This window comes from Jatropha curcas, chromosome 11 (genome assembly GCF_041381405.1).
Source record: "Jatropha curcas cultivar XTBG-Jc1 chromosome 11, XTBG_Jcur_1.0, whole genome shotgun sequence".
NCBI lineage: Eukaryota > Viridiplantae > Streptophyta > Magnoliopsida > Malpighiales > Euphorbiaceae > Jatropha > Jatropha curcas.
Genome location: NC_143161.1, coordinates 18,601,781 through 18,673,869, shown reverse-complemented (window position 1 = coordinate 18,673,869; position 72,089 = coordinate 18,601,781). Strand labels below are relative to the sequence as shown.

At 40.1% G+C, this 72,089-nt stretch overlaps 1 non-coding gene and 1 pseudogene across 1 annotated transcript; both read right to left on the bottom strand.

The window, feature by feature from the left end:
* Window positions 1-25,009: 25,009 nt before the first annotated feature.
* On the bottom strand, window positions 25,010-52,689 carry LOC149492676 (uncharacterized; annotated as a pseudogene).
* Window positions 52,690-55,057: 2,368 nt separating this feature from the next.
* On the bottom strand, window positions 55,058-55,164 carry LOC149492675 (small nucleolar RNA R71). Its single transcript, XR_016319042.1, has one exon. It is a non-coding gene; the product is annotated as a small nucleolar RNA R71 (small nucleolar RNA).
* Between the last annotated feature and the right edge of the window lie 16,925 nt (window positions 55,165-72,089).

The window sequence follows — 72,089 nt, the reverse complement described above, 5'->3', positions numbered from 1 at the left end:
GGCGGTTTGATTCAATTTTTGGTTCAAAACGCTTCTGGTTTATTGTGAAACCTTATCTTTTGTCCTCATATCATCATCGGGCCAGGTGGGGGCATAAAATTACGCGTCAACACCCTTTAAGCCGATTCTAAGAATGGCAAAACCATACCATCCTAATCGATGGTAGAACTTCGTGCGCCTTGATCCTCATACAAATGAGGTACGAAGGCATACCTATGGATTTTAGCCTAGGTAGCAAGCCCCCGACCAAACTAACTGGTCGGGATTTAGGAAAATGTGTCAAATGACCTAGAATCCTCGACAAACGAGGCTAGAGTCGGGCTCCCCTCCGAATTACATACTTTTTAATTATTTATGCTTTTAATGCTTTGTCTATAATTGCCACACATTATAAGTATGCTCATGCATTGATAAACTTGCATTCATGCAAAACATTGATTTTGATTTCTTAATTATGACCTAAACCATTGATTCATTTGTAAGAAGTCGAAAACCTAGTCCTTAAACCCAATGAATTGAGCTAGTGCATTTTATCTAAAAAGGCAAACTGAAAATGGAGTCCATCACGGGGTTTTTTCCTTAATCTGTTCCCCAAAAACAAAAACAAACTAAGGCAACGACTCTAACACAACACACACTTATTATAACGCTCTAAAGAGCCAACCCGACATCACATAAGTGCTAAACAAGCCGTGACTAATCAAACAAACTAAGGAATTATAAGGAGTTCTTCCCAGCTTTCGTGAGAAATCGACCAAAGGCCCGTCTGGATTGACTCCATCTTTCAGATCTTTCTCATGCCACTTGGAAGGGGGCTCACAGTTGGCGACTCTGTTAGGGACTTAAACATTTTTCAAACTAAAAAAGTATAGTAAGAGGACTATCAAGTAGGCTTCGAATCTCTGGTTTGGATATAAATTAAGAAATCACATTTGCATACATTCAGATGCATCATTTGGAATCCTTTCCCATCATTAGAATTAAGCAAACTGAGTTGCTATTTTCACTTAGGGGAATCTTCCTTAGAGCTGCCCCGAGTTGAGAAAGCTACTCACCTGATCATGTGCACCTCCGTTCCTTACGGTAGGATTACACTACAAAAAAAAAGCCATTTTGCGACCGACAAATCGGTCGCAAAATGGCGTTTATCGGTCGCAAATTGTCCTTTGCAACCGATCTGCGACCGACATATGTCGGTCGCAAAAGACCGACATATATCATACCAACATTCTCCAAAAGCAAAATGGCCACTACTAGGCCTCCAACCAAACCAAACGCATCATTCATTAAAAAAAAAAAATTTAAGAATAATAACAACAATAATAATAAAAAAAAGCATTATTTCATAATTATAAAAAAAGAGTAATTTCAATTACATGTATCATAACATAATTATTATTAAAAAAAAATTCAAACTATCATGTTTATGTCTTATTTGAAAATTAAAATTACATATTTTTTTAATATTATCATTTTTTTATTTATTACTATGTAGTTATAATATTTAGTTATCATATATATATATATATATATATATATATATATATATATATATATATATATATGATAAAATCAAATTATTATATTATAATTATCAAATTTAGGGCTATAAATAATCTGCATCGCTAATAAACTGAGTTTATTTATAATCATCGAGTTGAATTCGAGCTGAACTAATTTAATTATTTTTAAATAAATCCAATTGAATCAAACTTGAATTTAAAAATATCTTTATCTAGCCAAACTTAACTTCACTAAAATTGGATTCATTTGTAACTCTAAATTCAAGAAAAACTCAACCTATTCAAGAAAAGTTATATCCGAACCATCAGACTCTCCTCTTACATTACACCCAAGAAAAACCATAACCAAGATGCAAATATATTGTGAATAATTTTGTCCAAAGTAATTTTTGTGTTTGAGAAGTGTCTAAATATGAACTTGTTTGTTATTGAATTGATGATCATTTACAGGTTTCAGCAGCCAAGGTGTTGCAGGAGACATGCAACTACATCAGAAACTTGCACAGAGAAGTCGATGATCTAAGTGAGAGGCTATCTGAGTTATTGGCAACTATTGACACTGCTCAAGCTGCCATAATTAGGAATTTACGAATGCAATAATAGAGCTTAATGATTAATTATTTAATAATTGCTAGTTAATTTTCAGTACTTATGTAATAGAATTTATCTTTCTTAATTAATTTCTTTCTATTTCTCTACCTTAATCAATTTCTAGGTTTTTATCATCATTAGCAGTACTGTACTTATGATGATGGTCATGAACATGTAGTAGTGCTTTTTCTTCATGATTAGGAAAATCCCTTTTTTTTTGTGCAAGCTTTGTCAGGCTAAGGAATATATAATAAAAGGGTTCCATTTTTGCTGACATATGAACTTGCCAATTTCTAACTTATGGATTGGATCTACTACAATTAGGATTGAAAGGATGGGAGGGAGGGATTTTATATATACACACAAACACACTCTTTTGAGATGTTATTTTATGTAAGACCAACATGATTTAAAAGAAAAAAAAAATGTTGATTGTGATTTAATCATTTCTGATTCCATCCCTTCTCACTATATCTAATTTAGGGCAAATACTGAAGTACAGGACCCAATTAAATTGATTTTTAAAATTTTTTTTTTTTTGAGAAATAAGCATAATTGGACAGTTAAAAACTGCATAATCTTATTATTTAAAGAATGTTCAATTATCGGATTACATGCAAATAAATAGTTGCATATGTAGGGTTAAGCTCGAGAATTAGCTTTTTTTTTTTTCTTTTTATAAGTTAATTAAAGAAAAAGGATGGAACATTAAAATGAAACAGTATAGTAACAGAAATGACCTGAGAGAGTGAGGAACAATTAACTAGAGAAGAACTGAAACAAACCCAACTCCTAATCCTAAAAATTAAGCAGCTGTAAAGGGTCATATGGTGCAGAAGATGAGATAATTCTATGTGTTTGAAGTGAGGCAATTCTATGTTGATTGTAAGATAATTCTATGTGTATGAAGTGAGAAAGCATTTTCTATTGAAGACCAATATAATCTTTTATATTCCAAGCATTTCCATGATAATGTTTATCAATCGAAATCAACAAAACTGTCAACTATGCACATTCATTTTGGTAATTGGATAAATTTTATTGCAATTGGCTTCAAAACATTGACTTATAAGAAAATAAATAGACTGACCCTTTATGTTTTTATTGATACATATATATCCATTGAAGGTAATGATAGAAGGAGCATATTCATGAAAGTTTAACGGAGGATTGTTAATAAGTCTCAGATAATATTCCTACTGCATATGCTTTCTTTTTTTTAACTAATGAAAATGCTTATACATTTATGTTTTGATTTCTTTTTCATTTTTTTGAACTTATGGTACTACATCTATGATAAATTAGTGAAAATATCACATGCAGAAAAAGGTATAACTACATGATTATTGATTTTAAAGGCAAAGCGGTTTCTTATTGTTTTTATTTCTTTCAGGTTCAATAAAAATTGTAGTTCAAATTTTTTGCTCTCATCAACTGAAATGTCGATGTTAGGAAACTTGTTAATATGCAGGGTCAAATGAATCAATTAATTTATAAACCATGCACTGAATTTCCACTTATGATGCTCAACAGACTATTTTCAATGAAATAATAAGATGCAATAAACTAAATGACGTTACAAATATACAAATAATTATGCCCAAATACAAATAAATCGCAAATCAAAAAAAAAAAAAAAAACAAAATTCAAAAAATTTCGAAACACAAATCGCAAAATACCTCAAGAAGACGGGTGGAGTGACCGGAGGGGCTAGAGCGGCGTCACGAGGGGCTGCAGCGGCGTCAGGCGGGCTGCAGCGGCGTCAGGAGGGGCTGGAGCGGCCTGCGAGCAGAAGAGAGGAGAGGAGGAGGAGAAGAAAGAAGAAGATGAAAGAAGAAGGACGGCGTTTAAAGCCCTAAAATTTGCGACCGACAGTCGGTCGCAAATTCCATTAATATCGGTCGCAATTTTTAACCCTGTGACGTCGTTTTACTTCGCAGTCAATTTGCAACCGATTTGCGACTAATACAGTCGGTCGCAATAATTCGGTCTGAAATCTGTCGCACATCGGTCGCAAAATTTATTCCTAATTTTGAACCGCGAAATTTTACGACGGAATAATCCTTAGTCGTAAATCGGTCGCAAAATCGATCGCAAATCCGTCACATAGTAGTCACAAACTGAGAAACTAAATTGCGGGAATTGTTACCGCTAAAATTTGCGACTGTTTGTTCTTGTGTAGCAAATTGGTCGCAAATTTGCGACCGATACTTGTCGGTTGCAAATATCGATCGCAAATTAGCGTTTTTTTTGTAGTGGTAACGGGTTTGGCGTACCAATTGTTCCATTGATACAACATGGTCAAATGACAAGGTATATACCAACTCTAGCGAATGGGACCCTTAAACTAATCCACCAAAAGCATTTAATGACTATAAAATAGATCTCTAAGACTATATGCACCCAAAATCATAAAACAATTTTAGCATGACATCCACACATTTAAGCATTTCATGTCATGGACTAAGAACTAACCTAAGCACCAACCAATGGTCAACCTAAACACCAACCAGTGGTCAACCTAAACACCAACCAATGGTCAACCAATACACTAACCAGTGGTCAACTCAAAGCACCAACCAGTGGTCAAACTAAAACACCAACAAGTGGTCAAACTAAGCACCATCTTAATCTAAAACACCAATCTAGTGCTCAAACCCTAAACCCATCCAATGGTCAATCCAAACACAAATCCCTACCTGAGGAGATATAACCGACTAAAATACCTACTGCCAAAAATCCTCAAAACTGACTTGAGCTACCAAAAAGCCTTAAATCTGATCTAAGCACCTAAATTGGGGGCAAAGCCTCGATCCAAGCCCTAAACCCTGATACGTGCTCCCAAATGCCTAAAAGCCTCAAACCCTAACCTGAGCAGCCTCAACTGAGCACCCTCCAGTTACCAAAAAGCCTCACTTGAGCACCTCAAAATTCCCAAAGCATAAAATCTGACCTAAGCACCTACACTGGGGGGAAAGCCCGATCCAAGCATTAAAACTGACCTGAGCTACCAAAAAGCCTCAAAATTGACCTGAGCTACCAAAAAGCCACAAAAATGACCTAAGCCACCAAAAAGCCTCAAAACTGAGCTAAGCTACCAAAAAGCCTCAAAACTGAGCTGAGCTACCAAAAAGCCTTAAATCCGACCTACGCACTGAAACTGGGGGCAACGCCCTGATCAAAGCCTTAACTACTGGTATGAGCATTGCCTACCACACATCCTAAGTCTCAAACACTAAATTGAGCCAACAAATGCCTAAGAGCTTGAAACCCCGACCTGAGCCACCAAAAAGCCTTAAATCCGACCTAAGTCCCCAAACTGGGTGCAATGCCCCGATCGAAGCCTTAAGTACTGATATGAGCATTTCTCTCTAACTTTCCAAAGCTTCAAAATTGACCTGAGTCCTCCAATAACCTCAAATCTGACCTGAGAACACTTCAAGCCTTGATCCTGAGCATCTCCAGAAATCTCAAATTTGGCTTAAGTACACTTCAAATCTCAAGATTGACTTCAGTCCACCAAGATCCTCAAATTTGAACTGAGCGACACCGAATCACCAAAAGCCTTAACTCAAACCCAAGCACCTTAAATACCAATTCGAATGTCATGGCATGCTTTCAACCTGACCTAAGAAAGCACTGACCTTTCTTTTTGTTTGTTTCTTTTAGAGAACAAAGTATGGCTAATCCCTCTATAAAATTGAGATAGATGATCATTGACATGTTCCAAGAGCAAGAAACCCACTTTTGGAACATGCTCACTGAACAGCGAGATAAACTTCAAGTTGTTATGACAGCTTGGAAAGAAACCATCCTTGAGGAAGTAAGAGCCATGCTAAGTACTAGCCAAATTGGTCCACCGTAAGACCCTCTTCCACCTCCAAACCATAACATGGGGTCCAATGAGAATAACCTCTACCCAATTCCCCCAATCCAAGATAATGGCAACCTGACCGCCAATGACCCAAATTTCGAAGGTACCACCACCTCCGACATTACTACCCCTCTGCCTCTAACCACAAAATAAGGCCCTGAACAATCCTCCCCTTCATTCTTCACAATGTGGAGTCGTATAGCTTCTCGAATGCTAAATCCTAGCCTAAAAGAACCATTACAAGCTCTTCCTTATACCCCTAGCAGAAATTTAGGGTCATGAGAAAACCACTTCGACCCACAGTACCACCATAACATGGAGATGGGTCTTGGTCGGCACAATCTTCAAACCGTGAGATCAAGGCCTACAAAACCCTCCCCCTCATCCCTTGAGAAGAAGAGGGGTGAAGCTCTTCATCCTGCTCTGAGATCAGCTTACCGACATGCTAACTTAGGAGCACCATTATCTGTCTTTTACTAGACAGCTCTCAAGGACAACCTCATCGAGCCTTTTGCATCGAGAGCACCACCCAGAATACTACCGAGGGGATATAATGTCAATGCTTACTGCTCGTTCCATCAAGGGCCAGGGCATCACAATGATACGTGCACAGCCTTGAGAAACAACATACAAGACCTCCTGGAGAGTGGCCAACTCCCTCCCATGCAACCCAAACCAAACACAACATAGATCTTATTCCTCAACCCCAACCCAAGAGACATAAAATGACTTTGATTCTCTGAGAGCTAGTGTAGCCAAGCACTTTTCCTAAACACAAAAGCCTCAAATCTGACCTGAGCACCATAAAAATCGCCTTACCCAAATTGTATGCTTTAATCCTAACCAAAGCAAACTCAAAACCTCTTTTGTCTCCCCTCTTAACCTAGATGGAAATAAATCCTATCAAACCAAGAACCTCTTTAGAACTAGCCCTTAGGAGAGTCCATAGAGCAGACCTCAGTGTCTACCGAGTCTAAGTCAAAGTTGGAGTCACAAACTGAAAGTGAGTCAAAGTCTAGTTCCTTAGAGTCTATATCTTTTCTTTTTCTTTTTATCAGACCATATCGATCTTTTTGTCAAACCTAAAGTTAGATGTCATTCAAGGCTCTTTTATTTATAATGAAAAGTTCCAATTTCCTTGTTACCACTTTCTGTAGCCTTGAGTGAGCTTGTTGCCAAAAAAAAAAAGAGAATAAATGTTGGCACTGAATTTGAATCCATCATACATTTGTACATCATGGTAAACATAGGGTTGACAAAGCTCATTAGACAGTATCCAGACTGCTTCACAATGGGGTAAATTAGGAAATTGCTCCCACCTATGGACAAATCAAGAAGAAAACTCTAAGAATAGAAGTTAGAGAAATCTTTCAGAATTAAGGACAAAGGACTTCCATCAGAATGCCAACCAGGGCAATGCTTCCTCCACGGACTCATGGAATGGAGACAGCCCCTTATGTCGATAAGAGAAAGTTGGTCGCATAAGACAGAATAGGCTCAGAAGTGTCATGACCAATAAAAAAGAAGACTTGAAGCCCTCAATCAGAATCAGGGTTATCAATAAAGAATAACTTGGCACTTCAACAAGAGGGTCCAAAACTGTGAGAAGGGTATCATGTACTTAAGAAGATCAGAATTCTTATACATGGTCCCCGGGGCAAAATCAGGCCAAACCAGGCAACCCTTTCATATCCTGAAGAAGATTCTCTTCGAAGACATTGTCATTCTGTCAGACATTGATGGCAATGAATTTACAAACCCTCACAATTTGGATCAGCCAAAGAGGTACTCCGTGTGAATGTAATCAAACATTAGCACCAGAAATCTTGCCCCTTTATGTCACTATTAAGCTTGACTCTCAGAAATATGTTCACTAAAATACGAGATACGTAGGTAGCCTAGCCTGTGGGTTGTTCATAATAATAATAATAATATATTTTTGCCATTTTCATGAAACATTCCAGATTTTTACTGTGCCAACTAAAAAAAGAAGAAGAAGAAAAAAAGGAAATAATAAAAGTTGAATTGAAAACCTGCAAGGGCAGTTCAGGCAAAAATAAATATAGCTAAGTTGAAAACTTGCAAGGGCAAGTGACATAGGCAAAATTAAAAAAGCTTGCCAAGTCAAGAACCTGAAAGGGCGGCTTAGGCAAAAGTTAGCATAGTCTGCTAAATTGAAAACCCGCAAGGGCATTAGGCAAAAATTAAGGCATAAAGCAACAATCTCATAAAGGCTAAGACGAGTCTCCTTTTCATAATACGTGTCAAAATGATTTCTCTCTTAAATATCTTTAAAGCAGTATGAGTCATGAAAAAGAAAACCATGAAAGCCCTATCATCTAGGCATCTGTTATATATCCCCTATCTTTACCTTGTGTCAGGTGTCCATCCTTATATAGCATAGGCCAGAATATATCTCTGAAGCCCTACAGAGATGCAAGCTGAACCATCCACTTCCAATCAAGACTCAAAAATCAGACATGGGTCAAAAGACAAAAGTCAAAATCTAACTCGATAAATCAAAATGCACTATAGGTCTAGGAAACCTATTTGCATCAGCTTGGATGCATGTATCTAAGAGTCTTTTGAGTCACTTGAGTCCTCAAACACAATAAGGTCGAGAGCTGGCCCTAATGCCGCCCTACTCTAACCTCAATCCCTTGAGTTAGTCTTGCTCTACGGCTTCTCTCATGGTCTCTGTACTCTCAAACCCAGCATTCTCTAAAAAGCATGCAAAATCAAACCTTGCACTAGAACCCAAAAAATAGGCATTCACATGCAAACCCATCCTAAGATTAGACAGATTCAGTTGCACCTATCTTCGACTCCCCGGCCTTCTTGAAAGCACGTTAATCCAACCAGAAACCTAGAGCCAATTCAAAAATGCCTACCTGAAGCAAAACCAGACCTTGCAACCAATAACATGGATCCATATGCAAATCATTCACAGACCAGACAGACTCAGTTATACCCACCTGCAATATCTGACCTTGTCTAAAAAAGCAACCAAACCAAACCAAACCAAACACATAAACTAGTTCAAAATTGTTTACCTGAAGTAAAACAAGACCTTGCACTAAAATGCAAAAGAAAGGCACCCACGTTCAAACCATCTTAGCCATCAGACAGACCTAGTTGTACTCATTCCTAAGATCAAAGAGACTCAATTGTGCTCACATATGTATTCGGCATTATTTGAACCAGAATCAGACATTACATCAAAATCCAGAAGACAAGCACCCATGTTCTTGACAACTCTCTTTATGCCCCCGCCTGATCCGACGAGAATACGAGGATGCGGAATGAAAGGTTAATGCTATCTAGAAGTCTTTTAATCCAAGGATTTAAATTAAACCGATTTTAAGTTTCTGGTTGGGTCAGAGTTGCGTCACGTAGCTAAGCAGGCGCGTGACGGCACTGTCAGCTGCGTCACGCAGCTCTAATTCGGATTTGTATGACATCACAAAAAATGACGACATAATGGTTTTTTATTCTGTCTGAGCGACACGTGGCTGTGGTCCAAACAGGAAGCTACGTCACGCATGAACAGATCCGTCACCTAGCCGTAAGCTGCGTGACGTAGCTACCCTCTGCTGCCCTACATATATAAATTGATCTTTTTCTCTCATTTGAAGGGGCTTTTTGAAAAATTCACTTTCGGCTATATTTTTCTCCAGAGACTCTTCTGAGTTCATTTGAAGAAAAATTGCCATTAGATATCAATTTAGGTAAAAACAAAATCATAAAAAAGAAAAAATCAAGAGAGAAAAGAATAAGTGTTTGAATCCTTGTTGATAAAGTTTTTGGGAGGCCTTAACTATCATTTGTTAAGGCATTTAAGCCACTTACAATCCTCAATCTGAGGATTAGGTAACTCCTTTACCCTTCTTTGTATTTTTATTTACTTTTGTGGTTTAGTAGTTTAAACTTCTTTAAACTGTATTCTGTTCATCTTTGGTCATTTTAGGTTTTCTTAAAGCATATTTAGATAAAAAAAATGATCTAAACAAATCACTTGAAAAATAAGCTTGGGCCAGAGCAGTTGCGTCACGCAACCAACGGATCCGTAACGGATCTGGAAGATGCGTGACGGATCTATTCATATCCAAAATTTTATTTCTATACCTAGTGTTCTATTTTCCAGATTGTGGATTTAAAATAAGTTTCTAATGGATCTGGAGTTTTAGGGACAGTTCCGTCACGGAACTATTAGATCAGTCACGGAACTAGAAGATCCGTGACGCAGCTGTTCTAAGATTCCAGAAATAATTTTTTATTTTTTTTTAAATAATAAATTTTGCACAAAATAAAGTTTAATTTCTCCAATAAATCCGAAGATGTCCAATTATGAAGAGATTGCAATTTAATTAAGTTTAGAGTACTAAAGTGTAATTTTGCGTATTTACTTGTATGAATTTTACAATTTTAGGTTGAATGAAAAATGAAATTAAATTTATGGGTTTGTTAGTAATTTGCATGTTTAGGATTAAATTAAAAAATAAAATGTGATTTAGGTGCTAAATAATAATTATGCATGAGTTTGGTTTTTGGGTTTAATTTTGAATCGGGTAAGATGTATTTTAGATTCGGTTTGTTGCCCGCCTTGAACCATAAGGAAAGAGCGGGTCTTTTATTTATTCGATTTAATCGCTTTGGTTTGAATGATTATAAATGCGATAATTGGATTTGATTGGGGCGATTAAGTAATTTTCCATATAAGAACTCGGTCCGATTCATTTGGGTTGGGTTTAAGTAAATAAATAATTTGGCTTTTCTAACTAAAATAAATTAGAAATCATAAGTTAAAAGAGGCTAGTTTTTCCAGGCTCGGCTTCCAACGGGCCGGCGTACCCAATTCCCTTACCCAGAATCGCATTGGTGCGCCTTACCAGTCTTTTTTTAATAATTTGGCCTTAAACAAAATTGGGTTTAAAATGGAGTCACTTTTTTATAAAATAAAATTGAAAACGGTTGATACGGATCAAGGGAGCAAGATGAAGGATCCCCTAGCTCTACTTAACGGACCAATCATAAGAGCTCGTGCAACCAAGCTACAAGCAGCCTTGAATGCATTTGCTCAAGAACAAATTACATTGGAGTTTCAAGATCATAATTATGCAAGATGTGAGATTGAACTTGAGGAAGCACCAAAGCTTGTTATGGTGCTTGAGGCGTGCAAAGAGGCTGCCTGTTGATGAAGTTTACATGATTCTATACTTAGGCAAATTTAAGAGGATGTTATTTTATTATGAGCTTAAGTATGGGTTATGTAGGGCCTCTGGCCCATTTGTCCTGTTTTGTTTAAATTCTTTTGGTGGACTTAATTAATTAGTGTAAGGCTAGTTGGCTTTATTTTCTAGAGTTGGGCCAGCCCAAGATTAGTTAATGTTTAAAGTCAGACTTTGTTTTAATTAGTTAGCTTGGGCTTGTATTTAATTAAGCCCATTTGGGCCATATTGGGTTTAGGCCTGGACTAGCTTAAGTTAATAGCTAAATTAGGTTTAGCCTAGGTTATATATATTATGTTGTAAGAGCTGCACGGCAGCCAACTTTGAATTTTAATAAAAAAGAAAACGTGTTTTCTTTGTTCTTCAAGAACAGACCGTGTTCTTCATCTTTGCATGAATAGAACCATATTTTCCTTAGTAATTAGGCTTGTGAGTTCTACAAGATTAATTGCGCCAAGAATTTCAGAGTTGTTTTCAAGAGTACTTGAAGGTAAGTTTCTGATTCTTGTTCTAAATTCCTTATTTTTATCTCTTCAAGAGTACTTGGGGGTTAAAGGGATTGACGGGTACTTCCGTGATTGCATGCTTTTCGCTAGGTTTTCCTTGTTAATTTGCAAGAGTACTTGCTAATTAGCTTGGGTCATATTATCTGGTATCAGAGCTCTGGTTCCGTAGGGTTGATGTCTCATGGGGTTCGTCAGAACGCTGACTGAGGCAGTCGGGTCTTATGGGGGTGGGGATGATGCGTCCCACATCGTCCGCGGAGTAAATCCTGGGCTAATATATAAGGCTGGGTTCAGTCCTTCCTCTACGAGCTAGCTTTTGGAATGAAGTTAGGGGTCCAGTCTCTTGCAAGAGTGTCTCTTGTAAGAGTACTTGCAAGAGTCCCTTATCATTTGGTATCAGAGCACTGTGGTTGTGGATTTCAATCTATCCTAGGGTTAGGGACTTAAAAAAAAAACGAAAAGAAAAAGGAATTTTTGTGAGAATTTAGCTGCAAATTCGCATTGAAAAAAAAAATTTGTCATTCGTTTCTTACTTGAGAATTATATGCTAGTCAACTATATGCTTGTCTCAAGCACTTGAGAATTGATTTGTGACAACCCAAAATTGTGCACGGAAGTGAATTGATATTCTAGCATTGCTATAGTTACATTCTGTTCTTCGGAAAATTTTCTTGAATACTAGCTTTGATAATTAGATTAATTAGGTCCATAGTTAATTTTGCTTTGTAGTGAATTAACTTCATTCATCTTGTCCAGAATTGTCTATTTGTTGATTCTTGTATTTTGTTATTTGTTATGTGGAACAATTAGAGCTATAGTAGTTAGGAAATTTCGGATTTCGCACATTCAGGGAGAAGCACGCCCGTGCCATAATTTTAGCACGCCCATGCTCGCCTCTGGAAGTCCAGGCGATTTTGCAGGCTAGGAGAAGCACGCCCGTGCTACTTCCATAATCAGACCGTGCTAGCCTCTGGAAGTCTAGGCACGCCTGTGCCAAACAGAGCACGCCCATGCTCACCTCTGGAAGTCCAAAACTTGCCCGTGCCATTCCAGCACGCCCGTGCTTTGCCTCTTATCATTGCTAAAGTGTTATTTGCTTATTCCTTCACTTTAGTTTATTAACCTCAAGCAATACACCTTCTTGTTCTTGTATTGCAAATTGAAATGTTGTGATTTCTTGATAGAGTTTGTACTTTATTTGGTTATATTCTTTGCTTTCCTAACTTTCTCTTGACTTTTGTAGCAACTTTGGGATTCTGAAGTGCAATTATTCAAGTGGAAAGAGTGGTAAAAGGCTGGCGTGAAACCCACATATTGTGAAAAGCGAAATAAAGAGAGAAACACGAGAGGGAGTGATAAACTAACCATTTCCTTTAGTTTTGTGTTTGCTATTCTATTTCAGGATGTCTGATTCATCTAGAGGTAAGAATGACAGCCCTCTCAAAGTTGAAGATCCAAAACTACAAGCCTTTCTAGATGCCTTCCCTGGAGAGATGGGACGAATCACTAGGCTTATGGAGAGCTTTAATGATAGATTGGAACTTCAAGAACAAAAGACAGAAAGACATGACCCTAATGCCACAAGGAGGGGTGCAACCACTTCCAAAGAGCACTCTAGACAACCTTGGCATGAAGAATATGAAGAATAGGATGATGAATGGCATAGAGAGCCCTTGTGGGCAAGAGGAGGCCGAAACAACAGAGGAAGAGGAAGAGGGATTGGTAGAGGCCGTGTTTGCAGAAATGAAACTTACTTTGGGGAGGATGAAGAAGAGGTTGATACGCCATTAGATGGTAACTTGGGTAACATCAAACTCAAGGTGCCACCTTTCAAAGGCCGAAACAATGCAGACGAATACTTGGAATGGGAGAGGAAGGTTGAGATGATTTTTGAATGTAACAGGTATATTGAGGAGAAAAAGGTAAAGACTGCAGCCTTAGAGTTCCAAGACTATGCTTTGTTTTGGTGGGATCAACTTAATCAGAGTCTAAGAAAAGTGGGAAGACGACCTATCCACAATTGGGTGGATATGAAGGAGGTAATGAGAAAACGTTTTCTTCCTGCTCTTTATTTCAGGGAGTTACATCAGAAGCTTCATAGACTCATCCAAGGAGCCAAATCAGTGGAGGACTACCATAAAGATATGGAGATGTGCATGGCTAGAGCACACATCGAGGAGGAAGAGGAGGTGACTATGGCTAGATTCCTAGGTGGCCTTAATCAGGACATAGCTGATGCACTAGAAATTTACAAGTATGATTCCATGGAGGAGATGCTGAATATGGCTATGAAGTTAGAGAAGCAGAGAAAAGGGAAGAACACCACATCATATAGGGCTGCCAACAACAACAGCAACTCTTGGGGTACAAGATGGCCTAAAGAGAGGAGAAAAAGAGTTTCAAAGCTCTACACAAAAGGGGACAGATTCAGTGCCTAAGGCATTCACGCCTAATGCGCCAACTTAGTTGAAGGGATCAAGTTCCAATACTCCTAGTAGAGACATCAAATGTTTCAAGTGTCTTAGGAAGGGCCATATATCTTCTCAATGCCCTAATAAGAGGGTAATAGTGATTAGAGATGGATACAACTATTCTGAATCTGAGGATGAAGAAAACCCAATGCCACCACTTGAGGACTGCAATGATGATGATGAGGTTGATGAAGAAGTTTTGCAACCCGAGATGGGTCAGTTATTAGTTACCAGGCGAGTTCTCAACAAGCAAGTTCAAGAGGAGAGCTTAGAACAAAGAGAGAATATTTTCCATACTAGATGCTTGGTACTTGACAAGGTATGTCTTTTGATTATTGATAGTGGAAGTTGCTCTAATGTAGCTAGTTTGAGCATGGTGCAGAAATTGGGTTTGACATGTGTACAGCACCCACGGCCATATAAGCTTCAATGGCTAAATAAATGGGTTCTGTGAGAGTAAACAAGCAGGTGACGGTGCCATTCTCCATTGGATGGTACAAGGATGAGGTCACTTGTGATGAAGTACCTATGCTAGCTGGGCATATTCTTCTAGGCCGCCCATGGAAATTCGACAGGCGAGTCCAGAATGATGGGTACACCAACCGGTTCTCCCTTACCTATTTGGGTAAACATGTGGTTCTAGCTCCTTTGACACCACCAGAGGTCTATCTGGACCAAAAGAGGATATTAGAAAGTGAGGGGCAGAATTGTATTCAGGGGGAGGGAGAAAATAAGGATAAAGAAAAAAGGGAAACAGAGGCCAAGAGTGAAAAGAAACAATTGAATGGCCCATTGGTGAGTGAAACAACAAGAGAGTGAAGAAAGAAACAAAACATGTATGTAAGAGAGAGAGAGATCCACAGCAGTGTTAGTGAGGGTAGACCAATCTTAATGATTCGGTTTAAGGAAATTTTGCTTAACTTGACTAACATTGACTTCTTCTTTGCCTCCTAGTTTTGTTTCTTTGTTGCAGGAGTTTTCTGATGTGTTTCCTGATGAAATGCCTAGTGGACTGCCACCCCTAAGAGGCATTGAGCATCAGATTGACTTTGTGCTTGGAGCTACAATTCCTAACAGGCCAGCATATAGAAGCAACCCCATGGAGACTAAGGAGTTGCAGCGCCAAGTTGATGACCTGTTGTCTAAGGGATTTGTGAGGGAAAGTATGAGCCCATGTGCAGTTCCTGTATTACTTGTGCCTAAGAAGGACGGTTCTTAGAGGATGTGTGTGGACTGCCGAGCTGTCAATTAAAATCATAGTTAAGTATCGCCATCCAATTCCTAGGCTAGATGATATGCTAGATGAACTGCATGGTAGTAAGTACTTTTCTAAAATTGACTTAATGAGTGGATATCATCAAATTAGAATGAAGTTAGGTGACGAATGGAAAACTGCCTTTAAGACTAAATATGGTTTATATGAGTGGATGGTTATGCCATTTGGTCTAACAAATGCACCTAGTACTTTCATGAGATTAATGAACCATGTCTTACGTGCTTTTCTAGGCAAATTTGTTGTGGTTTATTTTGATGATATACTGATTTATAGCCAATCTATCGATGAGCATATTGAGCATGTTAGATTAGTATTGATAACTTTGAGAGCTGAAAAGTTATATGCTAAGCTACAGAAATGCACTTTTTGCATAGATAGGCTTGTTTTTCTTGGTTTTGTTGTGAGTACACAGGGGATTGAAGTTGATCAGGAGAAGGTTAAAGCAATTTGGGAATGGCCAATTCCTAAATCTATCTTTGAGGTGAGGAGTTTCCATGGCTTGGCAAGCTTCTACCGGAGGTTTGTGAAGGACTTCTCTACCATAGCAGCCCCACTCACAGAGGTGGTAAAGAAGGAAGTTGGGTTCAAATGGAGGGAAACACAACAAAGGGCATTTGATACTTTAAAATCCATTCTTTTTTCTGCTCCTATTTTAGTTTTACCTGACTTTGATAAAACATTTGAGATTGAGTGTGATGCTTCTGGTGTAGGCATTGGTGCAGTGTTGATGCAGGAGAGAAAGCCTATTCCTTATTTCAGTGAGAAACTCAATGGAGCGCAACTCAACTATTCAACCTATAACAAGGAGCTATATGCCCTAGTGAGAGCATTGGAGGTATGGCAACATTACCTTCTATCCAAAGAATTTGTCATACACACTGACCATGAGTCATTAAAGCACCTCAAGGGACAAGGTAAGTTGAACAAGAGACATGGTAAGTGGGTTGAATTCATTGAACAGTTTCCTTTTGTGATTAAATACAAGTAAGGGAAAGAAAATATTGTGGCTGATGCACTTTCTAGGAGGTATGCTTTAATTACTACTCTTAATGCTAAGTTGTTAGGATTTGAGCATATAAAATCATTGTATGTTGATGATGATGACTTCGGTCTTATTTGGAGTGCATGTGAACATGGGGCCTTTAACAAGTTCTTTAGGCATGAGGGGTTTTTATTTAAGGGAAATAAACTTTGTATACCCAAATGTTCTATGCGTGAATTGCTTGTGTTAGAGTCACATTGTGGGGGACTTATGGGGCATTTTAGGGTTCTTAAGACATATGATATACTTGCTGAACATTTCTTTTGGCCACATATGCGTAGAGATGTAGAGAAACTGTGTGGTGTGTGCATAGCATGTAAGCAAGCTAAGTCTAAATCTATGCCTCATGGCCTTTATATGCCTTTACCTGTACCTACTTTGCCTTGGACTGATGTTTCTATGGATTTTGTGCTTGGATTGCCCAGAACAAAGCGTGGTAGGGATTGTATTTTTGTTGTTGTGGACAGGTTTAGTAAGATGGCACATTTTATTGCATGCCATAAGAGTGATAATGCTGTCCATGTTGCTGAGTTGTTCTTCAGGGAGGTTATGAGATTGTATGGGGTGCCACGCACCATAGTCTCGGATTGTGATACCAAATTCCTTGCTCATTTTTGGCGTGTTTTATGGGGTAAGTTTGGTACGAAGTTACTGTACTCTACTACTTGTCATCCCCATACGGATGGCCAGACTGAGGTAGTCAACAGAACTCTAGGTACTTTGCTTAGAGCGGTGGTTGGTAAGAATCTTAAAACCTGGGAGGATTGTTTGCCTTTCATTGAATTTGCTTATAATAGGTCTATACATTCTTCTAGTGGTTATAGTCCATTTGAGCTAGTGTATGGTTTTAATCCTTTGACTGTACTTGATTTATCTCCTTTGCCTTTGAGTGAAATTGCTAACTTGGATGGTGAAAAGAAGGCTGAATTGGTCAGGGAGATACATGCTAAAGCCAGGGCTCATATAGACATGAAGAACAAAAGCTATGCTGACCGTGCCAACAAGGGAAGGAGGCGTGTGGTCTTTCAACCTGTGAACCCCTCCCCCAAAAATAGGCATATAATGAATATGACTAAGGGCAGAAATGCACGTGAATGTGTGAGTCGCCACCTTGTTTAATTAGTTTAGGGTAAACTAGGAAAAAACCCTAAGTTGACTCCAATTTTAATTAACCTAATTACTAGATTAATTATCCCAATGTTTAAGGCATAGTTTGCGAACCCGAGGTGGATCCCGAGACTATGTCATGCTGATTAACTAACCAATGAATGAATGCTTTGCAAGGTAAATGATGTAATTGGACCAATGAAATGTTTAAGTGATTTCGACTTGCCGCTCGGGGTTAAATCCCAAACGTGCCTACGTACTTCCGTTTGAATGGAAGATCAAAGTCGACGTAGTTCGATAGGCCTTTTTTTAAAGGGCTTTGAATGGGTATGCTTAATGCATGAGTGTGTGTATGCTTCGTGCATTTTGTTTAGGCATTTTGCCAAAGAATTGATTGATTTGATTAGGCGTTTGTTGCCAAAAGTGTTGATTTAAGGCTTTTAGCCGAAAAGATTGATTTAGGCAATTTGTTGCCAAAAGTTGAAGTGATTTAGGCGATTGTCGCCAAAATTGATTATTTGAAAGCTTTTAGCCAAAATGGGTTGATTTAGGCAATTTGTTTGCCAAAAAGTGTTGATTGGGCGATTGTCGCCAAAATTGATTGATTTAAGGCTTTTAGCCAAAAGATTGATTAATTCAAGGCATTTTTGCCAAAGCTTCGATTTAAGCGATTTGTCGCTAAAAATGGCTAATCTTATTTTATAGGCAATTTGTTTGCCAAAAAGTGATCAATTGAATTGCAATATAGGCAATTTATTGCCAAAAAAACGTGGTTAATTAAGGCTATTTTAGCCACAATTATTGATTAATTGGACTTAAGTCAGACTGTTCGAAATAAAGGCGATTATACCGTAGTTATTAATTAACTAGACTTTTTAGCCAGTATGTTCGGATTTAGGCTTTAACACCACGATTATTAATTAACTGGGCATTTAAGCTTGATCATATTTAATTGAGGCAGTTTATTTGCCAAGTTGATGACATGAATGCATTTATGCAGCAGTTTAATTCAGAATTGGAGTAGAAGAGAATATGCACAAAATGCTGAAATTAAGTAGGCAGGGTTTCGTTATTACCTGAGTCAAACGGCAGCCGCTTCTTAGCTTCAGCTTGAAAACTCCGGATTAAGCTCCTCGTTTGGGGAATATTAATTAAAATTAATTTAATTTAAGTGGCCAAATATCACAACAGCAGAGTAATAAAAGCCTACACTAAATGCAGAAAAAGCAGTAAAAAAATCGCAAGGAGCGTAGGGGAGAAGAGAGCGTCCGTCAACACAGACTGAGTAAAAAGGTCGCATCGGGGCTGATTTTATAGAAAAAAACAGGCTGGAGGGCTGGCGCCGGCGGTAGCTACCACCCTCCTCGGCGGTCGTGCCCGCCGCGGACCAAGGTCGCTGCCACCCTATCCTGTCCACTTGCTAGTTTTATGTTTCGACGGCTTTTTTGAGAGTTCCGTACCTCCAAAAAATATTCCGGGACCAGTTCCGTGATCCTCGTAATTTTCCGGACGTTTCAAGTTCCATATTGGTATACTTTCGGTGAACTTTTCGAATGACCTTCGGTCCGGCCGGACTGTTTGCAGTCCGTGAAAATAGGCTTTTTGAGCCTCAAAATTTGAGTATTCACAGTTGCCGTCCACCGGCAACCATAAAAATGATTTATGGGCGTCGGTGGTTGTCTGAAAAACAAATTTTGAAAGCGAAAAATCGGACGCGTCCAGACGACCCGCCTTTTGGCTATTTTCCTTGATTTTTTTCATTTTCTTCGATTTTTTTTGGGCCTTAGGGGCCAAAATGTGACCTTTTTAGGGGCCAAAATGTGAACTTTTGGGCCTTTGTGGCCAAATTGGGCATTTTTGGGCCTTTGGGGCCAAATTGAGAATTTTGGGGCCTTAGGGGCCAAAATGTGAACTTCTGGGCCTTTGTGGCCAAATTGGGCATTTTTGGGCCTTTGGGGCTAAATTGAGAATTTTTGGGCTTTTGTGGCCAAATTGGGGATTTTTGGGCCTTTGGGGCCGAATTGAGAATTTTTGGGCCTTAGGGGCCAAAATGTGAACTTCTGGGCCTTCGTGGCCAAATTGGGCATTTTTGGGCCTTTGGGGCCAAATTGAGAATTTTTGGGCCTTTGCGGCCAAATTGGGTATTTTTGGGCCTTTGGGGCCAAATTGAGAATTTTTGGGCCTTTGTGGCCAAATTGGGGATTTTTGATTTTTGGGCCTTTGGGGCCAAATTGAGAATTTTTGTGCCTTTGCGGCCAAATTGGGTATTTTTGGGCCTTTGGGGCCAAATTGAGAATTTTTGGGCCTTTGTGGCCAAATTGGAGATTTTTGGGCCTTTGGGGCCGAATTGAGAATTTTTGGGCCTTAGGGGCCAAAATGTGAACTTCTGGGCCTTTGTGGCAAAATTGGGCATTTTTGGGCCTTTGGGGCCAAATTGAGAATTTTTGGGTATTTTTGGGCCTTTGGGGCCAAATTGAGAATTTTTGGGCCTTTGTGGCCAAATTGGGGATTTTTGGGCCTTTGGGGCCGAATTGAGAATTTTTGGGCCTTAGGGGCCAAAATGTGAACTTCTGGGCCTTTGGGGCCAAATTGAGAATTTTTGGGCCTTTGTGGCCAAATTGGGAATTTTTGGGCCTTTGGGGCCGAATTGAGAATTTTTGGGCCTTAGGGGCCAAAATGTGAACTTCTGGGCCTTTGTGGCCAAATTGGGCATTTTTGGGCCTTTGGGGCCAAATTGAGAATTTTTGGGCCTTAGGGGCCAAAATGTGAACTTCTGGGCCTTTGTGGCCAAATTGGGCATTTTTGGGGCCCAATTGGAAATTTTTGGGCTTTTGTGGCCAAAATGTGAACTTTTGGGCCTTTGTTGATCAGAGGAGGAGGAGGCCCCGTCGTTGATGCCATGGTTACTAGGCTTTTCTGTTGTTGTCTGTACTTTTCTTTGCTTGTATTTTCTGTATTGTACTTTATTTGTACCTGCATTTGGTTAGTACTAAACAGCTTATATGTATGCATGTTTATTCATTTCAATTAAGAAAGAACAGAATTTCTCCTTTTAATTTTCAATTTTCGACTTTTTCCTTAGATTTTTTTCTCATTTTTTTTTCGATTTTTCTTTCAAAGATGAACCCTTTTTATAACCACAGCATGCACAGCTGGACTAAGAGTCTCTCCAAAGTCGAAAAGATCAACTTAGGGAGGTACGGTCTTTCTCCTATCGTTACCCTTAGGGGAGTGGTAATTGACTGGAATTTTCTACGGGCCTGCATCAGACTTTGGGACCCGGAGGCCCACGTTTTTCGGTTCGAGGCCATGATGGAGGAGATGTGCCCTCTTTTTGAGGAATTCTGCGCTATTATAGGGTGCGATCCCAATGCCCCTTTAGTCAAGCATGAGGTCAAAATTGGGTATGTTCGGTCGTTTGAAAGCCTGTTTCAGTTCAGCCGGCCACAAGCTAGGGCCATGATTGTTGGTGACCAGAAAGCAATTCTGCTGCCCCTGATTGACGAATTTTCAGAGGTTCAATCAGACGACCCAGACCGTATGAGGGCCTTGGTTTTCTGCTTATTAGCTGGTTTCTTGTTCAACAAGGACCCAGGCTTTGGGGATTTGCGACTCTGCCCCATGATTCGACACATGGAGGATATGGGTTGCATCGGCGGCATTGTGCTGGCAGAGACTATCAGGAGCCTTGACAGAGCTGCTTTAGGCTTCGATGACTAGACGGTCTCTCCGACTATTCTCCAGGTATTTCCCCTTTTCCTTTTTCTTATTTTTTCTTCTTTCTTTTAGTTCATTCTTTTGTAATAGAAAGGATCCATTACTCAGGTTTGGTTAAAGGACCACCTCCAAGTGGTTGCTGCTCCTACTTTCTTGCCTTACAACCCCTCTCAGTATCGTATGCGGAGGATCCTGATCACTCATCTGTCTACTAATGCATGTACCTCATGGCTGATTGAGCTAGGTCCAAATGAGGTACTGTGGTACATTTCCTGGTATGACATCACCCGTTTTATCCAGGTTAGCTCTCGCCATACTCGGGTTTACCTTTTAGGCCTTACACATTGTACTTGGTACTGCGCTTCGCGCGTTTTGAGGTAGATAGGGATAGACCAGACTGTCCCAATTGTAGATGGCACTTTAGCTGATTCAGCTATCACTCCGGGTGTTACTCGAGCTGTCCTTAGGGCTTGGGTTAGAGACCATCACATGGTTAGGCCTTTACCTAATCCTGTCGGTGTTGAGACTTCTCCTGAGTATCGGGCCTGGTTCATTGCCGTTGTTTGGCCGGTTGAAAGGTCAAGGAGGAACGCACTGCTGAGTGTACTTGAAGGTTGGGCTCAGGCTGACGCTGATAATGAGATTGAGACTGATGAGGAGATTGTGTTGGCTCCTCGGACAGGCGAGGTTGGAGGGAGTTCAGCGGCTAGGGATGACTCGGAGGATGTTGCCCCACGGAGGCAACGGGACACCTAGACTCTTATAGGCTTTTGGACTTTGTTGTTTTTCCCTTATTTTGACTTTTTTGACTTTTTATTTGGGACTTTGACTTTGGATTTTGGATTTTGTTCTTTGGCTTTGGATGTATGCTTTGTTTTTTTTTGGACTTGCACTTTATTATTTATTTATTTTTCTTGGATTCTTTTGCTTTCTGCTTGACTTCGGACTGTTTGACTTTATTGCTTTAATTGGGAATGTCATTTGACTTCTAAGCTTTCCAAGCATTTTCCAACTTTATTTATTCAAGCTCTAATTTTTGCCTAAACTGCCCTTTCGGGTTTTCAACTTAGCGAGCTACCCATTTTTGCCTAAGTCGCCCTTTTCGGGTTTTCAACTTAGCGGGCCCCGACTTTTGCCTAAGCCGCCCTTTCGGGTTTTCAACTTAGCGGGTTTTTCCCTCTTTTTTTTTCTTTTTTTTTCTTTTCTTTTTCCTTTTTTTTTTTGGCAAAGAAGAATGAATTATGAAATGATTTTCTCATTAATGTTTAGACCGCGCCCAAAGAGGGTTGCCTACATATCTCCGATACATAATTTCTTTTTTCCGAGGAGAATCAGGTCTGAGGTAGCTCTTTTTTACATTATGCACTGCTTATTATACAAAATATATTTTTAATTGATCTAAATTACATGGATTCGTGAATTCCAAACCATCCAAATCAGTCAAAATGACGGCTCCGCCAGACAATATTTTCTTCAACACATAGGGTCCAGCCCAATGAGGACGAAACTTTCCACGTGGGTCTATGATTGGCTGTCTAATTTCCTTCAGGACCAAACAACCTTCTTCCAGTTTTCGGTCTTTGACCTTCTTATTAAAATGCCGTGCCATTCTTCTCTGGTAAACTTGAGTTTGGTGGATCGCTTGCAATCATTTTTCGTCCATACCCAAGAGTTGCAAATGATAATTCTTAGCCCAATCTGCTTCGCTGATTTGGCTTTCCCGGATAATCCTCGCCGACTGAACTTCTAGCTCAATAGGCAACACTGCTTCCATACCATACACTAAGGAATACGGAGTTGCTCCAGTGGGCGTTCTGATTGAAGTCCTATATCCCCATAGGGCATTCGGTAACTATTCATGCCAAGCTTTGTGCTTTTTAACTGTCTTCTGCAAAATGACTTTTATAGCCTTATTTGCAGCCTCTACAGCCCCATTTGTTTGTGGACGATAGGGCGAGGAGTTATGATGTTGGATTCTCTTTTGCTTCAGCAGGTCAGAAAATTCACTTTGAAAGTGGGACCCGTTATCGGTAATGATCTCGAATGGCGTTCCGTACCGACAAAGGATGTTAGTACGAACGAACTGTGCTGCCTTCTTGGCATTCAAGACCGAATAGGAGGCTGCCTCAATCCACTTAGTGAAATAATCAACAGCGACCAGGATAAATTGGTGACCATTGGAAGCCTTTGGGTGGATCTTTCCGATCACATCTATGCCCCAAGTTGCGAAGGGCCAAGGTGAAGCAATGGGATTCAAATTGACCGGAGGCTGTTTTTGCAGCTTAGCAAAAATTTGACACTCATGGCACTTCTGCGCGTGCCTCACGTAGTCTGCATTCATGGTTGACCAGTAATAACCCAGGTTCGCGATTTTTCGAGCCAAGGCTATCCCGTGCATGTGTGGACCAGACTCCCCATTATGTAAGGAATCCATGATGGTTTGAGCTTCTCCCTCATCAACGCACCTTAGGTGCAGGCCATTCCAACTTCTTTTATACAGAACTCCCCCAGTAAGGAAATATCCGGATACTAACTGTCTCAATGTCCGTTGATCATTCTTGGTGGATCCCTCCGGGTAGGCTTCATTCTGAAGATAATTCTGTATATCCCAATACCAGGGCTTGTCATCCACCAAATTCATGATATGTGCTGGCTGTTTCTATAGCCGAACTGTCAGAGGTCGAATGACTTGGTCTCCCCCTACATTAACCATGGAGGCCAACGTAGCCAGAGCATCAGCAAACTGATTTTTGGCTCGCGGCAAGTAGTGGAAGGATAAATCCTCAAATTGCTGAGCCAACTCGTCCAAGCGTTGTAGGTAAGGAACCAAACGCTCTTCCTTAATTTTCCATTTTCTCAAAGCTTGGGAGACTATTAAATTGGAATCCCCGAAAACCTTGAGGACCTTTATTTCCTTTTCCAAGGCTGCTTCTAACCCCTTTATGCAAGCTTCATACTCGGCTTCATTGTTGGTGCAGTCGAAATCTAATTTGACTGCGATTGGGACGTATTCTCCACAAGGAGTTTTGAATACGACTCCAACCCCATTTCCATGGTAGTTTGAAGCTTCATCGAAGTACATTTCCCAGACTTCACTTTCGAAGCTCAACAAGTCTTCATCAGGAAATTCTACCTCCGGCATTTGGTCTTCAACCGGTAATTCTGCTAATTGATCAGCCAAGGCTCTGCCTTTCACTGCCTTCCGTTGTACAAATTTTAAATCATAGGCTGCGAGCACCGACACCCACTTAGCCATCTTACTGTCAAGAACCGGCCTCTCCATAAGGAATTTCAAGGGGTTCGATTCAGAAATAACATATGTGGTGTAGGACGAGAGGTAGTGCTGCAGCTTTGTACAAGCCCAAACTAGAGCCAGACACAACTTCTCTATCTTATTGTATTTTAGCTCGTAGTCTAGCATCCTTTTGCTGAGGTAGTACTGTGAATACCCAAATTTTGAGGCTTAAAGAGCCAGTTTTCCTGGACTGCAAACAGTCCGGCCGGGCCGGAGGCCATTCGGAAAGTTCACCGGAAGTGTATCAATATGGTACTTAAAAAACGTCCGAGACGTCGCGAGGATCGCGGAACTGGTTCCGGAATATTTTTTGGAGGTCTGGAACTCCCGAAAAAGACTCCGGAACGAAAAATTAGCAAACCTGCCGGCCTCGGTGGCTCAGGCCGCCGGCCCCGGCGGCTCAGGTTGCCGAAATCCGGCGACCCAGGCCGCTGGCCTCCGGTGGCCCAGGCCGCCGAGCCCGGCAGCTCTAGCCGCCGACTCCGGCGGCCCAGGCCACTGAGCCCAGCGACCCAAGCCGCCGAAACCAGCGGCCCAGGCCGCCGAACCCAACGGCTCTGGCCGCCGAAGCAGTCCGTTTTTTCCTATAAATAGAGGCCCTGGCACTCATTTCAAGGCACTCAGTCTGTGTTGACGGATGCTCCTTCTCCCCTACGCTCCTTGCGATTCTTTACTGTTTTTCTGCATTTTAGTTTAGCTTTATTGCTTTCTTGCTTTGTTAAGTGGTCACTAAATTCGAATTAATTAATATTTCCTTAACGAGGAGCTTAATCTGGAGTTAAGAAGTGGCCGTCGATTAAATCAGGTACATAAACTAAACTCTGCCTATTTAATTTTAGCACTTCATGCATGCTTCTCTTCTACTCCTAATAATTCTACAACTGCATAAATGCATTCACGTCATTATTAGGCAAATAAACTGCCTAAATTAAATAAATTTAGGCTAAATGCCCGGTTAATCAATAATCGTGGTGTTAAGCTTAAATCCGACAATATTGGCTAAAAAGCCTAGTTAATCAATAACTATGGTGAAATTGCCTTTATTTCGAATAAATTCTGCTTAAGTCCAATTAATCAATAATTGTGACTAAAAGGCCTTAATTCAAACACGTTTTTTTTGGCAATAAAATTGCCTACATTACAAATCAATTAATCACTTTTGGCAAGTAAATTGCCTATAAGTAAGATTAACTACTTTCAGCGACAAATCGCTTAAATCAATTCTTTGGCAAAATGCCTTAAATTAATCAACCTTTTTGGCTAAAAGCCTTCGAATAAATCAATTTTGGCGACAATCGCCTAAATAATCATTTTTTGGCAAACAAATTGCCTGAATCAACCTTTTTGGCTAAAAGTCTTCAAACTAATTAATCTTTTGGCTAAAAGCCTTAAAATCAAGCTTTTTTGGCGACAAACGCCCAATCAATCAATTTTCGGCAACAAATTGCCTAAATCATTCTTTTTGGCTAAAAGCCTTAAATCAACAATTTTGGGCATCAAATGTCTAATCAATTTTCAGGCAAAATGCCTAAACAAAATGCACGAAGCATACACACACTCATGCATAAAGCATCCCCATTCAAAGCCCTTTTAAAAAAAGGCCTATCGAACTACGTTGACTTTGATCTTCCATTCAAACGGAAGTACGTAGGCACGTTTGGGATTTAACCCCGAGCGGCAAGTCGAAATCACTTAAACATTTAATTGGTTCAATTATTTGATTCACCCTGCAAAAGCATTCATTGATAGGTTAGTTCATCAGCATGACATAGTCTCGGGATCCACCTCGGGTTAGTAGACCATGCCTTAAACATTGGGTTAATTAATCTAATAATTAGGTTAATTAAAAATTGGAGTCACTTAGGGTTTTTTCCTAGTTTACCCTAAAATAATTAAACAAGGTGGCGACTCATACATTCACGTGCATTGCTACCCTTAGTCACATGCATTCATATGCTTTGATATTTTGGGGTAGGGGTTCACAGTTTGGCGACTCCGCTGGGGACTACTTATGTAATCTTTTTGCATAAAAGTGGACTACAATTGCTGTGTAAACGAACCAGCCCTTCTTTAGGGTTTTATTTTACTATGCTTTGTTTTGCAGGGTACCCTAACATGAATCGAGTATTCTTTCTTTAAGAATACGAGATTGAGGAAATTTGGACTCAACTTGTACAATTTAATTAAAACATTTTAACTTGTTGATTTATTTGCACGATTGAGAATCCTTTTCTCCATTGCATAAAAAATGAATTTCAAATGAATTTCTTCTCTCTCTGTTCAAACTTCTGAGTCTGGATAGCAAGTAGCGCTGATCGGCAGGTCTCTTTGATTATGTCGACGGACAGCCAAAGCGTCCTCCCTGTTATCGCAAACCATCCCTAATCCTTTTGGGGATGGCCCATGGGCATGCGTACTGTTGGACCCATGCGAAACTCTTTATTTCACATGTGGTTAGGTATATCCATGCTTAAGGTTCAAGGGTCCCTTTATAAGCCTATTCTCTATTTGTGTCATAGCCTATAGAACCTATCCCTTAGGACTGTATGCACCCAATGATGCGAATCATATCATGAACGGATTATGACTTGATGTTGTGCGCATTCATGACATATCATCACATTAAGAGGAACACAAAAGACCCTTTTTCTTAGTCATGCACAGTTGGACAAAGAGTCGATCTACCTCACATCAGTTACCCTGATACACCAACCGTTGTACCTAATCCAACTACCCTTATCCTTTCAGGTACCCCCTGTTCAAGTGCCAGCATCAGTGCCAGCCACGCCCACAGTACTATCACCGACCTCACCAGCTTCACCAGCTTCACCAGCTACACCAGTTTCACCTACAACTCCTACAACCCTACCTACATCAATGGCATCACTCACCGACATCCAAACCCTCATTGAACAACTGGAGGCCAGGATGGAGGCCAGAATGAATGAGGCATTGGCTGCCCAAAGGACTACCCTGATAGCTGAACTGGGTAATGGAAATGGAAATGGGGCTTCCACCGGGGGAAGTGGACCTGCTACCTCCAATCAGGATCCTGCTGCTGAACCAACGAACCCTGCTCTTAACTTGGATAACGTGCCCTCCAAGACCGCTTCTGAGCTGGAAGCTCAGAAAATGAGAGAGAAACTAGAACTCCTAGAAAGATCTATCATTGCTCTCAAGATACACAAGGAGGTGGTGGACATGGACTCCTTGTCCTTGTTCCCCGAAGCCAGACTGCCTACAAAATTCAAAATGCCCAACATGGACAAATTTGATGGAACCACTTGTCCTAAAACTCATTTGAAAATGTATGTGGGTGCCCTTAACCCGTTTGGATTGAGCAGCGAGCTCCTTGCTCAGTTGTTCCAACAATCCCTGACTGGTGCCGCTCTGAGGTGGTTTGTTAGCCTGGACTGGTCTAAGATGAAGACCTGGGAGGACATCTGCAATGCATTTAATTCCCAATATCACTATAATATGGAGGTGGATGTTACTCGAAGGGAACTAGAAACCACCAAGCAAAAGAACAATGAACCCTTTTCGTCGTTCCTTACGAGGTGGAGGGCCAAGGCCGCCCAAATGATTAATTGGCCTTCTGAGCAAGAACAGGTGGACATAATAATAAAAAACCTGCAGCCCGTCTACCAACAACAACTACGAACCCAGTATCTACCAACGTTTCAGTTGCTCATTGCCACTGCTACGAAAGTAGAAGATCTGATCCAAATGGGGCAACTGAAAGAAGACTCAGGAACCTCCAAATAAGAAACCTAGCCAAGCTGGCAAAGTCCACGAAGTGGCAAGCATCACCCCCACCAACCCTTTACGTGTGGGGAATATGAGAAATGGCAATCAGTCCAGAAGAACCTATACTGATCTCGGGATGCCAATCCTTGTGGTATTCTGAGAGGCTGTCCCTTACCAAACCACGGGGTAAATGCTATTGTTGCTGGCCAGGAATTGATTGATCCTTTCGAGCTATTCCTAGAAATGAATAACATCTGTGTCCTGGATCTGAATGACCTAATTGAAGAGGTCGATGCTATAACCAGGAGCGAAAGACAATATGAACCGTTAGTCTTGGACAAAGTCCAAAATAAACCCTACCAGAAGGCAGAGGAGCTAAGGGAAGACCCGGTACTTGCACAGCTAAAAAAGACACAAGCTAAGGTATCAATCCGGGAACTTCTAGCATCATCCTTTCCTCATCGCCAAGCTCTTTGCAAGGCTTTGAGTCAACTGCAAACATCGGTGGAGGTTAGCCCCGAAGTGCTGGTATCTACCCTCACCCAATCATCAAAGATGCAAAGCATCGGGTTTTCTGATGACGACTTACCCAAGGAGGGAGGCAGTCACAATAATGCCCTTTATGTCACTGTCCAGACCAGAGACAAAACTGTGCCCATGGTTCTCATTGATAATGGGTCAGCACTGAACGTCTGCCCGCTAAGGGTAGCCAGCTGTCTAGGGCTAGAAGAAGCAGACTTCACTCCATCAGACCAGATAGTCAAAGCCTACGACAACACTAGGAGAGAAGTATTGGGGGTTGCAACATTAAAATTGGCAATTGGGCCAGCCATAATGGAGGTACCATTCCAGGTAATTGATGTGCCTACTAGCTTCAACCTACTTCTAGGTCGACCCTGGATACATCATGCTAAGGCAGTACCCTCTTCCTTGCACCAAAAGGTCAAGTTTCCTCATGAGGACAAGGTTATCACTATCCAAGGGGATGACTACAGTCAGCTCAAGAAGTCAAAGGGCCAGCCTCTCTTTGAGGTCAACCCTGAAACTGTCAACTTGCCCCTCTCGGGATTTCAATATGACACTGTGCAATTTATAGAAGGAAAGACTGTAAGTTCTCGAATTCTCTTTGATTTCTGGACGGTTCAAATAAACTGCATAGTGCCTTTAATGCTGAAGATGTCCTATCTGCCAGGAATGATTATGGCAAGGTCCGGGAAGACATACCCCGCACTGCAGGCTTGGGAGTGTCCGGTGAATGAAGGGACCTATGGACTGGGTTACGAGCCCACTGATGAAGACCGTGCTGAGAGAACCAGAAGGGGAAGGAAGGAGAGTATACAGATGCGGCCTTACCTTTTGACTTTGAATGGTTACTTCTGCAAACAGGGAGAAACGATTCCTTATTGTGGCTTCCAAGAACCATTTCGCTGCCCGACTGCTAAGAAGATGCTGCCTGGATTAGAGATATTCTCAGATGTCTGGGGCAACAAGCCCGAAACAATAACTGAACTGGAAGTAGAAGACTTCATGCAGCCCAGTCTCTTTGATGAGGTTGCAGTCATTACAGGAAATGATGGGAATCAAGACCTGCTCAACCTGATCAAGCCGAACGAAGGACCTCTCACCAACTGGTACGCCGAGGAGGATCACGCTGCTGATAAACCCCCTCCCGAGTCAAACCTAGTACCAAAGTCAGTAATCGAGTCATGTACTGAGTCTGAGTCTGACCCTGAGTCTGAAACCGAGTCAGAGTCCAGTTCCAGTTCTGAGTCGTCTATGTCGGATTTAGAAAATCCAGATTTCAAATTTGATGTAATTTTTGAAGACGATTCCGTCATAATCAATAAAGGCTTGCATATTCTTGACTACCCCGTATGTCTATCTTTCCAAGCATTTCCAAGCAAAAATAACAAAAAAGAAATAAATGAAATAAAAAATGAAAAGGAAAAAATAATAATTGGCAAAGAAGAAAATGAACATACATACATTGCATCTGACTATGTGAACAGGGAACAGGTCAGTGGATGTTTGAAGAAGTTTGCCGATTGTTTCATGTGGAAGGCAAGTGACATCACGGGAATTGACCCGGCAATAGTGGTGCACAAGATTCCAGTATACCCTGAGGCTAAGCCAGTGAAACAGAAGCTAAGGAGGCTAAAAACAGAATGATCCTTGAAAATCAAGGAGGAAGTAGCTAAGCAATTGGAGAATAAGTTCATAGAACCTGTTGCCTATCCGACGTGGTTAGCAAACATAGTGCCGGTTCCTAAGAAGGATGGAAAAGTTAGAATGTGTGTGGATTACCGGGATTTGAATAAAGCATGTCCGAAGGACGACTTTCCCCTGCCTCATATTAATCTGTTGGTGGACCGAATGGCTGGACACGAGATGGTCTCCTTGACCGATCTTGCTGTCGGATACAATCAAATAATGATGCATTTGCCAGACAAAGAGAAAACGGCATTCATCACGGAGTGGGGAACCTACTGCTATAGGGTCATGCCTTTTGGGCTCAAAAATGCCGGGGCAACTTATCAAAGAATGGCAACGACCATCTTCCATGACATGATTCACAAAGAAGTAGAAGTGTACGTGGACGATATGGTTGTTAAATCAAAAACAACTGAAGAACATACAACAGCACTTGAGAAGTTCTTCCTTAGACTTCGAAAGTACAATTTAAAGCTCAACCGGGCAAAATGTCTATTTAGAGCTACATCCGGAGTATTTCTGGGGCATATGGTCAGTAGGAAGGGCATAGAGATTGACCCTTCAAAAGCCAAAGCCATTCTGGAAATGCCAGCGCCGAGGACGGAAAAAGAAGTTCGGGGTTTCCTGGGAAGGCTACAATACATCAGCTGGTTCATCAACCAATTGGCCGATACTTGTGGTCCGATTTTCAAATTACTCAGGAAAGGAGTAGCCGTCAAATGGAATGAGGATTGTCAGAAAGCTTTCGACCAAGTCAAGCAATATTTGTTATCCCTGCCAGTTTTGCAGCCACCAAGGCTAGGAAAGCCTTTGCTATTGTATCTATCAGTGACAGAAGAAGAGATGGGTGCAATGCTAGCTCAACAAGCAGAAGATACAAGGGTAGAAAATGTCGTGTATTACCTCAGCAAAAGGATGCTGGAATATGAGTTAAAATACAATAAGATAGAGAAGTTGTGCTTGGCTCTAGTCTGGGCCTGTACAAAGCTGCAGCACTACCTCTCGTCTTACACAACATATGTCATTTCTGAATCGAACCCCTTGAAATTCCTTATGGAGAGGCCGGTTCTTGACTGTAAGATGGCTAAGTGGGTGTCAGTGCTTGCAGCCTATGATTTAAAATTTGTACAATGGAAGGCCGTGAAAGGCGGAGCCTTAGCTGATCAATTAGTAGAATTACTGGTCGAAGACCAGATGCCGGAGGTAGAATTTCCTGATGAAGACTTGTTGAGCTTGGAAAGTGAAGTCTGGGAAATGTACTTCGATGGAGCTTCAAACTACCATGGAAATGGGGTCGGAGTTGTATTCAAAACTCCTTGTGGAGAATACATCCCGATAGTAGTCAAATTAGATTTTGACTGCACCAACAACGAAGCCGAGTATGAAGCTTGCATAAAGGGGTTAGAAGCAGCCCTGGAAAAAGAAATAAAGATCCTTAAAGTTTTCGGAGATTCCAATCTAATAGTCTCCCAAGCTTTGAGAAAATGGAAAATTAAGGAAGAGCGTTTGGTTCCTTACCTACAACGCTTGGACGAATTGGCTCAGCAATTTGAGGATTTATCCTTCCACTACTTGCCGCGAGCCAAAAATCAGTTTGTTGACGCTCTGGCTACTTTGGCCTCCATGGTTAATGTAGGGGGAGACCAAGTCATTCAACCTCTGACAGTACGGCTTCAGAAATAGCCAGCACATGTCATGAATCTAGTCGATGACAAGCCTTGGTTTTGGGATATACAGAATTATCTTCAGAATGAAGCCTACCCGGAGGGGTCCAACAAGACTGATCAACGGACATTGAGACAGTTAGCGTCTGGATATTTCCTTACTGGGGGAGTTCTGTATAAAAGAAGTTGGAATGGCCTGCACCTAAGGTGCGTTGATGAGGGAGAAGCTCAAGCCATCATGGATTCCTTACATAATGGGGAGTTCGGTCCACACATGCACGGGATAGCTCTGGCTCGAAAAATTATGAACCTAGGTTATTACTGGTCAACTATGAATGCAGATTGCATGAGGCACGCGCAGAAGTGCCATGAGTGTCAAATTTTTGCTAAGCTGCAAAAACAACCTCCGGTCAATTTGAATCCTATTGCTTCATCGTGGCCTTTCGCAACTTGGGGCATAGACGTGATCGGAAAGATCCACCCGAAAGCCTCCAATGGTCATCAATTCATCTTGGTTGCTATTGATTATTTCACTAAGTGGATTGAGGCAGCCTCCTATTAAGTCTTGAATGCCAAGAAGGCAGCACAGTTCGTTCGTACTAACATCCTTTGTCGGTATGGAACGCCATTCGAGATCATAACTGATAATGGGTCTCATTTTCAGAGTCAATTCTCTGATTTGTTGAAAGAAAAGAAGATTCAGCATCATAAGTCCTCTCCCTATCGTCCACAAACAAATGGGGTTGTAGAGGCTGCAAACAAGGCTATAAAAGTCATTTTGCAGAAGACGGTGAGAAAGCATAAAGCTTGGCATGAACAGTTGCCAAATGCTCTATGGGGATATAGGACTTCAATTAGAACGCCTACTGGGGCAACCCCATATTCCCTAGTGTATGGCATTATGAACCCCTACCCCAAATATCATAGGCATATGAATGCATGTGACTAAGGGTAGAAATGCACGTGAATGTGTGAGTCGCCACCTTGTTTAATTATTTTAGGGTAAACTAAGAAAAAACCCTAAGTGACTCCGATTTTAATTAACCTAGTTACTAGATTAATTATCCCAATGTTTAAGGCATGGTCTTCGAACCCGAGGTGGATCCCGAGACTATGTCATGTTGATGAACTAACCAAAAAATGCATGCTTTGCAGGGTGCATGAATGTAATTGGACCAAAAAGAAGTGTTTTGATGATTTCGACTTGCCGCTCGGGGTTAAATCCCAAACGTGCCTACGTACTTCCGTTTGAATGGAAGATCAAAGTCAACGTAGTTCGATAGGCCTTTTTAAAAGGGCTTTGAATGGGATGCTTAATGCATGAGTGTGTGTATGCTTTGTGCATTTTCGTTTAGGCATTTTGCCAAAGAATTGATTGATTTTTAGGCATGTGCTGCCGAAAATGTGGATTTAAGGCTTTTTAGCCAAAAAGATTTGATTTAGGCAATTGTTGCCAAAAAAAGGTTGATTTTAAGGCTTTTAGCCAAAAAAGAGTGATTTAGGCAATTTTTGCCAAAAGTTGATGTGATTTAGGCGATTGTCGCCAAAATGATTGTTTGAAGGCTTTTAGCCAAAAGATTGATTAATTCTAAGGCATTTTGCCAAAGCTTCTTATTTAAGCGATTTGTCGCTAAAAAGTGGTTAATCTAATTTATAGGCAATTTGTTTGCCAAAAATTGATTGAACCATGGGCAATTTGTTGCCAAAATGTGGTTGATTTAATTGTAGGCAATTTGTTGCCAAAACGTGATTGATTAAGGCTTTTTAGCCACAATTATTGATTAATTGGACTTAAGCCGGACTGGTCGAAATAAAGGCAATTATACCATAGTCATTAATTGACTAGGTACTTTAAGCCAATATTGTCAAATTTAGCATTAATACCACGATTATTAATTAACCGTGTATTTAAGCTTAATCATATTTAATTGAGACAGTTTATTTGCCTAATTGATGACATGAATGTATTTATGCAGTTGTAGAGTTATTAGGAGTAGAAGAGAAGCATGCATGAAGCGCTAAAATTAAATGGCCAGAGTTTAGTTCATGTACCTGATTTAATCGTCGACCGCTTCTTAACTCCAGGTTAAGCTCATCGTTAAGGGAAAATTAATTAATTTGATTTTAATGACCACTTAACAAAGCAAGAAAGCAATTAAAGCTAAAACTAGCAAGCAGAAAAGCAGTAAAGAATTGCAAGGAGCGTAGGGGAGAAGGAGCGTCCGTCAACACAGACTGAGTGAGGAAAACAGAAGGCCCGGGGCTGCTATTTATAGGCAAAATCGGACTGTTTCGGTGGCCGGGCCACCGGGCTCGGTGGCCGGGTTCGGCGGCTGGGCCACCGGGGTTCGGCGGCCTAGCTCGGCGGTCGGGCCGCCGGTGGCTGGGGCTCAGCGGCTGGGTCGCCGGAGCTCGGCGGACGAGTCGCCGAGGCTCGACGGCGGGGCCGCTGGCAGTCGGCGGCCGGAGCCGCCGTGCCTGGTGGTTTTGCTATTTCTCGCTCCGGAGGCTTTTCCGGGAGCTCCGGACCTCCGAAAAAAATTCTGGGACCAGTTCCGCGATCCTCGCGATGTCCCGGACGTTTCTAGTACCATATTGTTATACTTTCGGTGAACTTCCAAAATGGCCTTTGGTCCGATCGGACTGTTTGCAGTTCGGGAAAATTGGCTCTTCGAGCCTCAAAATTTGGGTATTCACAGGCGACTGCAGCCGCCGGAGATAGCGGCTACAGCCGCCTTTAAGGGCGGCCGCCACCGCCGCGACCGGGAAAACTGGCTTTTTGAGCCTCAAAATTTGAGTATTCACAGTTGCCCCCCACTGGCTATCATAAAAATGATTTATGAGAGTCAGTGGCCGTCTGAAGGAGCAAATTTTGAGGATGGGCAAAGGAGGAAACCCCGCCGTTGGTTTTTTTTCTTTGAAATGAAATGATCAAATGCATGGATTTATGTTTGCAACTTAAAGATGTTTTTGCCTTTTTAAGGACTTAAAAAGAAATTTTGCCTCTTGGAGGACTTGAAAAAAAAGAGGTTTTCCCCTTAATGAGGGCTTGAAAAGAGATTTTGCCTCTTAATGAGGGCTTGAAAAGATGTTTTGCCTCTTAATGAGGGCTTGAAAAGAGATTTGTTTTTTTCTTTGAGAACCAAGGGTCCACCTAAAGTCGAAATGATCCAATGGCTTGGTTTTGGATGAAAAATGGTTGGTTATTGGTTAGGGTTTCACCCTAGGTTTTATGTAAAAAAAGTTAACCATTAACCGGGTTCTACCCTGGGTTTGTGTAAAAGAGATTGACGATGGTTGGGTTTCACCCTGGGTTGTGCATGTTGTTTTTTTTTTTTTTTTTTTTTTTTTTTTTTTTTTTTTTTTTTTTTTTTTTTTTTTTTAAACACTTGCCCCTGAATCCGACTTGGAGGATTTTGCCCCCTGCTTGAGAGAGTTGATGCCCTTATTAGCTGACATAGAATTTCTTCTTAATGAAAGACTAAGAATTCCGTGATTACTTCTGTGATGGGAGAATGGTGAAGGTTCTTATCACTTCTTACCCCCAGAATGGTGCTGACCATGGAATACTTCACAACATTGGTGTTGTACTTGTCCAATCGATTGAGGAATCAAAGAGAACAAAGCCACTTATATGACTCGAGGAAACGGACAATGTGGATGACATCGCTTGTCTGAAAGGATCGAGGAAACGATGGTCCGAGTGGAGACGAGGTATTAAAGGATTACCTCTCAATGATTGTGTTTGACATTTTTTAGGGTTGTTTTAGAAACCCCGGGGATTGAATTGACATTTTCCTCTCTCTCTTTTTTTTTGAGGAATGACTCAAAGAATGACGCTTTCAAAACGAACTTTTGAGAATGACTCGATTTTTGTGACTCGTTGTCGAATGACCACTGGTGATGGAGACTTGATTTTAGAGACTTATTGGAGACTCGATTTAGAGACTCAAATTTTTCTTCTAGTGAACTTTGACTCGAAGGAATTCAGTGATTCCTGGAAAAATGATTTATATACTCCTAAGGAGACCTTTGAAAGGGATTTTTTTTTTAAAGGACATACTTTGCTGTTTATCCTACAAAAATGGACTCTCTAAAAGAATTCATGAAAGCACTCGTTTTTTTTTTTTTTTTGCCTTAACTTTTGCCTAGTAGCCGCCCTTTCGGGTTTTCGACTCTAGCAGGCTCTTTGCCCTAACTTTTGCCTAGACCGCCCTTTCGGGTTTTCAGCCTAGCGGGCTCAATTCTTGCCTGAAGCCGCCCTTTCGGGTTTTCAACTCCAGCTTTTTATTTTTCTTTTCTTCTCTTTTTTTATTTTTTTTTAATTTTTTACATTGGCAAAGAGAAAATGCTTTTTCTGATGCAAACTTACGTTTGTGACCGTGCCTTTGCGGCTGCCTACGTATCTCCAAGAACTCTTCGGGGGATGGGGAGAATCAGGACTTTCGTAGTTCCTTCAGGGATGCGAAGTTCGTGCTCGGCTAGTGCGGAATTCATCTCCGTCTTGATGTTAGTGCGGAATTCCTTTCCGTCTTGGTGCGGAATTTATTTTCGACTTGCTGTTGGGGCAAAATTCAATTCTGGCTTAATGCTGATTGTGGAATTCATTTCCGGTTTGATTTCTTCGGGATTCCTTCCCGACTTGATATTAATACAGAATTCATTTCTGACTTAATTTCTTCGTGGGATTTCTTCCCGGCTGGATGTCCTTGCGGGATTCCTTCCCGACTTGGTGTTGATGCAGAATTCATTTTTGACTTGATTTTTTCGCGGGATTCCTTCCCAGCTTGATGTCTTTACGGGATTCATTCCCTACTGGATGTCTTTGTGGGATTCCTTCCCGACTGGATGTCTTTGCGGGATTCCTTCCCGACTGGATGTCTTTGCAGGATTCCTTCCCGACTCGATGTTGATGCAGAATTCATTTCTGACTTGATTTCTTCGCGGGATTCCTTCCCGGCTTAATGTCTTTGCAGGATTCCTTCCTAGCTTGATGTCTTTACGGGATTCATTCCCGACTGGATGTATTTGCGGGATTCCTTCCCTACTTGATGTCTTTACGGGATTCATTCCCTACTGGATATCTTTACGGGATTCCTTCCCGACTTGATGTTGAATCAACTTATTGACTCAAGCTCGTATGATAGTGATGACCCTAGGCGAATCTGACTTTGTTGTTGTAGTGGTTTTACCACTGGTTGATTGAAATATGACTTGTATTCATCACAAAGAGTTTTGAATACCCACATTGTGGTGGTAACTTGAGTGGCTTGAGTGTTGAAGAAGCTTTGATGATTTGAGTTTGTGGCTTGGCCATGTTTGAATTCTTGAGGTTAATTTGATACCTTTTCTTGAACTTTATATTCCTCTGAATTTGAAACTTATTTCCTCAATGGTTCTCCTCTCCATAAGGAATTTTGAGGAGACTCTTCCTTTTCCTTGTTTTGAGAAATGATCCTTGTTTATAAGGACACTTGTACTTGTGCCATGCTTGGCGCTTGATTTTCAAGGTGTTTGTTGTCATCCAATTTGTGGAAATGACTGCTTCTTTTAACTCGCATTTTCAAAATGTGAGCAGCCGCTTGGTCTTTGTCCTTATGGCTGAAATGATTTGTCATCTACCCTTGATGGGCTTGAATTTAACGGAGAGCTTGCAGTTGACCCGTTTTTGACAACTTGATTTCCTGTAGCTTTGTCCTTGATTTCTTTCTTTTATGCAGAAGTTCCTTTTGACCCATTTTTTTTCTCTTGCTTGGTTTGCTTCCTTTTGACTAGGGGTTCCTTTTGTCCCGTTTTTCCTTTTGCATGCTTAGAAGCGGCCTCCCCATAAAGAATTTTGAGGCAACTTGATTCTAAGATAACTTGAGTAGTGTATGGATAGCATTGCGACTTCGTGCAGACCCAACCCAATTCCAAACATAACTTCTTTATTCTGTCGCTTTTAAGCTCAAAATTCAGACACCTCTCTATCAGAGCATCTTCCATTCCTGGGTTTTCGGAGAAACCATTCTGGCCCTAACCCCTTCAATCAGCTTTACCTTGGTATTGTTTGAAGTCTTGCGTACCCTTTGCTGGATCCTTTCCATGATTATCCTTCAAAACTTCCCCTTTGATGGTGCTTCTTAGGATGCCCCCAATTTTGATTGATGCAGAGCAAATGAATGCATTTTTCTTTGCCAATTTTTATTATTTTTTATTGATTTTTTTTTATTATTTTTTTTTCAATTTTTTTTTGTGCTTTCATAGGAAAAGATAGGGAAAGAGTATAAACATGATTGGAACGTAAACTGATCCCTTTTTATTGATAAGACAAAATTTGTGTACAAAGACACTTAGATTTACAAATTTGAATTGAATGGAAATGAAAATGAAAAGAAAAACGAGACCCTAAAAGATAGACTCTAAGTGGACTGTGATGGACTAGGATGGGATTGACTATAGTGACTTTGTTCTTCTCGATGCTTCAATCGATCAGACATGTTGTTGTTGGTTTTGAACAATTCCTTTGTTCTTTTGGAGGCTTGATCTCAACCTTCTCAGGCACAAACTTCATTTATTTCTAAGAAAAGTTCGAAAGGATCGAACGATTCTTGTTCAGCAATTTTTTTTTGCATTAATCCTATGATTAGGCAAGGGATTGGTTGATGTTCAGCTTGCTCTTGGGGATGACGGACCCATTGTCACCCAGATCTTGTAGACGTTTTTTTTTTTCAAAGTCCAGCATGATTCTGCTTCTTGTATAAGTCTTCTTTGAGTTGACCCAATTGGATTAAGTCTTCCACCTTAGTTGCAGTCGCAATGAGCGATTGGAACATAGGCAAGTACTGTGTTTGAAGCTGTGACTGGTAGACAGGCAGTAAATTCTTGATTATCATGTCAACTTGTTCCTATTCAGAGGGTCGGTTGATCATTTGAGCAGCTTTGGCTCTCCACCTCAAAAGGAACGAGGAGAAGGGCTCATTGTTCTTTTGTTTAGTGGTTTCCAGCTCCCTCCGGGTAACATCCACTTCGATATTATAATGGTACTGCGTGTTGAAAGCATTACATATGTCCTCCCAATTCTTCATTTTGGAACGATCCAAGCTTACAAACCATCTTAATGCAGCACCAGTCAGAGATTGCTGAAACAACTGGGCAAGGAGCTCGCTGTTCAGGCCAAACGGGTTGAGGGCACCCACATACATTTTCAGGTGCGTTTTGCGACAAGTGGTTCCGTCAAACTTGTCCATGTTAGGCATCTTGAATTTTGTAGGTAATCTTGCTTCGGGGAACAAGGACAAGGAGTCCATGTTCACCACTTCCTTGCGTGTCTTGAGGGCAGTAATAGACCTTTCCAATAATTCCAGCTTCTCTCTCATTTTCTGAGCTTCCAGCTCAGGAGCAGTTCCAGAGGGCATGTCATCCAGGTTAGGGTTTGAGTATGTCGGTGCAGCACCGGGTCCCTGATTGGAGGCAGCAGGTCCGCTTCCCCCGGCTGAAGCTCCATTTCCATTACCACCACCTAGTTCAGCTATTAGTGCAGTCCTCTGGGCAGCTAATGCCTCATTCATTCTAGCCTCCATTGTAACACCCCTTCCCGGTCCATCAGTAAACCTGAATAAACCGAGTCGAGACGTTACAAACTGGTTGACTGTATGGCCTGACATGCTGAAATCATAATGTATGTTGAATATAATATCATGGTGATGTTGTATACAAAAAAATAATGTAATTTAATTTACAAAACATGATACTAGTTTACAAAATGAAATGGGCCCAACTGAGTGCCCTGTACATGCCATAAAAAGGGTAGACAAAGATACATTTTAAAATGAGTAGCTACCCTGAAGACTGAGTCTTCTACAGATGAACTGCAGCAGTTGTAAGCTGACTCTCTACTGTCCAATCTCAAAACCTGCGAGTTAAACAGGTAACTCGCTGAGCAATAAAGCTCAGTGGATATCTCAACAAATAAAGAAACAATTAAGAACATACATGTATAGAAAGAACCATGTAAACACATATAAGCACACACATCATGATACTTTCATGATACCTTGATTATCTTTTGTACTGTTTATAATACTGTATAATTCATGAAATGCTATGTCAAGATATCTGTATGGCTCCATAAGGTTATAGTGAAACCGAAGTAATAAGAAAAACTGTATGAAACTGGATGAATACTGTATGCTTGGCTGCTATGGCCAATATATAATCATATCCACTCAATGGCCTGTAGCCGGAGTATCAAACTATATGAGGTGCAGATCTACTATCCTATGTCGCGACATAGCCTTATCTACATGGTTTCTACCTAACCTCAATGGAGCATAATGTTGGTATGTCAATAATATCACACAACATCATATTCATAGTTCATAACTTTATAATTCATAATGTTTATTTGATTTCACATCATTTGCATGCTTGAATGTTGTTTTGATACATGTTCTAATGTTGTATTTGATGTTAAAATGATTGGAGGCATATAAGTGAAGCAAAGGAATACAATTGCATTGAAAATGAAGTCCAAAAATGCATGAAAACACAAGTCGCGAGCGCGTACTTGAAAGTCGCGAGCGCGAGAAGTGCCAAATGAGAGACAGTAAGTTCTCAGGCTAAATTCGCGAGCGCGCGATGAAGGTCGCGAGCGCTTGCAGGCCAGGGGCCAAGTACGCGAGCGCGAACTTCACAGTTGCGAGCGCGAGATGTGCCAAATGAGATTCAGAGAGTTTCAGGTGAAAGTCGCGAGCGCGCATGTGAAAATCGCGAGCGCGAGAAGGCAACGCGAGCATTCGAGCGCGCGCTTCCAGCCTGCACTATCTGTACTCTTTTGGTCATATCTCTCAATATACAACTCCAATTTGGATGATTCAAAAACCCATGTAAATCTAACACATAGAGGAACAAATAACTCTTTTATGACACTTCCTAATTCCATCAATAAATGGGGTCAAAATCAAGATGAAGTTACTGGTAAAATTTCCAGCAAGCCCTGTTTCAACAGAAACTCACTCTTTACTTCATTTATTCAATACTTCCCCTGTTTTCCCCTGTTTTCTCACCATCACCAGTCCTCCCACTCAACATAAAGCAAGATTTGTCTCATAGCAACACACCACACAAATCTCATACAAAGAAAATGGAAAATAACAAGAGATATCAAACCTTTACTCCAAAAGCTTGAGCTCCGGAACGAAAAAAAAAGAAGAGAAAAAGAGAAAGGCACGCATGCCCACCCTCGGGGGTGGGCATGCCCACCCTCAAGGGCGGGCACGCCCGCCCAGCTAGGGCGGGCATGCCCGCCCAGTCTAGGCGGGCACACCCGCCCAGCTTGGGCGGCCATGCCCGCCCAGCGTGGGCGGGCACGCCCGCCCAGCTTGGGCGGCCAGCCCAGGCGGGCATGCCCGCCCTGGAGGGCGGGCAGACGCGCCCAGGGGCGCGTTTTTCCTATAAAAAACATCCCCGGGGCTCCGTTTTGGGACATACAGTCTGTGTTGACGGACCTCTCTTCTCCCTTTACGCTCTTTGCGATTCTTTTATCGCTTTCTGCATTCTTTATTTTATTTTATTTTATTTTATTCTGCTTTCATTTTTTCTTGCTTTACTAAGTGGCCATTAAAATTCCATTTTAATTAATATTTCCCTTAACAAGGAGCTTAACCTGGAGTTAAGAAGCGGTCGGAGATTAAATCAGGTACATAAATTAGACTACGCTTATTTAATTTTAGCGCTTCATGCATGCTTCTTTTCTACTCCTCTTAACTCTATAACTGCATGAATGCATCCATATCATCCACTAGGCAAATAAATTGCCTCAATCAAATAAAGATTAAGCTTAAATGCCCGATTAATTAATAATCGTGGTATTAAAGCGTAAATCTGACATTATTGGCTAAAGAAGCCTAGTTAATCAATAACTATGGTGAAATTGCCTTTATTTCGAACAGTTCTTGGCCTAAGTCCAGTTAATCAATGATTGTGACTAAAAGGTCCTACTTAAACACGTTTTTTTTATGGCAATAAATTGCCTATATTTCAATTTAATTAATCACTTTAGGCAAACAAATTACTTATAAGTGAAAAGTTAATCTTTTATAGCGACAAATCGCTTAAATCAATAATTTGGATAAAAGCCTTTAAATAATCACTTTAAGCAAATAAATTGCTTATAAGTGAAAATTAATCTCTTTTATAGCGACAAATCGCTTAAATCAATTTCTTTTGGCTAAAAGCCTTGAATCAACCTTTGGCAACAATTGCCTAAATCAATTCATTTTGGCTAAAAAGCCTTAAATCATTCAATTTTGGCGACAATCGCCTAAACAATCAATCTCTTGGCAATAATAAGCCCAATTAATCTTTGGCAAGCAAATAAGCCCAACTTATCTTTTGGCAAGAATAAGCCCAAATCCTTTCTTTTGGCAAAAAGCCTCAAATCAACATTTTGGCACCAAGTGCCTGAAACAATCAATTCTTTGGCAAAATGCCTAAACAAAAATGCACAAAGCATACACACACTCATGCATCAAGCATCCCATCTAAAGCCCTCTAGAAGAGGCCTATCGAACTACGTTGACTTTGATCTTCCATTCAAACGGAAGTACGTAGGCACGTTCGGGATTTAACCCCGAGCGGCAAGTCGCAATCATTCAAACTCACTTAAACAGTCCATTGGTCCAATCATCTTGCAAAGCATTCATTTTTGGTTAGTTTCATCAGCATGACATAGTCTCGGGATCCACCTCAGGTTCGCAGATTATGCCTTAGACATTGGGATAATTAATCTAGTAACTAGGTTAATTAAAATTGGAGTCATTTAGGGTTTTTCCTAGTTTACCCTAAAACAATTAAACAAGGTGGCGACTCATACATTCACGTGCATTTCTTCCCTTAGTCACATGCATTCATATGCCCATGATGTTTGGGGTAGGGGTTCACAGTTTGGCGACTTCACTGGGGAGTTATGCAATTTTTTTGCATAAGAGGACTACGATTGCTGTGTAAACTAACCGACCCTTCTTTAGGGTATTATTTTACTATGCTTTGTTTTGCAGGGTACCCCAACAAAAAAATTTAAGTATTCTTTCTTTAAGAATGCTTAATAAGGAAAATTTGGACCTAATTGAACTTTGCTTTAAGTCATTTAAATTTGTTTATTTATTTGCACGATTGAGAATCTTTTTCTCCATTGCATAAAAAATGAATTTCAAATGAATTTCTTCTCTCTCTGTTCAAACTTCTGAGTCTGGATAGCAAGTAGCGCTGATCGGCAGGTCTCTTTGATTATGTCGACGGACAGCCAAAGCGTCCTCCCTGTTACCGCAAACCATCCCTAATCCTTTTGGGGGTGGCCCATGAGTATGCGTACCGTTGGACCCACGCGAAACTCTTTGTTTCACATGTGGTTAGGTATATCTATACTCAAGGTTCAAGGGTCCCTTATAAGCCAATTCTCTATTTGTATCATAGCCTATAGAACCTATCCTTTAGGACTGTATGCGCCCAATGATGCTGAATCATTCCATTAAAAATGAATTATGTTGTGATGTTGTGCGCATTCACGCATTCATCCCATACTTCACAAAAAAAAAACATTTCATTTCAAAAGCTGAAAAATCACATTTTTGGTCCCTGAGACCTGAAAAGTTACATTTTGGCCCCGAAGGCCCAAAAATTCTCATTTTGGCCCCTAAGGCCCAAAAATTCTCAATTTGGCCCCTAAGGCCCAAAAAATTCCCAATTTGGCCCCGAAGGCCCAAAAAATTCTCAATTGGGCCCCGAAGGCCCAAAAATTCTCAATTTGGCCCCTGAGGCCCAAAAATTTCCAATTTGGCCACAGAGGCCCAAAGATTCACAATTTGGCCCTTAAGGCCCAAAAATTCTCAATTTGGCCACAGAGGCCCAAAAATTCACAATTTCGCCCCTAAGGCCCAAAAATTCTCAATTTGGCCCCTGAGGCCCAAAAATTTCCAATTTGGCCACAGAGGCCCAAAAATTCTCAATTTGGCCCTTAAGGCCCAGAAGTTCACATTCTTGGCCACAGAGGCCCAAAAATTCCCAATTTGGCCTAAGGCCCAAAAATTCACATTTTGGCCCCTAAGGTCCAATTTTTTTTTTCTTGAGAACTTAGGGCCTTTCGAAAAGTCGAGGTGTCCAGCCCTAAGCACTCCACCTTACATATCACACCCCATTGGGTCCTACCCTAGGTGTCCTAGCATACCAACACTACCCTACCTCACATAACCTATGAAAACACCTTATATAGGATAGTCTAATCATTTTGACTATGTCCTTTTACAGGTACCCCTCCAAAGATCACCTGTACCCGAAACACCAACTGAGCTCTCACCCACAAGTCCAACAACCCCGACTGCACCAATGGCATCACTCACTGACATCCAAAACCTCATCGAACAACTGGAAGCCAGAATGGAGGCTAGAATGAATGAGGCATTGGCTGCCCAGAGGACTGTCCTAATAGCTGAACTAGGCGGTGGTAATGGAAATGGGGCTTCCGCCGGGGGAAGTGGACCTACTACCTCTAATCAGGGTCCTGCTGCTGAACCAACAAACCCTGCCCTTAACCTGGATGACATGCCCTCCAGAACTGCTTCTGAGCTGGAAGCTCAGAAAATGAGAGAAAAACTAGAACTCCTGGAAAGGTCTATTACTGCTCTTAAGACACACAAGGAAGTAGTGGACATGGACTCCTTGTCCTTGTTCCCTGAAGCAAGACTGCCCACGAAGTTCAAAATGCCCAACATGGACAAGTTTGATGGAACCACTTGTCCCAAAACGCACCTGAAAATGTATGTGGGTGCCCTCAACCCGTTTGGCCTGAACAGCGAGCTCCTTGCTCAGTTGTTTCAACAATCACTCACTGGTGCTGCTTTGAGATGGTTTGTCAGCCTAGACCGGTCTAAAATGAAGACCTGGGAAGACATCTGTAATGCGTTTAATACGCAATACCATTATAATATCGAAGTGGATGTTACCCGGAGGGAGCTGGAAACCACTAGACAAAAGAAAAACGAGCCCTTCTCCTCGTTCCTTTCGAGGTGGAGAGCCAAAGCTGCTCAAATGATCAACCGACCCTCTGAACAAGAACAAGTTGACATAATAATCAAGAATTTACTGCCTGTCTACCAGTCACAGCTTCAAACACAGTACTTGCCTACGTTCCAATCGCTCATTGCGACTGCAACTAAGGTGGAAGACTTAATCCAGTTGGGTCAACTCAAAGAATACTCATACAAGAAGCAGAATCATGCTGGGTCCAGTGAGACAAATGAAATAGCTAGTATAATCCCCACGAATCCTTTACGTGTTGGGAATTTGGGAAGCAATCAGCCAAGGAGGCAATATACTGATCTCGGCATGCCAATCCTTTTGGTGTTCCGAGAAGCAGTGAAAGCAAATTTACTGAAGCCCTTAGAAGCAAGGCCATTACCAAACCCCCTGCCCCGGAATTTCAAAGCCAATGAATACTGTGAGTACCATCAAGGACATGGGCATAAGACCGAATCATGTTGGACTTTGAAAAACCGTCTACAAGACTTGGTTGACAATGGGTCCATCATCCCCAAGAGCAAGCTGAATATCAACCAATCCCTTGCCTAACCATGGGATTAATGCAAAAAAAATTGCTGAACAAGAATCGTTCGATCCTTTCGAACTTTTCTTAGAAATGAATGAAGTTTGTGTCTGAGAAGGTTGAGATCAAACCTCCAAAAGAACAAAGGAATTGTTCAAGACCAACAACAACATGTTTGATCGATTGAAGCATCGAGAAGAACAAAGTCACTACAGTCAATCCAATCCTAGTCCATCACAGTCCACCTAGAGTCTATCTTTTAGGGTCTTGTTTTTTTCTTTTCATTTTCATTTTCATTCAGTTCAAATTTGTAAATCTAAGTGTCTTTTGTACACAAATTTTGTCTTATCAATAAAAAGGGATCAGTTTACGTTCCAATCATGTTTATACTCTTTCCCTATCTTTTCCTGTGAAAGCACAAAAAAAAATTGAAAAAAATATAAAAAAACCAATTTTGACAAAAAAAGATAATAAAAATTGGCAAAGAAAAATGCATTCATCCTTTCATTTGCTCTGCATCAATCAAAGCTGGGGGCATCCTAAGAAGCACCGTCAAAAGGGAAGTTTTGAAGGGTAATCATGGAAAGGATCCAGCAAAGGGTACACAAGACTTCAAACAGTACCGAGGCAAAGCCGATTGAAGGGGTTAAGGCCAGAATGGTTTCTCCGAAAACCCAGGAATGGAAGATGCTCCGACAGAGAGGTGTCTGAATTTTGAGCTTAAAAGCGACAGAATAAAGAAGTTATTGGATTGGGTCTGCACGAAGTCGCAATGCAATCCATACACTACTCAAGTCATCTCAGAATCAAGTTGCCTCGAAATTCTTTATGGAGAGGCTGCTTCTAAACAAGCAAAAGAAAAAAATGGGTCAAAGGAACTTCTGCGTAAAAGAAAGAAATCAAGGACAAAGCTACAGGAAATCAAGTTGTCAAAAACGGGTCAACTGCAAGCTCTCCGTTAAATTCAAGCCCATCAAGGGTAGATGACAAATCATTTCAGCCATAAGGACAAAGACCAAGCGGCTGCTCACATTTTGAAAAAGCAAGTTAAAAGAAGCAGTCATTTCCACAAATTGGATGACAACAAACACCTTGAAAATCAAGCGCCAAGCATGGCACAAGTACAAGTGTCCTTATAAACAAGGATCATTTCTCAAGGAAGAGTCTCCTCAAAATTCCTTATGGAGAGGAGAACCATTGAGGAATAAGTTTCAAATTCAGAGTAAGATAAAGTTCAAGAAAAGGAATCAAATTAACCTCAAGAATTCAAACATGGCGAAACCACAAACTCAAAGCATAAAAGCTTCTTCAACACTCAAGCCACTCAAGTTACCACCACAATGTGGGTATTCAAAACTCTTTGTGATGAATACCAGTCATATTTCAGTCAACCAGTGGTAAAACCACTACAACAACAAAGTCAGATTCGCCTAGAGCTCGAGTCAATAAGTTGATTCAACATCATCAAAGCCGGGAATGAATCCCGTAAAGACATCCAGCCGGGAATGAATCCCGCAAAGACATCAAGCCGGGAAGGAATCCCGCGAAGAAATCAAGTTAGAAATGAATTCTGCATCAACATCAAGTCGGGAAGGAATCCCGCAAAGACATCAAGCCGGGAAGGAATCCCGCGAAGAAATCAAGTCAGAAATGAATTCTGCATCAACATCAAGTCGGGAAGGAATCCCGCGAAGAAATCAAGCCGGGAAGAAATCCCGCGAAGAAATCAAGTCAGAAATAAATTCTGTATTAATATCAAGTCGGGAAAGAATCCCGAAGAAATCAAATCGGAAATGAATTCCACAATCAGCATTAAGTCGGAATTGGCTTTTGCCCCAACAGCAAGTCGGAAATAAATTCCGCACCGAGACGGAAAGGAATTCCGCACTAACATCAAGTCGGAGATAAAATTCGCACCAGCCGAGGACGAAGTTCACATCCCGGAAGGAACTACGAAAGACCTGATTCTCCCCATCCCCCGAAGAGTTCTTGGAGATACGTAGGCAGCCACAAAGGCGCGGTCACAAACATAAGTCTGCATCATAAAAAGCATTTTCTCTTTGCCAATATAAAATAAAATATATAATAAAAATAGTAAAAAAAAAAGAGAAGAAAAGAAAAATAAAAGCTGGAGTTGAAAACCCGAAAGGGCGGCTTCAGGCAAGAATTGAGCCCGCTAGGCTGAAAACCCGAAAGGGCGGTCTAGGCAAAAGTTAGGGCAAAGAACCTGCTAGAGTCGAAAACTCGAAAGGGCGGCTACTAGGCAAAAGTTAAGGCCAAAAAACAAAAAAAAAATTAAAAAAAAAAGAAAAAAAAGTGCTTTCATGAATTCTTTTAGAGAGTCAATTTTTTTGTAGGACAAACAGCAAAGTGTGTCCTTAAATCATTTTTCCAGGGATCACTGAGTTTCCTTCGAGTCAAAATCCACTACAAGACAAAATTTGAGTCTCTAAATCGAGTCTCCAATGGGTCTCTGAAATCAAGTCTCCATCACCAGTGGTCATTCCACAACGAGTCACAAAAATCGAGTCATTCTCAAAAGTTCGTTTTGAAAGAGTTACTCTTTGAGTCATTCCTCTAAAAAAAAAAGAGAGAGAGAGGAAAATGTCAATTCAATCCCCGGGATTTCCAAAACAATCCCTAAAAAAAATGTCAAACATAATCATTGAGAGGTAATTCTTTAATACCTCATCTCCACTCGGACCATCGTTTCTTCGATCCTTTTCAGACGAGCGATGTCATCCACATTGTCCATTTCCTCAGTGGCCTTGTTCTCCTTGATTCCTCAATCGATGGGACAAGTACAACACCAATGTTTTGAAATATTCCATGGTCAGCACCATTCTGGGGGGCAAGAAGTGATAAGAACCTTCACCATTCTCCCATCACAAAAGTAATCACGGAATTTTTAGTCTTTCATTCCAGCTAATAAGGGCATCAATTCTCTCAAGCAGGGGGCAAAATCCTCCAAGTCGGATTCAGGGCCAAGTGTTATAAAAAAAAAACATACACAACCCAGGGTGGAACCCAACCATCGTCAATCTCTTTTACACAAACCCAGGGTAGAACCCGATTAATGGTTAACCTTTTGTTTTACATAAAACCTAGGGTGAAACCCTAACCAATAACCAACCATTTTTTCATCCAAAACCAAGCCATTTGATCATTTCAACTTTAGGTGGACCCTTGGTTCTCAAAGAAAAAAAACAAACATAAAACAAATCTCTTTTCAAGCCCTCATTAAGAGGCAAAATCTCTTTTCAAGCCCTCATCAAGAGGCAAAACATCTTTTCAAGCCCTCTAAGAGGCAAAATCTCTCTTCTCAAGCCCTCATTAAGAGGCAAAACATCTTTTCAAAGTCCTCTAAGAGGCAAGATCTCTTTTCAAGCCCTCATTAAGAGGCAAAACATCTTTTCAAGACCTCTAAGAGGCAAAATCTCTTTCCAAGCCCTCATTAAGGGGAAAACATCTTTTCAAGTCCTCTAAGAGGCAGAATTTCATTTTAAGTCCTCAGAAAGGCAAAAACATCTTTATGTTGTAAACATAAATCCATGCATTTGATCATTTTATTTCAAAGAGAAAACCCACGGCAGGGTTTCCTCCTCTGCCCATCCTCAAAATTTGCTCCTTCAGATAGCCACTGGCTCTCATAAATCATTTTTATGATAGCCAGTGGGGGGGCAACTGTGAATACTCAAATTTTAAGGCTCAAAAAAAGCCAGTTTTCTCGGCCGCGGCCGCCCTTAAAGGCAGCGGTAGCCGCTATCGCCGGCGGCGGCAGCCGCCGGCGACAGCGGCTGCAATCGTCTATGAATACCTCAATTTTGAGGCTCAAAGAGCCAATTTTTCCAGACTGCAAACAGTCCGGCCGGACCGGAGGTCATTCAGAAAGTTCACCGGAAGTGTGCCAATATGGTACTTGAAACGTCCGAAAAATTACGAGGATCACGGAACTGGTCCCGGAATATTTTTTGGAGGTCCGAAACTCCCGGAAAAGCCTCCGGAACGAAAAAAAAAAGAAGAGAAAAAGAGAAAGGCACGCATGCCCACCCTCGGGGGTGGGCATGCCCACCCTCAAGGTCGGGCACGCCCGCCCAGCTAGGGCGGCCATGCCCGCCCAGTCTAGGCGGGCACACCCGCCCAGCTTGGGCGGCCAGCCCAGGCGGGCATGCCCGCCCTGGAGGGCGGGCAGACGCGCCCAGGGGCGCGTTTTTCCTATAAAAAACATCCCCGGGGCTCCGTTTTGGGACACACAGTCTGTGTTGACGGACCTCTCTTCTCCCTTTACGCTCTTTGCGATTCTTTTATCGCTTTCTGCATTCTTTATTTTATTTTATTTTATTTTATTCTGCTTTCATTTTTTCTTGCTTTACTAAGTGGCCATTAAAATTCCATTTTAATTAATATTTCCCTTAACGAGGAGCTTAACCTGGAGTTAAGAAGCGGTCGGAGATTAAATCAGGTACATAAATTAGACTACGCTTATTTAATTTTAGCACTTCATGCATGCTTCTTTTCTACTCCTCTTAACTCTATAACTGCATGAATGCATCTATATCATCCACTAGGCAAATAAATTGCCTCAATCAAATAAAGATTAAGCTTAAATGCCCAATTAATTAATAATCGTGGTATTAAAGCGTAAATCTGACATTATTGGCTAAAGAAGCCTAGTTAATCAATAACTATGGTGAAATTGCCTTTATTTCGAACAGTTCTTGGCCTAAGTCCAGTTAATCAATGATTGTGACTAAAAGGTCCTACTTAAACACGTTTTTTTTATGGCAATAAATTGCCTATATTTCAATTTAATTAATCACTTTAGGCAAACAAATTGCTTATAAGTGAAAAGTTAATCTTTTATAGCGACAAATCGCTTAAATCAATAATTTGGATAAAAGCCTTTAAGTAATCACTTTAAGCAAATAAATTGCTTATAAGTGAAAATTAATCTCTTTTATAGCGACAAATCGCTTAAATCAATTTCTTTTGGCTAAAAGCCTTGAATCAACCTTTGGCAACAATTGCCTAAATCAATTCATTTTGGCTAAAAAGCCTTAAATCATTCAATTTTGGCGACAATCGCCTAAACAATCAATCTCTTGGCAATAATAAGCCCAATTAATCTTTGGCAAGCAAATAAGCCCAACTTATCTTTTGGCAAGAATAAGCCCAAATCCTTTCTTTTGGCAAAAAGCCTCAAATCAACATTTTGGCACCAAGTGCCTGAAACAATCAATTCTTTGGCAAAATGCCTAAACAAAAATGCACAAAGCATACACACACTCATGCATCAAGCATCCCATCTAAAGCCCTCTAGAAGAGGCCTATCGAACTACGTTGACTTTGATCTTCCATTCAAACGGAAGTACGTAGGCACGTTCGGGATTTAACCCCGAGCGGCAAGTCGCAATCATTCAAACTCACTTAAACAGTCCATTGGTCCAATCATCTTGCAAAGCATTCATTTTTGGTTAGTTTCATCAGCATGACATAGTCTCGGGATCCACCTCAGGTTCGCAGATTATGCCTTAGACATTGGGATAATTAATCTAGTAACTAGGTTAATTAAAATTGGAGTCATTTAGGATTTTTCCTAGTTTACCCTAAAACAATTAAACAAGGTGGCGACTCATACATTCACGTGCATTTCTTCCCTTAGTCACATGCATTCATATGCCCATGATGTTTGGGGTAGGGGTTCACACACCTGGTTGCATTCTAATTTGATGTTAACCACTCATTAAATCAATTTTAGTAAAGTAAGTTGCCCCATGCAATTCATCCAACATATCATCAAGTCTAAGGATAGGGTGTCTATACTTTACAGTGATTTTGTTGACTGCCCTACAATCAACACACATGCGCCATGTTCCATCCTTTTTAGGGACTAGAAGCACGGGAACGACACACGGGCTCATGCTCTCTTGCACCAAACCTTTCTCCATAAGTTCATCAACTTGCATTTGCAACTCCTTTGTTTCCATTGGATTACTTCTATAGGCAGGTCTATTTGGAATGGTGGATCCAGGAATGAAGTCAATTTGATGTTCTATTCCCCTTAAAGGTGGTAAACCACTAGGTAATTCACTAGGAAAGACATCATCAAATTCCTGCAACATAGAAACAAACATAGAAGGCAAATTGTCAAGGTTAGTGTTAGTTTCAGCAAATAAAACTTCCTTATACCTAAGAAGCAACACGGGCTTCTCCAAAGCAATAGCACACTTAACCTCCCTAGCTCTCGCATAAAAAGTTTGTTTCTTCTTTTCCTCTCTTTGTTTTTCACTCACAATTGGGCCATTAATTTGTTTTGTTATTTTTGTGGCCTCTTTTCCCTTATCCTTACTCTTTTCTCTCTTTTGTTCTTTCGGAGTCTCATTCTCATTTTTCCTCAAGGCCGAAACCTCTTTCTCTCTCTCAACTATCTTTCTTTGATCTTCATATACTTCTTGAGGTGATAATGGTACAAGAACCACCTTTTTCCCTTTATGAACCAAAGAGTATCGATTATGGAATCCATCATGAAGTGCTCTTCTATCATATTGCCATGGCCTTCCCAATAATAAATGGCCTGCCTACATAGGTACTATGTCACATAAAATCTCATCTTCATACCATCCAATAGAGAATGGCATAAGTACCTGTCGAGTCACCTTCACCTCCCCATAATCATGTAACCATTGCAACCTATAAGGCTTAGGATGCTTAAGACAAGTTAAGTTCAGTTTGTTTACCATATTTACACTAGCAACATCAGTGCAACTACCCCCATCAATAATAAGAGTACACACCTTTCCACTAATCAAACATCTAGTGTGAAATATGTTCTCACGTTGCTCAAGGCTTTCTTCTTTGACATGTGATAGGTGTTAATTTTATAGTGTTTTTAATATAGTTTTTATTAGAATTTTAGTAAGTTTTATTACTTTAATTTGATTTTAGTATAATTTTGTTCAAAGCTTCCTTGATTCTTAAACTGCTTGATCTAAGAGAAAATTGTAGGAATTTGGCACAGAAGAGAACATTAAAAGGCAAGACACTTAGCCTCTAGCACACCCAGGCCGTGCTAGAAGGCACAACCGTGCTAAAAGCTAAGGAAATCAAGGGAGAGACAGAAGAGAGCACGGCTTGGGTGTGTCAAAAGGCACGGCCGTGCCATAATGGGATCTAGGGCTTGTCAATGCCTAGCACGCCCATGACAATTTCAGGCAGGAGTGACAGAAGCAAGCACGCCCTGCCTGTGCTATGTGGCACGCCCGTGCCTTAAGGATTCATCAGGGTGTGCTTGCCTAGCACACCCCGTGCTTCACTAGCCAGACTTCCAGACTAAAGCACACCCAGCCCGTGCACTATGGCACGCCCATGCTATGCAGACAGAACTAGCGTGAACTAAATACGCAAATCCATCTTTTCCTCACATGGGCCCGCCTCGTAGAGTTTCCTAAACATACTAAACAAGACCTAGATTTATTTTGGGAGAGAAAGGAGTCCTAATTAAGAAGAAATCAAAAGCCTAAACAGTCATGATCTCCTATAGAAGATTTTGCACTAAATAAGGATTCTATTTCCTAAAAGGAGTCAGACTTACCTTCAGGAGCTCTATATAAAGAGGGGAACTTCTCTGTGCTAGGGATCTCATTTTTTTTGTGTTATTCTCTACATAATTCTCTTTCTCTCAAAACTTCAAGCATCCAAGAATTGTGCCGAGATTCAAGGAAGCCATCAACATAGCTGTGATTCAGTTTTTATTTCTAAACTCTTCATCTTGTCTTTCTTTTCATTACTGTCTTTAAGTATGACGATTAATTCAAGTATGACTGAGTTTTATTTAATTACCATGTCCAGCTAAACTCTTATACTAGGGATTTGATGTAACTTAATTCGATTCCAGTTTATAATGTTAGATTTATTTTTCTTTGTTCTCGTTATAAATTATTATTGTGCTTAAAGCTTCCAGGCAGAAAATTTCCCCTGGATTGAGTTATTTCAATAATCGCTATCGGGAGAAAAGTTATTGATATGAAAAAGATAATAATTTACTTGAAAATAATAACTTGACGCGGAAGCTATATGGTTTGACTCAAGGGGGGTTTTCATAAGTTAATAATTATTAGGTTGTGAACTCACAAAACAATCACAAAATCTAAGGATCTGATTTATGTTTGATTTCACTATCGGAAGATAGGTAATTATACTAGATTAGAATAGCTAACAATACATTGGGAGAGCTTGTTAGTGACTCTAGGGTTGTTTCTCCTACTTGAACAATTAAAATGGATTAATGAACTAATAAAATAAACTGGATAGAATTAAGTGAAATCAAATTCCCTAGTAGTTTAATTCCCTGATTTCTTTTCACCTAAATTTTGTGCTTGATCTCCTTCTATTTTCACTTTAAATTTTATTTATCTTATAGCAATTCTCTCTTATTATCATTTAAATAATAATAGGTTAACATAATTTTAGTAATTGATATACAATCCCTGTGGATACGATACTCTCTTACTCTATATTACTTGTTGCGATTTCGTACACTTGCGAAAATCACTGTCAAGTTTTTGGCACCATCGCCGAGGATTGGCGTATCAATATCAATACGAATTACCCTATTGTTAATTTAGACACTCTTTTACTTAATTTTCTTTTAAGAACTGTTCCAGGTATTTTATGCAAAGAAGATCAAGGAAAACTGAACCTCTAATCTTTGATCCAGAAATTGAAAGAACCTTTCGTAGGCACAACGCTGTAAGAAAAACATGAGGAATAGAACTCGAACAACAAGCAGTCATGGCCAACGAAAATGAAAACGAACACGAAAACGAGAACATAGTCGGACCACCACTTCAACATCCAGTCCGTACCTTAAGGGATTATACAACACCTAATCTGAATGGGACAACCTCAAGTATTACGAGACCTAGGGTAGAAGCTAATAATTTTGAGATTAAACCCGCAATTATCCAAATGCTCTCTACCTCAATCCAATATGGGGGTTTGCCTAGTGAAGATCCTAATGCTCATATCACCAATTTTCTGGAAATTTGTGATACTTTCAAACAGAATGGTGTTTCTGAAGATGCAATTAAGCTGAGACTTTGCCCTTTTACTCTTAGGGATAAGGCGAGGTCCTGGTTACAATCATGTCCCGCTGGGAGTTTCACCACATGGGATGAATTAGCTCAAAAGTTTCTAGCTAAAATCTTTCCATCCTCAAAAACCACCAAGTTACATAATGAGATAATGACATTTGCTCATCATGATCAAGAGAGCCTGTATGAAGCTTGGGAAAGATTCAAGGATTTGTTAAGAAAGTGCCCTCATCACAGTTTGCCCAAGTGGCTACAGGTACAAACTTTCTATAATGCATTATCTCCTAACATCAAGATTACTCTAGATGCAGCTGCAGGTGGACCTTTTGAAAAGAAGGGAATTGATGAGGCATATGAGCTGATAGAAGAAATGGCAAGCAACAGCCATTACCAAAACAATTCCGAAAGGAGAAGAACCGCAGGAGTCTATGAAATAGACGCCATCACAGCACTTAATGCCAAGGTAGATAACATGGTAAGAAAATTGGACATGTTAACTACTAACCCTGTGAATTCTGTCATGCAAGTTTGTGATAGGTGCAATGGACAACATGGAATTGGAGAGTGCATCATGGACTCTTTAAATCCATAAACTTTGGAGCAAGTGAACTATGTGATGAATCAAGGAAGAAAGAATTACCCTTATTCAAATTCATATGATAACAGGTTAAGGAACCATCCTAATCTATCCTATGGTAATCCCAACAATGCCTTGAATGCACCACCAGGTTTCCACCCTCCAGAAAAGAAATCCCATGATGACCTCCTCACTGCTCTTTCTAAATCACACATGGAGTTCATGAACGAAACCAGAGAGAACCATAAAATCCAGCAGGCTGCAATAAGAAATTGGAGATTCAGCTAGGGCAGTTTGCAAACATGATGGCGTCTCGACCTCAAGGTACGTTACCTAGCAATACTAAAAAGAATCCAAAAGAACAAGTGCAGGCTATCACCTTGAGAAGTGGCAAACAATTAGATGAACCACCAAGGAAAGAAAAGGAAGAAAAAGAACAACCAAAGGTGCCTATCATTGAATTAGAAGAACAGGAAAAGGTAAAACCCTATGTTCCCCCTGTTCCCTTTCCACAAAGATTAAAGAAAGCACAAGATGACAAGAGTTTCCTCAAGTTTCTGGATGTGTTTAAGAAGCTTCAAATCAATATTCCTTTTGCTGAAGCTCTTGCTCAAATGCCTAGCTATGCTAAATTCCTAAAAGATATCCTGAGCAAGAAACGAAAAATTAATGATCAAGGAATGGTAATGTTAACTGAGGAGTGCAGTGCAATTATCCAAAACAAATTACCTCCAAAGTTAAAAGATCCAGGAAGTTTTTCTATCCCTTGTAACATTGGTAATCTTGACTTTGAAAAGGCTTTGGCAGATTTAGGTGCTAGCATTAATCTTATGTCCTATGAAGTTTTTAAGATGCTAGGTATGGGAGAGCTCAAACCAACAAGGATGTCTTTGCAATTAGCAGATCGTTCAATTAAATATCCTAGAGAGATTGTAGAAGACGTGCTTGTAAAGGTAGGTACATTCATCTTTCCTATTGATTTTGTTATTCTTAACATTGATGAAGATAGGGAAGGATCTCTAATCCTTGGAAGACCTTTTCTTGCAACTGCAAGAGCATTGATTGATGTCTATGAGGGTAAGTTGACTCTAAGAGTTGGACAGGAAGAGATTGTCTTTGATGTACTTAAATCTTGTAAACTTCCTATGGACTATGGAGACTGCTTTCGAATTGATGTTGTTGATGAATGTGTGGAAAACACTTTGCATGTCGAAAGTAACATTAATGAACTAAGCATCTTGAATGAAAAAGAAAAGGAACCACCTAAACTAGAACTGAAACAACTTCCACCTCATTTAAAACATGCATTCTTAGGTGAGGACCATTCTTTCCCTGTTATTATTTCTTCTCACTTAACGCTTGATCAGGAGGAAAGGTTGTTGCAGGTTCTAAGAAGGCATAAGAAAGCACTAGGGTGGTCTATATCGGATCTACAAGGAATAAGCCCAAGTGTATGCATGCATAAAATCTTGATGGAAGAAGACTACAAACCTTCAATCGAGCATCAAAGGCGATTGAATCCAAACATGAAGGAGGTAGTCAAGGCTGAAATCATTAAACTCCTGGATGCCGGTATCATTTATCCAATTTCTGACAGTAATTGGGTAAGTCCTGTCCAAGTTGTTCCAAAGAAGGGAGGTATGACTGTTATCTCTAATGAAAACAATGAATTAATTCCCACAAGAACAATCACAGGTTGGCGTGTGTGCATAGATTACAGAAAACTAAATAAAGCAACACGCAAGGACCATTTTCCCCTACCCTTTATTGATCAAATGCTTGAAAGACTTGCAGGTTATCCTTTTTATTGTTTCTTAGATGGTTATTCAGGATACTTTCAAATACCTATAGCTCCTGAGGATCAAGACAAAACTACTTTCACATGTCCCTATGGCACTTTTTGACGCGGAACCCAATGAAAATAAATTTCATGAACTCAATGACAAGTTTTGGAAGAGATCAAAGATCTAGAATAAATTCCCCTCTATGGCACCCAATGCTTAAAGAAGCAAGAACACCAATAATAGAGTAAAAGAATAAGATAAACGCCACAAAGAATTGATAAGTTTACCTTGATTCTTGATGCAATTAGAAGAATGCAATCTCACACTCTCTAAAAACATGAACACGCCTAAGCATGAAGAAGTAGTCTTTAATTCATTGAATAATTGTTGAATAATTACAAAATAACAAGCTATTTATACTAATCTAAGAGGTCCAGATCCTTAAAGGATTTAGAGTTAGCTAAGGAGTAGGATTTAGCAAATCTAAACCAACTAAGGATAAGACTAATAAAATCATAACAACTTAAGGATTTGGAGATCTAATCCAAATCCACTAAAGATTGACTAAATCTAATCAAAATAAGGCTAATTATTCAAGGGTGGACGAAATATTGGAGGCCCAACCCATTAGCATTGCAAAAACACAAAATAAGCTAACTAACTAATGAGAGGCAGACAGTTGCACGGTCCAGGGCGTGCCAAGGCGCACGGGCGTGCGCGCATGTATGAGTGTTCTTCGTGAGAGGCAAAGAAGTGCACGGCCTGGGGCGTGCTGATTGGCACGGGCGTGCGCGCATGTATGAGTGTTCCTCGCGAGAGGCAGAGAAGTGCACGGCCTGGGGCGTGCTGATTGGCACGGGCGTGCGCGCATGTATGTGTGTTCCTCGCGAGAGGCAGAGAAGTGCACGGTCTGGGGCGTGCTATCTTGCACGGGCGTGCTTCTATAAGCCTTCAAGTCAAAGTTACTGTAGAAAAAAAGTCAAATTTACTGTAGCAGACGTGTCCAACTCAACATGTGCCTTCAATAATGTGAGAAACTTAGGTGTTCCCCATGCTTCCTTGAACTTTATGGTTGAGTGGTATCGATTCCATATCACTTTTGCCTTTTTCCTCGAAAAGATTCGTCCTCGAATCTTAGTTAGAAGCTGAGGTATCCATGCTCTCTTGATCTCCATGGTTGCTCCATATTTCTTTGTATGACTTCTTGTAGTTGATTCACTAGGAAGCATTAATGGATTTTTCATGTTGTTCTCCTTGCCCCCTTGAGTTCCATGGAGGAGTGATGGCGGATTCGTATCATTCCCCCATTCCTCGAAAAGGTTCGTCCTCGAATCTGCAACCATGTTAAAAGGAGACAAATTACTAACATTGAAAGTAATGGAAACACCATACTCACCTGGTAAGCCTGTCTTATAGGTGTTGTCATCAATGTGCTCCACAACTTGGAATGGTTCACCTCCATGTTCATCAAACTTAATCTTTCTTTGGTTGGGAAACTTTTCCTTGCGAAAACGTACCCAAACCCAACCACCTGGCACAAATATTATCTTTTTCCTTCTGTTGGTCACATGGTCAGCATATTGTTTGTTTCTCCATTTTATGTCTCTATGAACTTTAGCCTTAGCATGCATTTCCTTGACTAAAGTGGCCTTCTTTTCATCATTAGAAAATTCCTGTAACAAAGAAACAATACTAGATGGCAAAGTAGAAGAATCAATGTTAGGCAAATTAAGCAAAAACTCTTTTAACCGAATCATCAAGATTGGTCTACCCTCTCCAACACTGTTTCGTTTCTTTCCTTCTCTCAAACAAAGAGTTTGTTTCTTTTTCTCCTCCTTACTCTTTTCACTCTTTTGTTCTCTTGACAATTCACTCTCTAATGGGCTATTAATTTGTTTTGTTTGTCCTGTGGCTTCTTCCTCCTCCTTTCCTACACTCTTTTCTGGATCTCTTGAACTTGAAGCCTCACTCTCATCTTCTCTCGAAGTTGAGGTCACTATCTCAGGTAGCTTCTCTTGGTCATCATATTCTTCAATTTCTTGCAAAGGATCAACAAACACACTTGGAAAAGATGGGTTAGGATCATTGATGGTCAAACAAACTTCTTTGCACAAAGGTACAAATATAGGTTGAATTTGTCTTTCCTTTTCTTCTTCCTCTTTCTTTTTATTTTCACTTATCATGTTTTCACTCATTTTACTTTTACACTCTTTTTCTTTATAAACAGTCTCGAAACTCATCTTTTTCTTTTCACATTGGTCTTCATACACTCCCTTTGAGAAGGATGAATTTGGACTAGTCATCCATCCATCCTTTGTGAAGGAATACCTATTGAGGTAATCCACATTTTTCCTTCCTTGCACCCTTCCTGAATCATTGTTCAAATTCCTAAAGTAATGACTAGGATTATCGATCTCCTCATCTTTAGTTATTTGAAATCTAGTTGATGTAGTACTAGGACGAGCTCTTGTTGTATTAGAGCGTCGGGCGGCTTTAATCTCCTTCAAATCTTTTCTCATATCTTGGAAGAAACTGTTGAAGCTTTCAAACTGTTCTTGGATTGATTCCATGAAAACCTTCATTTGAGGATCATCAAGGGGACTTCCATCTCCAGATTTGCCTGAACTCATGGTTAGTATTCAAAAGAAAACACAAAAGATTTTGGATTATTGGTAAATCACTCCCTCACGTGTTTACACTCTTGAATCTCTCCTTGCAATTCTTCCAATTGAACTTCAGAATCTTAGTTCAACCAATTCAACTCAAAGCACGTTTAGAATCAAGGAATAAAACTTAACAATGAAAAACAAGCACAAGTTCTAGAAAGAAGACTCAAAACGATATGGGCAGTAGCACAAGAACATAAACAATGCACTACTTTAATGATCAATTAGAGTGTAGTGAACAAGCAAACACACCCTAATAATGTAATAGAAGCAACAGAAAGCTCACACAAAAACAAAGAAACTAGAATTTGAAAGACAATATTAGGATATAATGTATCAATTTAGCTTACTACAAAGCAAACCAAATATGGACCTAATTAATTCTACCCAAAACAAAGCAAGTAATGAAAGAAAAACAAAAGAAAACAGTTTGTTTAATAGGTTCAGAACCGTGCACGGGCGTGCTAGATGGAGCACGGGCGTGCGTGTAAGATCTTAGTCCAACAAGTGGAAGTCAGAAAAGTGCACGGTTGTGCTTGAGGTGAAGCACGGGCGTGCTGCCTTGTGTCCCTTTTATTGTAACCCAATTCAAGTAGGATTCTTAGATTTGACAAGGATTGTAGTAGATTTTGCTCAATCTCAAAAGATATGGTCAACTAATTTTGTTATCTTATCCACAAGTAGTTAAGATTGGATTTTATCACAAGATTATAGTGGATAACTAAATCCCATAAAATATGGTCAAATCCCTTTAGGATTAGGAACAATCCCACTAAATATGGTCAAATCTCCTAAGGATTAGGAATAATCCCACAAAATATGGCAAAATCCCACAAAATAAGGTAAAATCCCTTTGAATTAGGATCAAATCCCTTGGATTCAGGAACAAATCAAGATCCACACAAGCAATTTTAATGGTGGACGAAATTTTCTTTCTATACTTTTTTTTTTTAAGTCAACAAGATCTAAGATCTAAACTTCCAGAATTGAAACAAGCACGAAATTACTAAATTTAATTGAAGCAAAAACGAATTGAAACTAAACAAAAGAAAACAATCACACAAAGAAACAAGATGAAGAAGAAAACAAACACAAGAACAATAAGAATAAGAAAACAAATAAACACAGATCCTAGAGCTAAGATAAATAAGAATTTACCTTAATCTTTGGCTCTGATACCAAACTGACGCGGAACCCAATGAAAATAAATTTCATGAACTCAATGACAAGTTTTGGAAGAGATCAAAGATCTAGAATAAATTCCCCTCTATGGCACCCAATGCTTAAAGAAGCAAGAACACCAATAATAGAGTAAAAGAATAAGATAAACACCACAAAGAATTGATAAGTTTACCTTGATTCTTGATGCAATTAGAAGAATGCAATCTCACACTCTCTAAAAACATGAACACGCCTAAGCATGAAGAAGTAGTCTTTAATTCATTGAATAATTGTTGAATAATTACAAAATAACAAGCTATTTATACTAATCTAAGAGGTCCAGATCCTTAAAGGATTTAGAGTTAGCTAAGGAGTAGGATTTAGCAAATCTAAACCAACTAAGGATAAGACTAATAAAATCATAACAACTTAAGGATTTGGAGATCTAATCCAAATCCACTAAAGATTGACTAAATCTAATCAAAATAAGGCTAATTATTCAAGGGTGGACGAAATATTGGAGGCCCAACCCATTAGCATTGCAAAAACACAAAATAAGCTAACTAACTAATGAGAGGCAGACAGTTGCACGGTCCAGGGCGTGCCAAGGCGCACGGGCATGCGCGCATGTATGAGTGTTCTTCGTGAGAGGCAGAGAAGTGCACGGCCTGGGGCGTGCTGATTGGCACGGGCGTGCGCGCATGTATGAGTGTTCCTCGCGAGAGGCAGAGAAGTGCACGGCCTGGGGCGTGCTGATTGGCACGGGCGTGCGCGCATGTATGTGTGTTCCTCGCGAGAGGCAGAGAAGTGCACGGTCTGGGGCATGCTATCTTGCACGGGCGTGCTTCTATAAGCCTTCAAGTCAAAGTTACTGTAGAAAAAAGTCAAATTTACTGTAGCAGACGTGTCCAACTCAACATGTGCTTTCAATAATGTGAGAAACTTAGGTGTTCCCCATGCTTCCTTGAACTTTATGGTTGAGTGGTATCGATTCCATATCACTTTTGCCTATAGGAGAATACCTTTTGGGCTATGCAATGCCCCTGCAACCTTCCAAAGGTGCATGATGTCCATCTTTTCTGATATGGTGGAAAATTTTATTGAAATATTCATGGATGACTTTTCTGTGTTTGGTTCTTCTTTCGATGCATGCCTTTATAATTTATCTTTAGTAATGCAACGATGTAAAGACACTAACCTTGTGTTAAATTGGGAAAAATGTCACTTCATGGTTAGTGAGGGTATTGTCTTAGGGCATAAAATCTCTCAAAAAGGGATTGAAGTAGACAAGGCAAAAATTGAGGTAATTGAAAAACTACCTCCTCCTAACACAGTGAAAGGTATAAGAAGTTTTCTTGGGCATGCAGGGTTTTACAGGAGATTCATAAAAGACTTCTCAAAAATCACTAAACCTCTTTGCAATTTGTTAGTTAAAGATGTTCCTTTTAATTTTGACAAAGAGTGTTTAGATGCTTTCAACATGTTGAAGAAGGAGTTAATCTCAGCCCCTATCATCACTACACCAGATTGGACTTTACCCTTTGAACACATGTGTGATGCTAGTGATCATGCTGTAGGAGCTGTTCTTGGACAAAGAAAAGACAAGAAGTTGCATGTTATTTATTATGCCAGTCGCACATTAAATGATGCGCAACTAAATTATGCAACTACGGAAAAAGAATTACTAGCTATTGTTTTTGCTTTTGACAAATTCAGGGCATATCTAATTGGAGCTAAAATAATAGTCTACACAGATCACTCAGCCATCAAATACTTGCTGGAAAAGAAAGATGCAAAGCCGAGACTCATTCATTGGGTACTTCTATTGCAAGAGTTTGACCTAGAAATTCGGGACAAAAAGGGGACCGAGAACCTCGTAGCTGACCATCTTTCCAGGCTCGAATTGGGGGAAGAAGATACAAGCGAGCTACAAATCAATGAAAGCTTCCCCCATGAGCAGCTTCTGTTGGTGGCAAATACTCGAACCCCCTGGTATGCTGACATAGTTAATTATCTTGTTTGCAAAATTCCTCCTCCCAATTTTTCTTACTAACAAAGGAAAAAGTTTTTTCATGATATCAAATTTTACTATTGGGAGGAGCCATTTTTGTTCAAGTATTGCAGTGATCAACTATTCCGGAGATGTATACCGGAAACTGAAATGGAAAGTGTCCTTAAATTCTGCCATTCAATGGAATGTGGAGGTCACTTTGGAGCAAACAAGACAGCTGCGCGTATATTAGAAAGCAGTTTGTATTGGCCTAATCTTTTTAAAGATGCTTATAACTATGTTCGTCTTTGTGATCGTTGTCAAAGGTTAGGTAACATTTCGAAGAGACATGAGATGCCCTTAAACAGCATCCTTGAAGCCGAAATCTTCGATGTATGGGGTCTGGATTTCATGGGACCTTTTCCACCATCATATTCCAATCAATACATTCTAGTGGCGGTGGATTATGTGTCAAAGTGGGCAGAGGCTGTTGCTCTTCCAAACAATGATGCCAAAAGTGTGATGAACTTTATCAAGAAAAATATTTTCACACGGCATGGCACTCCTAGGGCAATAATCACGGACGGAGGTAAGCACTTTTGCAATAGATATTTAGACTCCCTTCTTGCAAAATATGGTGTCACTCATCGTGTAGGTACTCCATATCATCCTCAAACAAGTGGACAAGTAGAGGTCACCAACAGAGAAATCAAAAAGATCCTCAAAACCACTATTGGACAATCTAGGAAGGATTGGTCCAAAAAGCTGGACGATTCTCTATGGGCCTACAGAACTGCGTTCAAGACACCTATAGGTATGTCTCCATATCGCATGGTGTACGGTAAGGCTTGTCATCTTCCTATCGAGTTAGAACATAAGGCGTTTTGGGCCATTCAATTTCTTAACTTTAATGCAAAGGAAGTTGGTCAAAAGCGATTGCTACAGCTAAACATGATGGATGAAATGCGCCTCCATGCTTATGAAAGTGCCAAAATATACAAAGTAGGCCAGCAGGTGTTGCTCTATAACTCTAGGCTCCGGTTATTCCCTGGTAAGTTGCGCTCTAGATGGTCCGGACCATTCACGATCAAGGAAATTTTTCCTCATGGAGCAATTGAAACAGTGGATGGTAAGTCAAATCGAAGTTTCAAGGTAAATGCTCAACGTTTGAGAAATTATCATAGTGAAAACTTTGAGCCCATTAAGAGCACAATTGGTCTTGTGTAGCCTGAACTAGGATAAGTGCGTCGAACTTAACGACGTTAAACAAAAGTGCTTGTGGGAGACAACCCATACAATTTTCTTGTTACATTTTCATTCCATTTAACTCTTTTATTTTTTTGTTTTATTATTTGCAAAATTTTCCCAAATTTTCTCCATAATTGTTCTTTTGTTTTAGTTAGAGTTTTTGTAGGAAAAAATGAAAATCTAGAAGCTAGCACGCCCTGGCCGTGCCCCCTAGCACGCCCGTGCCATGGGGAGAGAATCCAGCACGCCCAGGCATGCCTCGCAACATGCCCGTGCGTTTTTCAAAGGTGGTGACACTTGAGAGTCAGAGAAGAGCACGCCCTAGCCGTGCCCATCAACACGCCCGTGCCATAGAAAAGGGAAAAACACACTTAAGAGTCAGCGACAAGCACGCCCAAGGCGTGCCATATAGCACGCCCGTGCTACCCGCAGGCGGTTTTCAACAAGGGAGAGACAGAGGAGAGCACGCCCTTGGCGTGCCCAGTAGCACGCCCGTGCCAACTGCACGAAAAATCTCAACCCAAGGGTCAGAGATAAGCACGCCCTAGCCGTGCCAGGCAGCACACCTGTGCAGGTACGCTTTCTCTTTTGTTTTGCAGGTCAGAAGAAAGCACGCCCTGGACGTGCTTCTAAGCACGGCCGTGCCACGATCAGACCCACTCATTAATTGGCACCCCTATTTAAAGAGCACGCCTTCAACCCCCCTCTTTTCCATCTCGCACGCCCTAGCCGTCACCCCTTTTCTCTCAAATTTTCTTTCTTCTTCTCCCTTTTCTCTCAAAACCACCCCTCTCCACACCAAATTCCCATATCCTCAACTCCAACCATGCCTCCTAGATACAAACGCAGCAGACCCACATCCTCCGTTGCTGCTCGAAATCGCTCAACTATGCGATTATCCACGGCTCCTCAACCTCCTTCACCACCTGCGCTTCCATTCGAGTTTGCCTCATCCGAGCAACAAGAAAGGTACACAAAACTAACCCTTCGGCCTATTTTACCAAATTGATTCATTGATGAGGCTGCTTTAGCACAAGTGGGTCTTAGAGATATTGTGTTAGAACCTCTTAGACGGATAGGGTGGGGGCAATTTCTTGATATGAAGGACTTAGTATATGCACCATTAACTCTAGAATTTCTAAATTCTTATTCCTCTTTTATCCAGTTTTTGCCTACCTCTCCCCCGAGCAAGATTCGCTTTAGGCTTCTTAGTCAAAATTTTGAACTGACAGTGCATGAGATTAGCCAAATTTTTGGATTTCCCATAGAAAATAGCCAGATACAAATATCTAGTGATTTTAATGCACATACTACATGGCAAGAATTTACGGGTGAAGTAAATTATAATCCTAGATATTCAAAGGCATCCAAATTGAAAAAACCTTCCTTGCGATACATTCACAAATTTTTGTCAAATACTATTTTTAGAAGGAGTGAGAGTGACGGGGTGTTAAGTTTGAATGAGCTATATTTTCTGTGGGCTATTGAAAATGGGGTTTTATTGAATGTTGGATATTGGCTCTGCCCGAAATTTGCGAGGGTAGCTAGAGCCGACAAAGGGGCTATAATGATGGGGTGTTTTGTGACCCGAATTGCTAGATATTTATAGGTTTGGAACCCGGCTAGGCCAATCTATGATAGTGTAGGAGGGGGACGTGGTACCCGACTGGATTTAGATGTTATGATCCACATGAAATTGATCGAAAAAGTCGGGGATGCGTATCGAATAGTAGGTGCTCCAAAGGATGCTTCTGATGATGCAGGAGCCGAGGCCGGAGGTGGTGCTAAAATGGAGGAGGATAACCCTCCCCCTTTTACCTCTTCTTTTGGTGCAGGTACATCCGGCGCTGGCCCATCGTTCCAAGGTACGTCCAACATGTCAAATGATGAAGTCCTTGCAAGGATGATGTCTCGAATGGACCTTTTTGACACACGCCTTAACGGGATGGAAACAATGATCGCAGACCGTTTCCAGTCCATTGAAATTATGAACGGTAGCCTTGATTCTAGGATGGATACCATGCAAGGTCAGCTCCAAACCATTCTCCAGCTTCTGCAGCCACCCCCACCGCCGGAGAATTGACGGATTTCTCACTTATCTTTTGTTTTGTTTATGTTTGTTTTTGTTCTAATACATTGACTTGGTTGCTATCATTTTTCTTTTTAGTTTGTTTGTTATTTGAATTCTTATAACTTTTAGTAGTTTCACTTTCTTAGTGTTTAGTTGTTCTTTTAGCTAAGACACATTCCGTACCCGCTCTATTGTATGTTCAATACAATGTTGGTAAGGTTTCTTCTACTCTCTTACTGCTTTTCTTCTAAATACTGCAATGAGTTTGGGGAATTTATTCACATTGGGGACAATATGATTGATTGAATTGGGGGAAGGGCATTTTAGCTAAAATTTTTTGTTTCTTACTTAACATGATTGGAATGATTACAAGCAAGCTTGAAGGATCTCATGATCTAGTAATAAGTGTTGAATTTGGTTGATTCTAAATTCTAGTATATTTAAGCTCTGAATTTGGAATTTTGACATAAACATGATCATTGATCTAAACTATTTGTTTATAGAATTTAAACACTGATTTTTATGAAAATTATGATATATAGATGTGTTTTAATCTAAAGCTATTTAAACCTTGGCATTCCTAGAACAAATTAGAACTCCCTTCGAGACGAAAAATTTTAAATGTTTGCATTTTGAAAGAGATGATTTAGGCATTTTTTTTTGTTGAAACCTATAATTAGCCTAAACCACCTAAGTCAAAAATATGACCCTTGAAGCCAACTTTGAAGCCTATAAACCATAAAATTTTCTTTTTTTACCCTCAATAAACCTAGCCCTTAAAGCCAATTCCAAATTCCTACCCTAAGTACAAAGGAGTGTATGATTGAAAGATTCGACTTTTAATTAGAATATAGCAACAAAGAGGGAAAATTTCTCAATTGATACTAACAAGTTTACCAAATAAGAAAAGAAGAAAAATCAAAAGAAAGAGGCACATGAAAAGCAATCAAAAGAATTCAAGTTGAATGGAAAAAGCAAGGAAGAAAAGTACCAAAATATTATGGAAAGACCTTGCCCAAGATGTCTCTAGCTAGTAAGGAAGTTCAAAATAAACACTCCCTAGAACTAGTAAAATTTTTTTTAATTAAAATAGAATCCTAAATATCATACATTCTTTTTTATTCTTTGTCTACCTTTTATCCTTTTCTTTGATTAAGCAAAAATTTACACCAAGAAAGCCCCATTACAACCCAAGATAAAGACCTTTTGATCTTTTAAATTGTATGCATTTAAATTGTGGAGAAAGGATGACTAATTTTGCATATGGCAATGCCACTTTTGCACTATCGATCGTCTTAATTTTAAAGGTTGAAAATTCTTTAGATGATTCATGTCCTATTTATCATGAATTGAATACGTATTAGTGTTAACAATCTCTTTAAACTTATATTTTGTTCAGTGAACATGCTTTATTCAAAAAAATTGAAATCAAGCTTAAGTGTGAGTAGCATGGAGAACAATTGATTTTATTCACTTGTTTACTAATCATGATATCTTGAAAGTTTATTGAGATCATCTCCAACCATGGTAAGCTAGTGTCGTCAAATTATTTTTCTCTTAAAATTTAGTTTTGTTGCTTGAGGACAAGCAATGGTTTAAGTTTGGGGAATTTTGATAGGTGTTAATTTTATAGTGTTTTTAATATAGTTTTTATTAGAATTTTAGTAAGTTTTATTACTTTAATTTGATTTTAATTTGATTTTAGTATAATTTTGTTCAAAGCTTCCTTGATTCTTAAACCGCTTGATCTAAGAGAAAATTGCAGGAATTTGGCACAGAAGAGAACATTAAAAGGCAAGACACTCAGCCTCTAGCACACCCAGGCCGTGCTAGAAGGCACAACCGTGCTAAAAGCTAAGGAAATCAAGGGAGAGACAGAAGAGAGCACGGCTTGGGTGTGTCAAAAGGCACGACCGTGCCATAATGGGATCTAGGGCATGTCAATGCCTAGCACGCCCATGACAATTTCAGGCAGGAGTGACAGAAGCAAGCACGCCCTGCCTGTGCTATGTGGCACGCCCGTGCCTTAAGGATTCATCAAGGTGTGCTTGCCTAGCACACCCCGTGCTTCACTAGCCAGACTTCCAGACTAAAGCACACCCAGCCCGTGCACTATGGCATGCCCGTGCTACGCAGACAGAACTAGCGTGAACTAAATACGCAAATCCATCTTTTCCTCACATGGGCCTGCCTCGTAGAGTTTCCTAAACATACTAAACAAGACCTAGACTTATTTTGGGAGAGAAAGGAGTCCTAATTAAGAAGAAATCAAAAGCCTAAACAGTCATGATCTCCTATAGAAGATTTTGCACTAAATAAGGATTCTATTTCCTAAAAGGAGTCAGACTTACCTTCAGGAGCTCTATATAAAGAGGGGAACTTCTCTGTGCTAGGGATCTCGTCTTTTTGTGTTATTCTCTACATAATTCTCTTTCTCTCAAGACTTCAAGCATCCAAGAATTGTGCCGAGATTCAAGGAAGCCATCAACATAGCTGTGATTCAGTTTTTATTTCTAAACTCTTCATCTTGTCTTTCTTTTCATTATTGTCTTTAAGTATGACGATTAATTCAAGTATGACTGAGTTTTATTTAATTACCATGTCCAGCTAAACTCTTATACTAGGGATTTGATGTAACTTAATTCGATTCCAGTTTATAATGTTAGATTTATTTTTCTTTGTTCTCATTATAAATTATTATTGTGCTTAAAGCTTCCAGGCAGAAAATTTCCCCTGGATTGAGTTATTTCAATAATCACTATCGGGAGAAGAGTTATTGATATGAAAAAGATAATAATTTACTTGAGAATAATAACTTGACGCGGAAGCTATATGGTTTGACTCAATGGGGGTTTCATAAATTAATAATTATTAGGTTGTGAACTCACAAAACAATCACAAAATCTAAGGATCTGATTTATGTTTGATTTCACTATTGGAAGATAGGTAATTATACTAGATTAGAATCGCTAACAATACATCGGGAGAGCTTGTTAGTGACTCTAGGGTTGTTTCTCCTACTTGAACAATTAAAATGGATTAATGAACTAATAAAATAAACTGGATAGAATTAAGTGAAATCAAATTCCCTAGTAGTTTAATTCCCTGATTTCTTTTCACCTAAATTTTGTGCTTGATCTCCTTCTATTTTCACTTTAAATTTTATTTATCTTATAGCAATTCTCTCTTATTATCGTTTAAATAATAATAGGTTAACATAATTTTAGTAATTGATATACAATCCCTGTGGATACGATACTCTCTTACTCTATATTACTTGTTGCGATTTCGTACACTTACGAAAATCACTGTCAACATGCATATTCAAAACACGCCTAGCAACCAAAGCTTCTCCATGTTCAGGAAGTATTAAGTTATCTGAATCATCATCATCATCATCAATTAATTTAGGCATATCATCACAATCACTACATTCAGATTCAAAACTAACATTCCCATCATCTTTAGCAATCATAACTCTTTTATTAGGACATTGAGATGCATAATGCCCTTTCCCCAAACATTTAAAACATTTAATTTCTCTTGAAGGGATTGTAGAGTTAGAAGTACCTTTGTTGCTTTTAATTGGAGTTTGGACAGCCTCTTTACCTTTTGAAGTTGATTCTGTCCTTTGGAAATTAGAGTCTCTAAAGTCCTTCTTTTCACCTCCTTTGGGCCATTTAGATCCCCATGTGTTGCTAGAGTACTTGTTGGTGGATCTCCCCTTTTTCTGCCTTTCAAGTTTCATGGCCATATCTATCATCTCCTCCAAGGTATCATACCTATACATCTCTAAAGCATCAGCAATGTCTTTATTTAGACCTCCGAGGAATCGTGACATGGTGATTTGCTCATCTTCCTCAATCTTGGCTCTAGCCATGCAAATCTCCATCTCCTTGTAGTACTCTTCCACACTCTTCCCTCCTTGCACCATTCTTGCTAATTTATTGTGTAAATCCCTAAAGTAGTGAGTAGGGACAAATTTTTGGTGCATCAACTCCTTCATGATCTCCATGGTGGTACAGGTCGCATCCCTTTCCTTCTTCTCTTTAATAACAATTGTTCCCACCAAAACATAGCATAACCTTTGAATTCAACAACAGCAAGATGGGATTTCTTTTCTTGAGAATAGTTATGGCATTCAAAGATTTGTTCTACCTTTCTCTCCCATTCAAGGTACTCTTCAGCATTGTTGTTGCCTTTGAATTCTGGAATCCTCATCTTAATTGATCCCAAGTCTCCATCAATTTTAGTAAAATTAGTATCTTCAGTATCTTCATCATCATGGGCTTGAAATCTAGCTTATGGACGAGCTCTTGTTGTATTAGAGCTTTGTGAAGCTTTTATCTCTTGCAATTCCTCCCTCATGTCTTGGACAAGATTATTGAAGGTTCTAAACTGTCCTTGAATTGCTTCCATGAAAAATTTCAATTGAGGATCTTTAATTTGACTTCCATCTCCATTACCATCTCCAGATTTGCTTAAACTCATTGTTAAGAAAGAAACAGAAAACAAGAATAGAGTTTAAGTTAATAATAAACACTCCCTCACGTGTTTACACTCTAATCACTCCTTGCAATTCCTCCAATTGTACTTCAGAATCTTAGGTGAACAAACCAATTCAAAAGCACATTTAGAAATAAGGAATAAATCTTAACAATAAAAAGCAAGCTCAAATTCTAGAAAGAAGACTTAAAACGAGATGGACAGCAGCACAAGAACAAAGATAATGCACTACTTAATTATCAATTAGAGTGTAGTAAACAGGCAAACACACCCTAATAATGTAATAGAAGCAACAGAAAGTTCACACAAAAATAAAGAAACTAGAATTTAAAAGACAATTGCTGGATATAATGTATGAATTTAGCTTACTACAAAGCAAACCAAATATGGACTTAATTAATTCTACCCAAAACAAAGCAAGCAATTAAAGAAAATTCAAAGAAAAAAAAATTTTTTTTTTATATGGTCAGAACCAAGCACGGGCGTGCTGAAATAGCTTGGTCCGACAATTGAGAGTCAGGACCTAGCACGGGTGTGCTTGTGGTGAAGCACCGGCGTGCTGCCTTGTATCCTTTTTCAATGTAACCCAATTTAGGTGGGATTTAGATTTTGACAAGGATTGTAGTAGATTTGCTTAATCTCAAAAGATATGGACAACTAATTCTTGTTATCTTATCCACAAAGTAGTTAAGATTGGATTTTATCACAAGATTATATTGGATAAACTTAATCCCACAAAATAAGGTCAAATGCCTAAGAAGTAGGAACAAATCCCACAAAATATGGTCAAATCCCTAAGAATCAGGAACAAATCCCACAAAATATGGTCAAATCCCTAAGAATTAGGAACAAAATCCACACAACTCAAGCAATCTTTAATGGTGGACGAAAATTTTTTTACTCTTTTTTTTTTTTTTGCAAACTTAATCAACAGGATCTAAGATCACAACTTCCAGACTTGAACAAGAACGAAATTAAAACACAATAGATGCAAATTTCGAAATTAAAACTAAGCAAAAACAAGAAGACAAACACAAAAAACAAGCATAAACAAGAACACATATAATCACAAACCCTAGAGCTAAGATAAATAAGAATTTACCTTAATCTTTGGCTCTGATACCAAACTGTTTTGGAACCCTATGGAAATTTATTCCAAGAA